The sequence below is a fragment of the Salmo salar genome, chromosome ssa18 (genome assembly GCF_905237065.1).
Source record: "Salmo salar chromosome ssa18, Ssal_v3.1, whole genome shotgun sequence".
NCBI lineage: Eukaryota > Metazoa > Chordata > Actinopteri > Salmoniformes > Salmonidae > Salmo > Salmo salar.
In genome coordinates, this window is record NC_059459.1 from 17,126,641 (window position 1) to 17,198,729 (window position 72,089).

General features: G+C 41.9%; 2 protein-coding genes across 2 annotated transcripts; one reads left to right on the top strand and one right to left on the bottom strand.

The window, feature by feature from the left end:
• Positions 1–5,564: 5,564 nt before the first annotated feature.
• Positions 5,565–8,974, bottom strand: soul2 (heme-binding protein soul2). Its single transcript, XM_014154587.2, has 4 exons — positions 8,659–8,974; positions 8,435–8,561; positions 6,813–6,990; positions 5,565–6,704 (listed from the first exon to the last, which is right to left on the bottom strand). Exons 1-4 carry the CDS (start codon positions 8,791–8,793, stop codon positions 6,530–6,532), a joined length of 615 nt encoding a protein of 204 aa, XP_014010062.1. The 5' UTR covers positions 8,794–8,974; the 3' UTR covers positions 5,565–6,529.
• Positions 8,975–19,824: 10,850 nt separating this feature from the next.
• ccdc85a (coiled-coil domain containing 85A) lies at positions 19,825–56,445 on the top strand. Its single transcript, XM_014154588.2, has 4 exons — positions 19,825–20,478; positions 22,358–23,405; positions 52,918–52,975; positions 55,736–56,445. Exons 1-4 carry the CDS (start codon positions 20,254–20,256, stop codon positions 55,749–55,751), a joined length of 1,347 nt encoding a protein of 448 aa, XP_014010063.2. The 5' UTR covers positions 19,825–20,253; the 3' UTR covers positions 55,752–56,445.
• Positions 56,446–72,089: the final 15,644 nt, after the last annotated feature.

The following is a 72,089-nucleotide window of genomic DNA, read 5'->3' on the forward strand; positions in this document are numbered from 1 at the left end:
GTGTGCCTTAAATTCTAAATAAATCACAGACAGTGTCACCAGCAAAGCACCCCCACATCATCACACCTCCTCCTCCATGCTTCATGGTGGGAACCACACACGCGCAGATCATCCGTTCACCTACTCTGCATCTCACAAAGACACGGCAGTTGGAACTAAAAATCTCAAATTTGGACTCCAGACCAAAGGATACATTTCCTCCGGTCTAAGGTCAATTGCTCATGTTTCTTGGCCCAAGCAAGTCTCTTCTACTTATTGGTGTCCTTTAGTAGTGGTTTCTTTGCAGCAAATCGACCATGAAGGCCTGATTCACACAGTCACCTCTGAACAGTTGACGTTGAGATGTGTCTGTTACTTGACCTTTGTGAAGCATTTTTTGGGGCTGCAATTTCTGAGTCTGGTAACTCTAATGAATTGATCCTCTGCAGCAGAGGTAACTCTAGGTCTTCCATTCCTGTGGCGGTCCTCATGAGAGCCAGTTTCATCATAGCACTTGATGGTTTTTGCGACTGCACTTAAAGAAACTTTCAAAGTTTTAGAAATGTTTCGTATTGACTGACCTTCATGTCTTAAAGTAATGATGGACTTTCGTTTCTCTTTGCTTATTTGAGCTGTTCTTGACATAATATGGACCAGGTCTTTTACCAAATAGGACTATCTTCTGTTTAGCAACCCTACCTTGTCACAACACAACTGATTGGCTCAAACGCATTAAGATGGAAAGAAATTCCACAAATGAACTTTTAAGAAGGCACACCTGTTAATTGAAATGCATTCCAGCTGACTACCTCATTAAGCTCGATAAGAGAATGACAAGATTGTGCAACCTTACATCAAGGCAAAGGTTGGGTATTTGAAAAACCTTTGACTGGTAGTGTATGTATATACTGTATTCTATTCTACTGTATTTTAGTAAATGCCACTCCGACATAGTCCTAATATTTATATATTTCTTAATTCCATTCTTTTACTTTTAGATTTGTGTGTATTGTTGTGAATTGTTAGATACTACTGCATTGTTGGAGCAAGGAACACAAGCATTTTGCTACAACTGCAATACATTCGGAAAGTATTCAGACCCTTTGACATTTTCCACATTTTGTTACGTTACAGTCTTATTCTAAAATGTATTACATTAATTGTTTTCCTCATCAATCTACACAATACCCCATAATGACAACGAAAACTGTTTTTTTGAATTCTTTTGAAAAGTTAATAAAAATATAAAACAGAAATACCTTCTTTACATAAGTATTCAGACCCTTTGCTATGAGATTCGAAATTGAGCTCAGGTGCATCCTGTTTCCAGTGATCATCCTTGATATATTTCTACAACTTGATTGGGTCCACCTGTGGTAAATTAAGTTGATTTGACATGATTTGGAAAGGCACACACATGTCCCACACTTGACAATGCATGTCAGAGCAAAAACAAGCCATGAGATCGAAGGAATTGTCCGTAGAGCTCGGAGACAGGATTGTGTTGAGGCACATATCTGGGTGGGTACCAAAAAATGTCTGCAGCATTGAAGGTCCCCAAGAACACAGTGGCCTCCATCATTCTTAAATGGAAGAAGTTTGGAACCACCAAGACTCTTCCTAGAGCTGGCCGCCCGGCCAAACTGAGCAATCGGGGGAGAAGGGCCTTGGTCAGGGAGGTGACCAAGAACCCGATGGTCACTCTGACAGAGCTCCAGAGTTCCTCTGTGGAGATGGGAGAACCTTCCAGAAGGACAACCATCTCTGCAGGACTCCACCAATCAGGCCTTCAGGGTAAAGTGGCCAGACGGAGCCACTCCTTAGTAAAAGGCACATGACAGCCTGCTTGGAGTTTGCCAAAAGGCACCTAAAGACTCTCAGACCATGAGAATCAATATTCTCGGGTCTGGTGAAACCAAGATTGAACTCTTTGGCTTGAAGGCCAAGCGTCATGTCTGAAGGATGGTGGTGGCAGCATCATCATGTGGGGATGTTTTTCAGCGGCAGGGACTGGGAGACTAGTCAGGATTGAGGCAAAGATGAATGGAGCAAAGTACAGAGAGATCCTTGGTGAAAACCTGCTCCAGAGTGTTCAGGACCTCAGACTTGGGTGAAGGTTCACCTTCCAGCAGGACAATGACCTTAAGCACACAGCCAAGACAACGCAGCAGTGTCTTTGGGACAAGTTTCTGAATGTCCTTGAGTGGCCCAGCCAGAGCCCGGACCTGAACCCAATTGTGTCAGTGTGTTATACAGCCCAATCCTTAGATTTGGGCAAATGGACCATAGAAATGCCATTCTAGTTCTGGTTAGATAGCTGAAGTTGTACTCCGCACACAACTGATATGTTATGTTAAGTGTTGGCATACTGTCTTTATAAGCACATTAATATGATAATTACAGCAGAAAAAGTTTTGTCTTTGTAACACGAACACATTCATACATTTTTTCGTTGATGTATGCACAGTCAAGCTGGGCGATGTTTGTGCAATGTCCACATGTAGGGATATTAGTTCTGGGATTTGTCTTCCGGGAAAGATTTACCAGCGGACATAAGGAGAGACGAGACAAAACTAGCCAGTTATAGAATATTGTGTTGTAGGACAGCTGAGCTGACTGAAGACCGTGTACATTCAACTCCCAGTAGTTGGTATCGTCTCCACAGTAGTGGAGAGTGTCCCATGGTGGCGGTGAGGTTATGGTATGGGCAGGCATAAGCTACGGACAACAAACACAACTGCATTTTATCAATGGCAATTTGAACACACGTGACGAGATCCTGAGGCCCATTGTCATGCCATTCATCTGCCGCCATGACCTCATGTTTCAGCATGATAATGCACAGCCCCATGTCGCAAGGATCTGTACACAATTCCTTGAAGCTGAAAAAGTCCCAGTTCTTCCATGGCTTGCATACTCACCAGACCTGTCACCCATTGAGCATGTTTGCGATGCTCTGGATCATTGTGTACGACTGTGTTCCAGTTCCCGCCAATATCTAGCAACTTCGCACAGCCATTGAAGAGGAGTGGGACAACACTCCACAGGCCACAATCAACAGCCAGATCAGATGTGTCACGCTACATGAGGCAAATGGTGGTCACACCAGATACTGACTGGTTTTCTGATCCACGCCCCAACCTTTCTTGTTTAAGGTATCTGTGACCAAAAGATGCATATCTGTATTCCCATTCATGTGAAATCCATAGATTAGGGCCTAATGAATTCATTTCAATTGACTGATTTCCTTATACGTACTGTAACTCAGTAAAATCTTTGAAATTGTTGCATGTGGCATTTATATTTTTGTTCAGTATAGAATGAGTGTCTTATAATACACATTCCAGACACTGGCTCTTGCTATCTTGACATAACTGATTTGGCAGAGAAATATCATCTAGATTGTATAGCCAGGTTCAGCTATCACCAACCTATGCTTGGTAGCTGCTGTCAGCTTAACTAAACACAAGGTCAGCGCAGGCTTCAGCCTTCACATATAACTGAATTATCTGACCTTCTTGAGATGGCGAGTCAGTCAGGAGGGGAGAAGTCCTCAACTTCAAAACTTCGTGCTCTCCTTAGCAAAGCTAGCTTATCTTACTTCGCTGTTTTCACTACTGCTCTTGTTTGTTGTGATTGAATGACAAAGTCACACCCAAGAATCACCCATATCAGACCACACCACCAAGACAACTCTCGTTTGCCTTCTGTCATGGCCACTAACATTTCTTAATGAGCATTGATGAAAAACGAGGCCAAATCAGGAAGTGCAATTGACTTTAAAATGTCAATCACGCTGTAACGCTGAACTTCAGCAATATGGATTGAAAGCCCGGTTTTGACTACACAAGCGACACTTGCCTAGCCACGCTAGCTTCTCCCTCATGTGGATGCTAACTAGCAAGCAAGCTAGGTAGTGCTAGGTATCAACAGCCATTTTCTGCTAATCCAGTAGGGGCTGGAAGCTATGGTGAGCTTCGACTGGTCACTCGAGTCGCAATATCGCAGAGGATTTGCATGAAGTTCAGATTTACCCAACTTTAGTCCTACCTTGTTCAGCTCCCTCGCCCATGCTCGCATCGCTCAACGGTCCCCCACCCACTCCACTTCTCTTGCTTTCCTTCCATTGAAAGTGAATGGCTTCCGATGTTTCACCAAGCGATGCCGATGTATAGTGTGAACACATCCTGCCATGCACACACACCAACACAATCTCTCACAAACGCACACACACACACACACACCCTTGGAATTGTTATCAACAGTGCAGGTTTTGGAGGCTGACAAAAAAATATATAGCAGCTATAATCAATAAATCATCTCAATTTCATTAATATTTCCAACAACTCCTACATTTTTACAAAGAACCTTGTATCTCTAATGAGATGATGCAGAAACCCAAGTTTTTCCACTGCTGTCAGTAATTGTTACCTTTGACAAAGCTACAATCCAGAAAAGCAACACCACCATCTACAGGACATAATTGTACACCACAGCAGGCAAATGAAATGATGGCTGCGTAGTACCATAACGCTTTTTACAGACTCCCTTCTAATGTCTACTTAAAGAGTTGTCTTTTATCATCTGTGAGATGGTAGGTATAACTCTCCTTTCCTTTCCTCTCTCCCTCTGTTCTGTTTGTATGTAACACTGCTGTGATCAGGTGATGGCTGGCTCCTATTTCTCTGCTCCAGCACAAATAAGCCAAACCAGGAAGTAAACACGCAACGTCATCACAATTCTTGGTCCTTTGGGAAACACTGGGGCCCAATTAGGCTGTTCCTGAATCAGTCACATACCAAACCCACATAGCTTTGTCCCTTGTGGGCTAACCCAGATTAGCCCTCCTGACAACACACAGCCATGTAGCCTACTGATTCAAATCAATGCCATACCATACCAACAGTTTACCCACAGTATTGTGCTTAAAAATACTGCTCCTGCTCACCTGTAGAGGGCAATCACTAGATGGCCATGCTATAAAAGACAAACATTTCTGTATTATCAGAATCGATGAGCACATTAGTAATTTGTTATCACCCCCACTACAGATACAATAGGTCATTAATTAACTCAGTTTCAGCGGTAGGTCAAGTGGGTTGATGAGGGCGAGATTCAAACCAGGCTTGTTTACAGGCAGTGACAAGCAATTTCAAAACAGCTAGGGTTCCTGTCCATACAAGCTCATTTAATATGCAGATGATGTGCAGTTTCAGTGAAAGGAAGATTAGGTTTGTACATGGCAGTGTGAATCTCAATTTAGTATTCAGCTCTTAGTACAAGACAGTCAATACCATTGAAAAGGGTCAGTAAATGTGTTTGGCACAGTCTAAAAGGAATGTCAGAATATAAAACAAACATAACACAACACATAAAATAAGAAAATTTACATACTTCACCTAGGCTATTTTGAGGGTGGGGGTTAGATGGTCAAAACAGAAGTGGTCAATCTGGTATGGTGGGGTACTGCAGGGTAAATGTGAATCATTTTGGTGAAAAAAGAAAAACAGCACAACATTGTCATGTCTGACATGTATCCAACCACTTCCTTGTTCCTTGTCAACAAAAGATTCTTAAAGCAAAGCTGGGTATATTTATATTTTTATTGATTTGCATTAATATATAAGTAAAGTAATTTGCGGGTACAAAAGTACATCTATCTGTAAATATCACTACTCTGAGATTATGTAATATGTAAGCTTCTCATGTGTCTTTACTTTGATGATCTCTTGCTGAAATTGAGAATGATATTCTGAGAATGTGGCCTGATACTTTCGAAGTTACTTGCTGCACAACATTCCTAAAACCAGTCGCTTTCTAATCACTCTGGCAGAGAATTAACCTGAGACTGTGGACTAACTTTACTTTCTTATACAGCATGTTGTTATCGTTCTCATTCTCATCTGAACTTTATTTACCCAGGAGCAGGCCATTGAGATTGGAAAATATATTTTACAAGAGAGACTAGGCATATAAGTGGCAGTAGAAAGACCAAATAATTTATAGAACAAATAATTTATAGTGTAAATAAAGATTGCTGATAAAATGCTAAGGATCGATGTTTAAAAAACTGCAACTTGTGTTTGTGGATTACAATACTGAATCTATATTTTACTAAACCTGCTCTGTTTGACTTGCGACAGTTAGATGGTTGAAAGATTATAATTTTAACAGAACGGGTGCCCAAAAATATATTTAGCTAGTAAAGACTATAGAAAACCACTCCCCCAAAGTGAAGAAACTCCAGTATGTTTTTCTATCGGACACAGTAATGGCTTCACATGTGTACTAGAAGTCCCTCAACCCAATTTAGAAATTGCCATGGTTGGATGGTTGGATGAGATAAAAGTAGCTACAGCATTCTGAGGTTGCAAATAATTTAGTTTAAGGCAATAAACCAATGACATTTTGTAGTTGACATATCAACTTTCATAGCGTACTAATTGAACATTCCAAATGGCGCACACTATATGCATGGGCAAGTGCACCCACCATTGAACATTTGTTTGGAATTTTAAATCTCTGTGTTTATTAGTTTCATCTGCCTTCCTCAGGCGGCGTGGACCCAGACCTCATTGTGTCGGCCAATCAGAGTCCACGGGCCTTCATACCCTGCCGCGATGTACCGGTGGGAGTCAAAGGCTTTCCCAGCCTGTGTCAGAGCATCACGTAGCTTCGTCAAATTTTCCTGGAAGTTGTACTCTGACGGAAAACCACTGAAAGTCCTGAGAGAGAGAGAAAGAGAGTTAAAAAACAGAGACATGGACTTAAAACTTCTACAGCAAGATTTGGCCTCCAGTTAGTGAAACAGGATGGCAACGGTGGTTCTTCACCTGACATATATGGTGCAGGCAGGCATAGTCTCGTTCCTGATTGAGGCATCATTGGGAGTGGGGAGGACTGTATCTTCTGGAGCCACATAGAAAGAGAAAGATGCATGCTTCTCTCCACCATCCTCTACCTCAGTCGTAGAAACAAGTGCAGGCCAGGTATGAGTATTGACATGTTCACCTGAGAAGGAATGATAAAAAACACGACATACATTTTACAACCAAAAACCAGATAAAAAGGGCTCATTGAAAGATGATATTCATTCAAATTATTCATCCTTTAGAAAGATTTTAAGATAATATTTTAAATATTGAAATTGTGCATTCCAACAGGTAGGCTTCCAGTTGTGTAGGCTACTGTAATTACACTACACTTGTCTATGTTACTAGGCTACCGTGTAATAATAGGTATTTTTCTCTTTAATGTTGAATGTTAATGTTAAGTTGATGGTCATATTAAACATATCTTCATAAGAGGGCCATAAACAGTACCTAGTAATGACACGTACAGTTAGAAAGCTCAGATGTCCTGCTTTTTGGGGTATTTATTCTTTATCTATGATTTGTATGCAATTTGTCCACTAGTATGCACTGCTATAGTAAATAAAATGAAAAATAGTACGTCGTAGATTTTATTTTCAAATGTCATATGTTATGAACAACCTATTCATGAAAAATAGGGGAACAGGGCTTAATCTACATATACTCAACTTTACAATTGACATGATATACGATTTGAGCTGCTTTATACTGTAATCATTTTTAGATAACTCGTGATCAGGGGAAATCCTAAGAATTTCCTGGTGGACTGCTCTCATTCATTGTTGTCTCTCCCCCGGTGAACGTACCAGTTGGCTAGCGAATCAACTGATTTGTCACAATAGCAGTTTTCATATAATATAAAGTGTGTCCCTCTGTGGTGAACAAAGTGATTTCTTGACATTGTGTTCAATTGTATTTATTTTAAATTAGCAACAAATCGACGTGTGTTTATCATAGAACAATGGTACACTTTCATATCGCTGCGGTAGACTATAAGCATTGCAGCGCTATGCTGCTTATGTGCCTGAGATGTACGGTTATGCCCGAGCCACCAACGGCTGTGGATATATAACTTGATACATTTAACCTAATTTAGCAGGCGTAAAAAGAAACGCCTGAAACTACTTCCCCTACATACTGGTCATCCGAAAAGAAAAAAACTGTCGGGAGAGGTTCTCTTCTGCACTGTTCAACCGATCCAGTAAATGTGGAGGAGGTATTAAGATGGGAGTGTTGCCTTGTTAATGTCCAAAAGCGGAAGTCGTGTCACAGGCTCTCTTTCCAATTCCCTTGAAAACCGTAACACTCGGTTTTTGGAGACACGGCCGTGGCTACATATCCAAGAGTCAATCGAGGCTATTTGGCCTAAAATAAGTTGATTTATAAGCGAATAACCTTGATATGTCACGATAAAACAATTAAATAACGAATGTCCACTAAATAGGGGAATTAACATTTAATTGGTATTGATGCAAATTACATTTCCTTGAAGCACAATTCAGTAAAACACAATACTGCATGCTAGAACATGCAATTAATCAAGAAGGTCATTATTGCAGTTTAAACAATATTGAGACATCCACCTGCTTGATTGTCCCACTGGGTGTAGTCCCACAGTTTCGTGAATCCAGCCTTCACGTCGTGGTCAGAGACACCCAGACCGTCGACGGTTATCCAGCGACTCACTTGGTACGCACGTTCCTCAAAGTCCTGTTTAAATAAAAACAACGCTAGGCTATTTAACAATTACATCTCAAGCATCTTACATCAGTTATCATATGTGTCATAGATCTCTATATTCACTTACCTCATATTTATTAACGACCGTGAACTCAGGACAATCATAACTATGGCAAAACGGCGGCGCATCCCAACCGTGCGCCCCGTGTAAAAACACCACGGCCAGAACCGAGAGAAGCGTTGTTACCTCGGGATACTTCATCTTGTCGCTGCCTAAACTCGGATGACACTTTCAATTTTAACAGCTCTCTACTATCTTTGCATTTTCAGGACACACCTACAAACAGGTGTTGCCTGACTATTTTCTTCCTCGGGGGGTGGGGAAAGAGAGACAAATAAACTCAACTTTGCAATACGCCGGGGAGTCGTGCGCTGTGGCGCGGAGTTGCCTGGTTATGGTCTCCGTCCATAACAAGACAACGCCCCAACCCCTCCGCTGGGAATAGTTGAATACCTGAAGAAGATAAAAGAGAGGAGTGCGGTGCCCTTGAGGCATACTCCCTATGAAATTGCACACGTATAGCCACGATAACCAAGGCTACTACTATATAGAAAAACACATTAAATGCGACAATAACTAATGTAAAGTAAATGGCAATGCTACTTTTCATGTAAATTCCATTGCCTGATCAAGATATACAGTATCTGCCAGACCCTAGCTTTTCTGCTTACAGGGGGTGGCTAACCGTATAGAACTGGTCCAACTGGTCCAGGGTCACTGCAGGATGCCAGATCCAAAATCTCATTCTGACAGACTCCTTTTCCTATTTTCTTAAACTAGTCTAGCCAGTTTCAGCTGCACAATGTAATGCAAAGTTATGACTTTGATGGGGCGACTTCGTCTAAACAGACAAGCAGTGAGACAAGTTATGACGTCTTTGGTTTGCTAATCAGAGGAGAATTGATAACTGTTTTCTGGTCTAGGTGTCTGTGGATGTACATTAACTTTGTGTGGGCCATGATTGCTCCTGGCTTGTCCTTGATGGATGGAGCCTGGGGAGAATAACAAAAAAACACCAGACATATCAGATGGCATTCAGCAGATATTTGAGGCTCCAGCCTTAACATAATTATTTGTTCAATTACCATGACGGAGATGACCACATGACAAACTGTCGAATACAGTGTAGCATGTGAAATGGTACATGTCAAAATCTAGTATGTACACTAAAAGAATAGTGATGGTGTTGAAAAAGAAGAAATGTTTACTGTAGCAATCCCTCTATATTGCAATAAAATGGAGGTAGAGATTATATAATTATTTTATTGAAACTATTATTATATTTTGATAAAACTACCAATTGAGACATTATCCAAATCAATGTGCATGTGAAAGTGTATTCCACTGCAATGCTCCATTTCTAATAAAAGTATTATATATGTCCTGTGTGGCTCAGTTGGTAGAGCATGGTGTTTGCAACACCAGGGTTGTGGGTTCGATTCCCACGGGGGACCAGTACGGGGGAAAAAATAAATAATAATTGTATGAAATGTATTTATTCACTACTGTAAGTTGCTCTGGATAAGAGTGTCTGCTAAATGACTAAAATGTAAAAAAATATATATATTTCTCACCTCCAGACTTAGAACTTGTCAAGGAGTGGAATGCAATAGCACGACTGAAATATGTTCCCTGGATTCTTCCAATGGCATTGAGGAGTACACCACATCAGTCACTGGCTTTGTCAATAAGTGCATTGATGATGTTGTCCCCACAGTGACTGTACATACATACCCCAACCAGAAGCCATGGATTACAGGCAATGTCCCCACAGTGACTGTATGTACATACCCCAACCAGAAGCCATGGATTACAGGCAATATCCTCACTGAGCTAAAGGGTAGAGCTGCCGCTTTCAAGGAGTGGGGCTCTAACTCGGAAGCATATAAGAAAACCCGCTATGCCATCAAACAGGCAAAGCGTCAATACAGGACTAAGATTGAATTGTACTACACCGGCTCCAGCACTCGTCGGACGTGGCAGGGCTTAAAAACTATTACAGACTACAAAGGGAATCAAAGCCGAGAGCTGCCCAGTGACACCAGACTAGCTAATTTACTTTTATGCTCGCAAGTAACACTGAAACATGCATGAGAGCATCAGCTGTTCTGGACGACTGTGTGATCACACTCTCCGCAGCCGATGTGAGTAAGACCCTTAAAGAGGTCAACATTCACAAGGTCGCAGGGCCAGACGGATTACCAGGACGTGTAATCCGAGCATGCGCTGACCAACTGGTAGTGTCTTCACTGACATTTTCAACCTCTCCCTGTCTGAGTCTGTAATACCAACATGTTTCAAGCAGATCACCATAGTCCCTTTTCCGAAGATCACTAAGGTAACCTGCCTTAATGACTACCGACCCGTAGCACTCACGTCTGTAGCCATGAAGTGCTTTGAAAGGCTAGTCATGGCTCACATCAACACAATTATCCCCGACACCCTGGACCCACTCCAATTTGCATACAGCCCTAACAGATCCAAAGATGATGCAATCTCTATTGCACTCCACACTGCCCTTTCCCACCTGGACAAAAGGAACACCTATATGAGAATACTTATTCATCGACTACAGCTCAGCATTCAACACCATAGTGCCCTCAAAGCCCATCACTAAGTTAAGGACCCTGGGACTAAACACCTCCCTCTGCAACTGGATCCTGGACTTCCTGACGGGCCGCCCCCAGGTGGTAAGGGTAGGTAACAACACATCCGCCACACTGATCCTCAACACGGGGGCCCCTCAGCGATACATGCTCAGTCTGCTACTGTACTCCCTGTTCACTCATGACTGCATGCCCAGGTACGACTGCACGGCCAGGTACGACTCCAACACCATCATTAAGTTTGCCGATGACACCACAGTGGTAGGCCTGATCACCGACAACGATAAGATAGCCTATAGGGACGAGGTCAGAGACCTGGCCATTTGGTACGAGGACAACAAACTCTCCCTCAACGTGATCAAGACAAAGGAGATTATTGTGGACTACTGGAAAAGGAGGACCGAGCACGCCCCAATTCTCATCAACGGGGCTGTAGTGGAGCAGGTTGAGAGCTTCAAGTTCCTTGGTGTCCACATCACCAACAAACTAACATGGTCCAAGCACACCAAGACGGCAAAACCTATTCCCCCTCAGGAGACTGAAAAGATTTGGCATGGGTCGTCAGATCCTCAAAAGGTTCTACAGCTGCACCATCGAGAGCATCCTGACTGGTTGCATCACTGCCTGCTATGGCAACTGCTCGGCCTCCGACCGCAATGCACTACAGAAGGTTGTGAGTACGGCCCAGTACATCACTGGGGCCAAGCTTCCGGCCATCCAGGACCTCTACACCAGGCGGTGTCAGAGGAAGGCCCTAAGACTCCAGCCACCCTAGTCATAGACCTTACTCTATGCTACCACATGGCAAGTGGTACCAGAGCGCCAAGTCTAGGTCCAAGAGGCTTCTAAACAGCTTCTACCCCAAGCCATAAGACTCCTGAACATCTAATCAAATGGCTACCCAGACTATTTGCATTGACCCCCCCCCCCTTTTAGACTGCTGCTACTCTCTGTTATTTAAGAACTCTACCTACATGTGCATATTACCTCAATTACCTCAACTAACCGGTGCCCCCGCACATTGACCGGTGCCCCCGCACATTGACTCTGTACCCTCTGTATATAGCCTTGCTATTGTTACTTTTATTTATTTTTTTAGTTCGTTTTTTCATTTGTAATTTTTTTAACTGCATTGTTGGTTTGATCTTGTAAGTAAGAATTTCACTGTAAGGTGTTGTTGTATTCGGTGCATGTGACAAATACAATTTGTTTTGATTGAATAGCTGCGCAGAGACAGCAACCAGGCTACTCTTGACCTACGGTATATAGCTTAACAATAGATATTCATTCTATGGTATCCTTTTTTTATTATTTCTATTGTTGTTAGGTCATTTGAATTGTAGGTTAAGTCTGATGATTAGGTAGGTGTTGATTAGGTAGGCCTGTAGTAAACCTACTTCCCACTGGGCACACACTGGTTGAATCAATGTATTTTCCACGTCATTTCAACTAAATTATGTTGCACCAACGTGGAATAGATGTTGAATTGACGACTGTGCCCAGTGGATTGTAGGCTGTTGTATACAGTAAATCTACCTGCTCCTTTTGTTTGCTTACATTTGGCACCTGCACTTTTGGACAGTGGTAAATAAAAGCATCCACTCCTCAACACACCTTACTTCCTGGTTTGTTCCTGCCACGAAGACCACCTCTCTGTCCACAACACTATGTTGTAGCGTTCATTAGTGAGTTATTGCGCTCAAATAGTCATGATGAGTGGTTGAAATCTGCCCAGTCACGGTATCAGAGCTCATTTTAGTGGTCATTAGAGCAACTAAATATCTTCTACTATAACAGTGAGGTCATAGCAAATCTGAGACAAAGGGCAGAAAAAGCTGGAACATTAGTTGGCCTACATTGTGGGAGGCAACCTGTCTATCTAGAGCAACGGTTCCCAACCTTTTCCATTCGGAGGTTCACCAATTCACTGTTAACAGCTCTCGAGGACCACCATTCCCAAAGTCGCAGAATTTCTTTACATAAAATATCTTGTCAGTTACATTTTTTCAATTTTATCAGTGAATGTAACAGATAAATGCCAAATAATATTATTATTTTTATAAACAATTTGCATTGCGAAAAGTAACGAAAAATGTATTATAATACCATTAATACTCCCAACAGATATTATTTTTTGAAGAAAGATTTGATAAATAATGAAACAAATTGCCGACCACCTGCAGTATCCCCACGGACCACCCGTGGTCTGTGGACCACAGATTGAAATCCATTGGTCTAGAGCAGGGATGGACAACTGATGCCGGTGGGGGTCACAAAAAATCTAAACTCATCATGAAGGGCCTCAGTGGCTGGCGGGTCTGGGTATCCACATCCATACCTGGAGAGAAAACGTATATACATTTTCAGAGTTAATTTTAGTAATTCGACTATGATTACTATAAGTCTAGATATCTGGCTAGACTAACAAAAAAAAATGCTGACCTGGGCTAATTGAGTGACTACCAGTGATTGACATAACAAGAGAAGAACTGCTGATGCACAAGCAAATGTCAAAATTGTACCTTGGTGTATTCTACTATTCTAACTCTCAACAGTAAGGCCAGTTGCCCATCACTGGTCTAGAGACTAATGGCACAGGGGTTCGCAAACTTTTAATTTCGAGGCAACCTAAATATAATTAGGGCTACATAAATGCAAACCATTCATTTCCTCACATTTTCCACCTTAGGCCTACTTCCTGGATCCAGTCCCATGCTGCTTTTGGTTGGACTTTAAGATCAAATTCATAAACACGCGGTCACTTAAACATCGCTATATATTCATATTCGTGGACTAATTTAGGCTACTTCTATCCGATGCCTTCATTGCCTTTTCACGCTTGACCATTATATTTTTTTTAAAGTTTATATGGAAGTTGTATGGAAGCCTGTTCCTGCCACCACAAAAAAATTATTGGACTACGAGTTATGAGATAGGAAGTCATTATTATGAGATAGTAAGTCATTATTATGAGATAATCAGTCATTATTATGAGATATGTACTGTAAGTAACAATTATGAGATATTATACAACGGGTGGGTCTAATTCTGGATGCTGATTGGTTAAAACCGTATTCCAGCCGGTGTCTATTCCACAAGTTACCACCAGCTAAATCTATGATTTTGAAAGGCTTATATACTCTGTTCCATCTGACTGCGAAATCCACTGTCTCATCAGCTCAGCCAGGCAATTTATATATTAGATCCACACTCTAAAAAGCATCTAGACTTTATCTCCCATTTCATTGTAAAAAGCATACAGACATTATCTCCACTTTCTTTTAGACTAGCATTTGGTTTTCAACCACGGAGATTTGTAATAACCTTGCTGTCTGTCTCTCCGACATTTGCAACATTGTTTGAATATTGAAATTCGATCTCCAGCTGTACTATGGTAATGAACATGTTGGGAGTCAGGACGTGACAGACAGGCTGGCAGCTTTTCTCAGCCAGTCGAAATCATGAATTAGCATCATGTTTATGGATATATAAGAAGAAATGTTAATAGAAGAGCAATAAAAGCAGCTAGTTGACTGTCATTACAGTTTCAGTTTGAAACGATTGTATTAGCTGTGTAGTTGGCTATCTCTTCTGAACAGTGAGATAGCAAATGTTCTATGCCAGGTGAAATCAACTTCGTCTCAGGCCTAACAACACCCGTGCCACTATATTCTCCAAATACCGTCTTCTCGGGCATTATTAATAAAGTAACTCATTACGAGTTAGTAAATCAGAATAATGAGATTCTAAGTCACAATTATCCGATTGTAAGTGTCACGTTGTCTAAAGATTGGAGACAGGCACAGGAATACAAAATAGGGTTTTTTATTTTCTCCACCCAAACAAAGGGCGAGGTGTAAACCTCTAAATAATACATGGGACGAGACACATAAAACAAGTGCACAATAACATGCAGCATGGAAGCCGATACAATAGCAAAGGTACTCACAGGACCAACGGATATGGTAACAATAACCGACAAGGACAATGGGGAACAGAGGGCACATACAGTTGAAGTCGGAAGTTTAAATACATTTAGGTTAGGGTCATTAAAACTCGTTTTTCAACCACTCCACAAATTTCTTGTTAACAAACTATAGTTTTGGCAAGTCGGTTAGGACATCGACTTTGTGCATGACACAAGTCATTTTCCCAACAATTGTTTACAGACAGATTATTTCACTTATAATTCACTGTATCACAATTCCAGTGTGTCAGAAGTTTACATACACTAAGTTGACTGTGCCTTTAAACAGCTTGGAAAATTCCAGAAAATTATGTCATGGCTTTAGAAGCTTCTGATAGGCTAATTGACATAATTTGATTCAATTGGAGTTGTACCTGTGGTTGTATTTCAAGGCCTACCTTCAAACTCAGTGCCTCTTTGCTTGACATCAAGGGAAAATCAAAAGAAGTCAGCCAAGACCTCAGAATTTTTTTTGTAGACCTTCACAAGTCTGGTTCATCCTTGGGAGAAATTTCCAAATGCCTGAAGGTACCACGTTCATCTGTACAAACAATATTACGCAAGCATAAGCAGAGAGGTAATAGACGCGACCATCGTCCTGAAGCCCCGGATGAACCTCCGGAAATAGTTGGCTTACCCCAGGAATCGCTGGACTGCTTTCACGGAGTTGAGGATGGGCCATGACCTGACTGTGCTAGTAAGATAGTAAGTCATAATTAGGAGATAGTAAGTCATAATTATGAGATATTAAGTCATAATTAGGAGATGTAAGTCATAATTATGAGATAGTAAGTCATAATTAAGAGAGAGTACGTCATAATTAGGAGATAGTAAGTCATAATTAGGAGATAGTAAGTCATTATTATGAAATAGTAAGTCATAATTATGAGATAGTAAGTAAGTCATTATTATGAGATATGTAAGTCATCGTTAAGTCATCATTATGAGATAGTGAGTCTGGATCGTGGACATTAAATATTCCTGTAGGTCGAAGGGGGATTTCTTTATGTCTCACTCACCCACTCACACACACACACACACACACACACACACACACACACACACACACACACACACACACACACACACACACACACACACACACACACACACACACACACACACACACACACCTGTGATTCATGTGATACAGTTTGCATAAATGACATATGACATAGTAATGGAGGGTACGAGCTTTCATATACAAAACCACATTCCTGCCACCACCAAAAATTATCTGATTAAGAGTTATGAGATAGTAACTCTTAATGATGAGATAGTAAGTCATTATTATGAGATAGTAATTCATAATTATGAGATTTGTAAGTCATTATTATGAGATATGTTAGTCATAATTATGAGATAGTAAGTCTGGATCCTGGACATTGAACAGTCCTGCAGGTTGGCCCCTTTTAAAGGGCAATCTGGGATCCCAAACAATAACAAAGCACTCTCCCCGCCACTTAATTTGGTAAGCAGCTCAGGAAGGGGGCAGGAGAAATGTAACCACTCAAATAAACTCAGCAAAAAAATAAATGTCCCTTTTTCAGGACCCTGTCTTTCAAAGATAATTCATAAAAATCAAAATACCTTCACAGATCTTCATTGTAAAGGGTTTAAACACTGTTTCCCATGCTTTTCCCACAATTAATGAACATACACCTGTGGAACGGTCGTTAAGACACTAACAGCTTACAGACGGTAGGCAATTAAGGCCACAGAAAATGTAGGACACTAAAGAGGCCTTTCTACTTACTCTGAAAAACACCAAAAGAAAGATGCCCAGGGTCCCTGCTCATCTCCGTGAACGTGCCTTAGGCATGCTGCAAGGAGGCATGAGGACTGCAGATGTGGCCAGGGCAATAAATTGCAATGTCCGGACTGTGAGATGCCTAAGACAGCGCTACAGGGAGACAGGACAGACAGCTGATCATCATCGCAGTGGCAGACCATGTGTAACAACACCTGCACAGGATCGGTACGTCCGAACATCACACCTGCGGGACAGCACAATCCCTCCATCAGTGCTCAGACTGTCTGCAATAGGCTGAGAGAGGCTGGACTGAGGGCTTGTAGGCCTGTTGTAAGGTACGTCCTCACCAGACATCACCGGCAACAAAGTTGCCTATGGGCACAAACCCGCCGTCGCTGGACCAGACAGGACTGGCAAAAAGTATGGGTGATGGTCGGATGGGGGTGATGGGTTGGATTTGCATTTATTGTCGAAGGAATGAGCGTTACACCGAGGCCTGTACTCTGGAACAGGATCGATTTGGAGGTGGAGGGTCCGTCATGGTCTGGGGCCGATGTGTCACAGCATCATCGGACTGAGCTTGTTGTCATTGCAGGCAATCTCAACACTGTGCGTTACAGAGAAGACATCCTCCCCCCCTCATGTAGTGCCCTTCCTGCATTCTCATCCTGACATAACCCTCCAGCATGACAATGCCATCAGCCATACTGCTCGTTCTGGGCGTGATTTCCTGCAAGACAGGAATGTCAGTGTTCTGCCATGGCCAGCGAATAGCTCGGATCTCAATCCCATTGAGCACGTCTGGGACCTGTTGGATTGGAGGGTGAGGACTAGGGCCATTCCCCCCAGATATGTCCAGGAACTTGCAGGTGCCTTGGTGGAAGAGTGGGGTAACATCTCACAGCAAGAACTGGCAAATCTGGTGATGCACTGCATTACTTAATGCAGCTGGTGGCCACACCAGATACTGACGCATTATTCAATTTCTGTTAGTCACATGTTTATTTTTATTTTTATTTCACCTTTATTTAACCAGGTAGGCAAGTTGAGAACAAGTTCTCATTTACAACTGCGACCTGGCCAAGATAAAGCAAAGCAGTGTGACACAGACAACAACACAGAGTTACACATGGAGTAAACAAACAAGCCAATAACACAACAAACAAGTCAATGATACAGTAGAAAAAAGAAAGTCTATATACAGTGTGTGCAAAAGGCATGAGGTAGGCAATAAATCGGCATAGGAGCAAATAATTACAATTTAGCAGATTAACACTGGAGTGATAAATGAGCATATGAAGATGTGCATGTAGAGATACTGGTGTACAAAAAGAGCATAAAAGTAAATAAAATAAAAACAGTAAGGGGATGAGGTAGGTAGATAGGGTGGGCAATGTACAGATGGGCTATGTACAGCTGCAGCGATAGCTGCTCAGATAGCTGATGTTTAAAGTTGGTGAGGGAAATAAAGTTGTTCAGTTTATGTCTCAGTTGTTGAATCTTGTTATGCTCATACAAATATTTACAGATGTTAAGTTTGCTGAAAATAAACGCAGTTGACAGTGAGAGGACGTTTCTTTTTTTGCTGAGTGTACATAGACGCAATGACTCTCACTGTCACACCCTGATCTGTTTCACCTGTCTTGTGCTTGTCTCCACCCCCTCCCGTTTCCCCCATTATCCCCTGTGCATTTATACCTGCGTTTTCTGTTTGTTGCCAGTTCGTCTCGTCCCATTAAGTCCTACCAGCGTGTTCCTGTGTTTCCTGTGCTCTATCTTTAGTTATCCTTAGTGTTCCCAGTTCTGACCTTTCTGTCTGTCCTGATCCTGCCTGCCGTCCTGTACCTGCCTGACTCTGATTTGGACTACGACCCTTTGCCTGCCTTGACTTACCTTTTGCCTGCCCCTTGTACTATAAAAAACTCTGAGACTCGCACTATCCACCTCCTGTGTCTGCATCTGGGTCTCAGCCTGAGTCCTGAAACTCAGATATTGATATGAGGACTGACCATCCATGAGATCAAAATTATATGTTTATATATAATTATATGTTTTCAAGCTATACAGTGTTTGTTTACAGCTTGTTAAACAAGCTTATATTTTGGGTTCTGATGGGGTATGACCGTTGCTCATGAGGCATTACGAAGTGACATTCTTCAAGAGTCAAAGGCTATATATTAATAACTTTAAAGTTCGAACATGGATGTATCAATCCCAGATTGCCCCTTTAATGGATTGAATTGAATTTATGAATGTCATCAATCAGGCACCCACTAACATCTACAAAACTCTCCAATCCAGTAGTATGGAACAATATCACCACAAACACTCTCTCTCTATCTCTTTCTCTCTCTCTCACACACACACACAATGTGTTATTGACTATAGGATATGCTTAGGGTTATCCTTGAAAATTGAAGAGGGCCTGTGCAAAGGCAGGTAGCCTAGTAATCAAAGTTGCTGGTTCGAATCCCTGAACCGACTAGGTGAAAACTGTGTCGATGTGCCCTTGAGCAAAGCACTTAACCCTAATTCCACATGAAAGTCTCTTTGGATAAGAGTGTGCTAAATGACTGAAATTCAACGTGCACATTGGATTTATGTGATACAGATTGCCATTCCTTTTTTTGGTGGCAGGAACGAGCTTCCATAGTAGACCTTTTTATGCCGACCAATATCTTCACAGGGTTTTCAATCTCAATAAAGTCCCCACTAGGCCTAGTTAGATGATTGGAAACCTGATTAATACAGTTTTGTGCTAAATCTATTGGTTTACATGGATAAAATCATGCAGCAGATGGCGCAAGAAGACAACGCGTCCTCGCCACTCAATCCCTGAGGGAGAAAGGGAGAGAGAGAGAGAGAGAGAGAGAGAGAGAGAGAGAGAGAGAGAGGGGGGGGCACGAGTTTTCCAGTCAGCCGAATTTTAGCACGCACGGTTGCTTCTCGAGATGCATCTGCAGCCACTACTTCTCCCTTCTGGCCGAAACGCAGGAGCAGGAGAGCCCTAGGCAAAGGCTTTATGTGCGAGGCAGCAGGCATGCCCAGAAACAGCCCACGAGCTGTCGATGGGCTCTCCAGAAGAGACCGCGTGCGGACTACTTTGAGAAAGGCGGGAATATAGGAGAGCACTGCTTGTCTTGGATAGCTTCAAAATGGGCGTCAGAGAGAGAGAACAAACATGACATTGATATAAATATCTGGACGTTAGATAAAGAGTGTACATTTGGGTAAGTGCAGGTGCAGAGTTACATTTGGGTGGCTTTTGCACTAAATTAGTAGGTTACTGTCGTAGGGTTATCTTCGCATTAGAGTAGGCTAGCCTAAATTCAACGATGGAGAAGCATCCCCAGCTGATGGCCAAGAGCGCAGAGAGTCCGGCGGAGGAACTCTCCAAAATAAGCGACGAGGAGCTGCTAAAGTGGAGGAAAGAGGAGCTGGTGCAGCGGTTACGGAGGGCAGAAGCCGAGAAGATGGGCGTCATGCTTGACCACGGAAATTTGATCCGGGAGGTGAACCGGCGACTCCAGCAGCACCTGACAGAGATCCGGGGTTTGAAGGTGAGGCAGGTGTGATGTTGATAATGCTGGGCGCACAAGTTTGCGCACTGCTCTATGGATGTCCGATGGATTCCTGGTGAAACAAGCCATGGTCTAATTATTATTATTATCATTCATGCGTTAAAAAAGCTGTAATTTACCACTGCAACTCCTTAAAAATAACAAAGGTAGGTGGTTTTGAGGGTAGCAAGGTAGTCTTCAAGTGGTTTACATAATTCAACCCAATGGACCACTTGTTGCTTGTATGCTTATCATAAGAGCTGGAACTGCTTAAGATATGTTTTAGCCCCTGCCTGCAGTCAAAATGACGTGTCCCCATGGGTGGAATGTTATTAATATTTTTCATAATAAATACATATTATTTAATAATAATAATAATCCTGTGTTTCTATGTCAAATGGTTTTGTTATATTTCAATCTTCTGTGATGTACAGTTGAAGTCGGAAGTTTACATAGCTTAGCCAAATACATTTTAACTCAGTTTTTCACAATTCCTGACATTTAATCCTAGTAAAGATTCCTTGTTTTAGGTCAGTTAGGATCACCACTTTATTTTAAGAATGTGAAATGTCAGAATAATAGTAGAGAGAATGACTTATTTCATATGTTATTTCTTTCATCACATTCCCAGTGGGTCTGAAGTTTACATACACTCAATTAGTAATTGGTAGCATTGCCTTTACATTTTTTAACTTGGGTCAAACGTTTCAGGTAGCCTTCCACAAGCTTCCCACATTAAGTTGGGTGAATTTTGGCCCATTCCTCCTAACAGAGCTGGTTGAGTCAGGTTTGTAGGCCTCCTTGCTCACACACGCTTTTTCAGTTCTGCCCACAAATTTTCTATGGGATTGAGGTCAGGGCTTTGTGATGGCCACTCCAATACCTTGACTTTGTTGTCCTTAAGCTATTTTGCCACAACTTTGGAAGTATGCTTGGGGTCATTGTCCATTTGGAAGACCCATTTGCGACCAAGCTTTAACTTCCTGACTGAAGTCTTGAGATGTTGCTTCAATATATCCACATAATTGTCCTTCCTCATGATGCCATCTATTTTGTGAAGTGCACCAGTCCCTCCTGCAGCAAAGCACCCCCACAACATGATGCTGCCACCCCCGTGTTGTTCTGGGATTGATTTGCACTTTTCGTACGAAAGTACGTTCATCTCTAGGAGACAGAACGTGTCTCTTTCCTGAGCGGTATGACGGCTGCGTGGTCCCGTGGTGTTTATACTTGCGTACTATTGTTTGTACAGATGAACGTGGTACCTTCAGGCATTTGGAAATTGCTCCCAAGGATGAACCAGACTTGTGGAGGTCTACAATTTTTTTTCTGAGGTCTTGGCTGATTTCTTTTGATTTCCCCATGATGTCAAGCAAAGAGGCACTGAGTTTGAAGGTAGGCCTTGAAGTACACCTCTAATTGACTCAAATTATGTCAATTAGCTTATCAGAAGTTTCTAAAGCCATGACATTATTTTCTGGAATTTTCCACGCTCTTTAAAGGCACTGTCAACTTAGTGTATGTACATTTCTGACCCACTGGAATTGTGATACAGTGAATTATAAGTGAAATAATCTGTCTGTAAACAGTTGTTGGAAAAATGACTTGTGTCATGCACAAAGTAGATGTCCTAACCGACTTGTCAAAACTATAGTTTGTTAACAAGAAGTTTGTGGAGTGGTTGAAAAACGAGTTTTAATGACTTCAACCTAAGTGTATCTAAACTTCCGACTTCAACTGTATCACCTCCTCTGTGCTTGCGTGTGTGTGTGTGTGTGTGTGTGTGTGTGTGTGTGTGTGTGTGTGTGTGTGTGTGTGTGTGTGTGTGTGTGTGTGTGTGTGTGTGTGTGTGTGTGTGTGTGTGTGTGTGTGTATCCAGGACGTGAACCAGAAGCTGCAGGAGGATAACCAAGAGCTGCGGGACCTGTGCTGTTTCCTTGATGACGACCGTCAGAAGGGGAAGCGTGTGTCTCGGGAGTGGCAGCGTCTGGGACGCTACAGCGCCAGCCTCATGAGAAAAGAGGTGTCCCTTTACCTGCACAAACTGAAGGAGCTCGAGCAGCGCCAGGGAGAGGTGATCAGAGAGAACCTGGAGCTCAAGGAGCTGTGTATCCTACTGGACGAGGAGAGGGGAGGAGGGGGAGGAGCAGTGCAGGGTGCAGGGTGCAGAAGTTCCATCGACAGCCAGAGTAGTCTGTCTCAAACTGCGGGGGCTACAACGTGCCTGCTCCGAGATGTGGGGGATGGGAGCAGCAACTCCAGTGCGGGGAGCACGGACAATCCTGACCATCCCCATCACAAGCCCCCTACCCAGGGCTCCGGGCTGGGCTCCAACCCTGGCTCCAACCATGACAAACCAGAGGGCCCAGGCCCAGAGTCTACAGGCCGTCGCCACAGCTCCACCCCAGACTACCACACCTTCCCCCAGGCCTGCAGGCCCCGCGGGGGGTCCCTCACCAGCCCTGACCCCAGGGGCCTCCGGGGGCCCTGCAGCCCAGAGAAACACGGCAAATCCCCTACTAGACTGGAGGCCGAGGCTCAGTCCAAACCCAGCAGTGCTGACATGCTGGCCCAGAAACAGCTCTTGGGGGCTGGGCAAGGGCTAGGGCCAAACCAGGGTCCGGGTCAGTCAAGTCCAGACCTCTCACAGAGACACAGGGGTAATCCGGTCGTGGTTGGGGCTGGATGTGGGAGCCCTGAGGCCAAACAGGCACTGCCGGGGACACCAGAGCACCTGAGGAAGGGTCGGGTGATAGTGGGGAGCCCTGAAGTGTTACGACACCAGAACCTCCACCACAGCCCCAGTTCAGAGCACGGGAAGGGGAGGTACGGCAGCAGCCCCCCAGCAGGCAGGGAGGGGGTACAGAGGAGGACCACTGGAGACGAGTTGTCCCCTCACCACCGCAGCATCTACAATGGCATGAACGGTGCGTTTTTGTTCAGAATAGTCATAATGTTTTATTTGATTATTTATAAGGGGAAATACTGTATGTAGCTGTGGTGGTTCAGGTAACGATATCTGTGTGTTGAGTCTTATACATTAACACTGTCTGAGACATACAGTAAACACTTGTGCTAATACCTAGGCTTTAGCTGAGTGGGCTAACGCGGTCTTTAGGTGTGCAGACATTATGGGTTAGCACACCCGGTAGCCTTCCAGGACCACTGTATATGACTAGAACAAGCATATAGGCAGATGTAACACAATTGACTGTGTAATGTGTTTAGCAGCCAATTGGGAGGTTGGGGCTATGGCAGGTTCAGTTACTGTGGTATCGCCTATGTGGTTCAGCAGCAGTTATGGTGTTAGCCAAGCAGCAGTGATGTTACCGCTCTGTGATTCTCTCTCTGTGGGTCACATGGGGTTGTGGTGGTGGTGGTGTTTGTGCGTGTGTGTGTGTGTGTGTGTGTGTGTGTGTGTGTGTGTGTGTGTGTGTGTGTGTGTGTGTGGATGGATGGTGGAGGGCATATGATGTAACACTCCTCAGGGTGTCTGAAGTCAACACAGGTAACACAGCTGTGTGCGTTCAGGGCCGTGATTCAGGCAACACACACACACGCATACGCACACACATATGTGCCACTCAGCACAGCAGGGTCCTGTCTTCTTGGTTCATTATTATTATTAGCAGCATCTTTTAGTTATTTTTACCCACAGTTCTAAGGGCATGTGTTTGTGTGTGTGTGTGTGTGTGTATAAGAGTTCAGGGAGTCTGCTGTCCTGGATAAACATGGAGAGGGAATCTATCAGTAAGGGTCTCCACTAGAGGTCGACCGATTAATCGGAATGGCCAATTAATTAGGGCCGATTTCAAGTTTTTATAACAATCGGTAATCGGCATTTTTGGACACTGATCATGGCCGATTACATTGCACTCCACGAGGAGACTGCGTGGCAGGCTGACTACCTGTTATGCGAGTGCAGCAAGGAGCCAAGGTAAGGTGCTAGCTAGCATTAAACGTATCTTATAAAAAACAATCAATCTTAACATAATCACTAGTTAACTACACATGGTTGATGATATTACTAGTTTATCTAGCTTGTCCTGCATTGCATATAATCAATGTGGTGCCTGTTAATTTATCATTGAATCATAGCCTACTTCGCCAAATTTAACAATTATTTAACAAGCGCATTCGTGATAAAAGCACTGTCGTTGCACAAATGTGTACCTAACCATAAATATCAACGCTTTTCTTAAAATCAATACACAAGTATATATTTTTAAACCTGCATATTTAGTTAATATTGTCTGCTAACATGAATTTCTTTTAACTAGGGAAATTGTGTCACTTCTCTTGCGTTCTGTGCAACAGAGTCAGGCTATATGCAGCAGTTTGGGCCGCCTGGCTCGTTGCGAACTGTGTGAAGACCAACTTCGCCAAACGGGGGATGATTTAACAAAAGCGCATTTGCGAAAAAAGCACAATCGTTGCGCGAATGTACCTAACCATAAACATCAATGCCTTTCTTAAAATCAATACACAGAGGTGTATTTTATTAAACCTGCATATTTAGTTAAAAGAAATCCAGGTTAGCAGGCAATATTAAACTAGGGAAATGCGTTAATTGCACGCAGAGTCAGGGTATATGCAACAGTTTGGGCCGCTTGGCTCATTGCGAACTAATTTGCCAGGATTTTACGTAATTATGACAATACATTGAAGGTTGTGCAATGTAACAGGAATATTTAGACTTATGGATGCCACCTGTTAGATAAAATACGGAACGGTTCCGTATTTCACTGAAAGAATAAACGTTTTGTTTTCGAAATTATAGTTTCCGGATTTGATCATATTAATGACATAAAGCTCGTATTTCTGTATGTTATTATGTTATAGTTAAGTCTATGATTTGATATTTGATAGAGCAGTCTGACTGAGCGGTGGTAGGCAGCAGCACGCTCGTAAGCATTCATTCAAACAGCACTTTCGTGCGTTTGCCAGCAGCTCTTCCCTGTGCTTCAAGCATTGAGCTGTTTATGACTTCAAGCCTATCAACTCCCGAGATTAGGCGTGTTTAACCGATGTGAAATGGCTAGCTAGTTAGCGGGGTGCGCGCTAATAGCTTTCAATCGGTGACATAACTCGCTCTGAGACCTTGAAGTAGTTGTTCCCCTTGCTCTGCAAGGGCCGCGGCTTTTGTGGAGCGATGGGTAACGATGCTTCGAGGGTGGCTGTTGTCAATGTGTTCCCGGTTCGAGCACAGGTAGGGGCGAGGAGAGGGACGGAAGCTATACTGTTACACTGGCAATACTAAAGTGCCTATAAGAACATACAATAGTCAAAGGTATATGAAATACAAATGGTATAGAGAGAAATAGTCCTATAATTACTATATTAACTACAACCTGAAACTTCTTACCTGGGAATATTGAAGACTCATGTTAAAAGAAACCACCAGCTTTCATATGTTCTCATGTTCTGAGCAAGGAACTTAAACTTTTTTACATGGCACATATTGCACTTTTACTTTCTTCTCCAACACTTTGTTTTTGCATTATTTAAACCAAATTGAACGTTTCATTATTTATTTGAGGCTAAATTGATTTTATTGATGTATTATATTAAGTTAAAATAAAAGTGTTCATTCAGTATTGTTGTAATTGTCATTATTACAAATAAATAAATAAATAGAAAAATCGGCCGATTAATCGGTATCGGCTTTTTTTGTGTGGCCCTCCAATAATCGGTATCGGCGTTGAAAAAGCATAATCGGTCGACCTCTAGTCTCCACTTAGTTAAATATAAGGCTTTCATTTGACAGTTAAATAACATTAAATCAAATAGATTTTCTTAATAACCTTGACAAATGGTACCTCTTTTAATAGTAAAAGCCTCTTTCATACCTAAAAAGATTTCATGGAATCCATTTCAGTGACTGCATTGACTGAGGAACATCTGAGTATGTATTTATAGACACTCTGTCCCTTAGTAAGTATGCATTTATTAGGGAGAAATTACGTGAGTATGTTTTTCCATTTAAGAATGTGTGTGCACATGTTTGTGTGTGTGTGTGTGTGTGTGAGAGAGAGAGAGAGTGTGTGTGCGTGCACATGTTTGTGTTTGTATGTATGTGTGTGTGTGTGTGTGTGTGTGTGTGTGTGTGTGTGTGTGTGTGTGTGTGTGTGTGTGTGTGTGTGTGTGTGTGTGTGTGTGTGTGCCTATGTTTGTATGTGTGTGTATCTGCAGCCTTGAGATCTAAAGATTATTGTAGAGTGCTGAGTGGATCCTCTGTGTAAGGCCATGGGAATGAGTCCTGGTTGTGAGCAGTTGGCCTGATGCGTCACTTATCAAATAAAATAACATTTTATTTGTCACATGCGCCGAACACAACAGGTGTAGATCTTACAGTGAAATGCTTACTTACAAGCCCTTAACCAGCATTGCAGTTTTAAGAAAAAGTAAAAAAATAAGAAATAAAAGTAACAAATCATTCAAGAGCAGCAGCAAAATAACAATAGTGAGGCTATATACAGGTGGTACTGGTACAGAGTATGTGCGGCGGCACCGGTTAGTCAAGGTAATTAAGGTAATATGAACATGTAGGTAGAGTTAAAATGACTATGCATAGATAATAAACAGAGAATAGCAGCAGCGTAACGGGGGGGGGGGGGGGCAATGCAAATAGTCTCGGTAGCCATTTGATTAGCTGTTCAGGAGTCTTATGGCTTGGGTGTAGAAGCTGTTGAGCAGCCTTTTGGTCCTAGACTTGGTGCTCCGGTATCGCTTGCCGTGCGGTAGCAGAGAGAACAGTCTATCACTAGGGTGGCTGGAGTCTATGACAATTTTTAGGCCCTTCCCCTGGCACGCCTGTTATAGAGGTCCTGGATGGCAGGAAGGTTGGCCCCGGTGATGTACTGCGCCGTACGCACTACCCTCTGAAGTGCCTTGCGGTCAGAGGCCGAGCATTTGCCATACCAGGCAGTGATGCAAAGAAATCAGGATGCTCTCGATGGTGCAGCTGTAGAACTTTTTGAGGATCTGACGACCCATGCCAAATCGTTTCAGTCTCCTGATGGGGAATAGGCACCACACAGCCAGATCTCTGACAATCCCTATGTCATCGTTGTCGGTGATCAGGCCTACAGTTGTTGTGTCATCAGCAAACTTAATGATGATGTTGGAGTCGTGCCTAGGCGTGCAGTCATGAGTGAACAGGGAGTACAGGAGGGGACTGAGCACGCACCCCTGAGGGGCCCCCGTGTTGAGGATCAGCGTAGCGGATGTGTTGTTACCTACCCTTACCACCTGGGGGCGGCCTGTCAGGAAGTCCAGGATCCAGATGCAGAGGGAGATGTTTAGTCCCAGGGTCCTTAGCTTAGTGATGAACTTTGAGGGTACTATGGTGTTGAACGCTGAGCTGTAGTCAATTAATATAATTTCCACATAGATGTCCATGTGGGAAAGGGCAGTGTGGAGTGCAATAGATTGCATCATCTGTGGATCTGTTGGGGCGGTATGCAAATTGGAGTGGGTCTAGAGTTTCTGGGATAATGGTGTTGATGTGGGCCATGACCAGCCTTTCAAAGCACTTCATGGCTACAGACGTGAGGGCTACGGGTCGGTAGTCATTTAGGCAGGTTACCTTAGTGTTCTTGGGCACAGGGACTATGGTGGTCTGCTTGAAACATGTTAGTATTACAGACTCAGACAGGGACAGGTTGAAAATGTCAGTGAAGACACCTGCCAGTTGGTCAGCGCATGCTCGGAGTACACGTCCTGGTAATCCGTCTGGCCCTGATGACCTGTTTAAAGGTCTTACTCACATCGGCTGCGGAGAGCGTGATCACACAGTTGTCCGGAACAGCTGATGCTCTCATGCATTTTTCAGTGTTACTTGCCTCGAAGCGAGCATATCACCACAACACTACACGCTCATTTTCACACTAGTCTAGTCAGTAGGAAAAACACTAGATACATAATGTGGACTGGGTGTTTCTGTTTTGGGGTGATGTAGTTGCTACCTTATTCAAAGATCTAAAGAAGTACTATTTAGGATCCAGTATTGATGAGAGGATTGATTATTGGAGGCATGTTGAAAGGGGATGACGTAGTAATTGAGAAGTGGGCCTGTGGTACTGTGCACAGATTATTATAAGGCTTTAGAATGCACATCACTGTCAGAACAGGGTGTATAGTACAGTATGATCAAATCATACACAGATTTTCAGATGTTATTGCAGGTGCAGAGAAATGTTTGTGTTTCAAGTTCCAACAGTGCAGTAATACCTAGCAATAATAAAATAAACAATACACACCTAATCCAGAAAAAAATAATAAAGAAATTAAGAAATATCAGAATGCGCAATGTCAGAGACCGGAATATAAATATATATACATACAGTGCATTTGGAAAGTATTCAGATCCCTTGACTTTTTTCACATTTTGTTACATTACAGCCTGATTCTAAAATTGATGAAATAGTTTTCCCCCCTCATCAATCTACACACAATACCCCATAATGACAAAGCAAAAACAGTTATTTAGAAAAAGTTTTTTTAGAGAAAGGTTTTTTAGAAAAAACTGAAGTATTACATTTACATAAGTATTCAGACCCTTTACTCAGTACTTTGTTGAAGCACCTTTGCCAGCGATTACAGCCTCGAGTCTTCTTGGGTATGACGCTACAAGCTTGGCACACCTGTTTTTGGGGAGTTTCTCCCATTCTTCTCTGCAGATCCTCTCAAACTCTTCTCAAGCTCTGTCAGGTTGGATGGGGAGCGTCGCTGCACAGCTATTTTCAGGTCTCTCCAGAGATGTTCAATCGGGTTTAAGTCCGGGCTCTAGCTGGGCCACTCAAGGACATTCAGAGACTTGTCCCAAAGCCACTCCTGCGTTGTTTTGGCTGTGTGCTTAGGGTCATTGTCCTGTTGAGGTCCTGAGTACTCTGGAGCAAGTTTTCATCAAGGATTTTTCTGTACTTTGCTCCGTTCATCTTTCCCTTGATCCTGACTAGTCTCCCAGTCCCTGCCTCTGAAAAACATCCATACAGCATGATGCTTCCACCATCATGCTTTCCTCCAGACGTGACGCTTAGCATTCTGGCCAAAGAGTTCAATCTTGGTTTCATCAGACCAGAGAATCTTGTTTCTCATGGTCTGAGAGTCTAGGTGCTTTTTGGCAAACTCCAAGCGGGCTGTCATGTGCCTTTTACTCAGGAGTGGCTTCCATCTGGCCACTCTACCATAAAGGCCTGATTGGTGGAGTGCTGCAGAGATGGTTGTCCTTCTGGAAGGTTTTCCCATCTCCACAAAGGAACTCTGGAGCTCTGTCAGAGTGACCATCGGGTTCTTGGTCACCTCCCTGACCAAGGCTGTTCTCCTCCAATTGGTCAGTTTGGCCGGGTGGCCAGCTCTAGGAAGAGTCTTGGTGGTTCCAAACTTCTTCAATTCAAGAATGATGGAGGCCACTGTGTTCTTGGGGACCTTCAATGCTGCAGAAATGTTTTGATACCCTTCCCCAGATTTTTGCCTCGACACAATCCTGTCTCGGAGCTCTACGGACAATTCCTCATGGCTTGGTCTGACATGCACTGTCAGCTGTGGGACCTTATATAGACAGATGTGTGCCTTCCAATCAATTGAATTTACCACAGGTGGATTCCAGGCAAGTTGTAGAAACATCTCAAGGATGATCAATGGAAACAGGATGCACCTAAGCTCAATTTCGAGTCTCAAAGCAAAGGGTCTGAATACTTAAGTAAATAAGGCATTTCAGTTTTTTTATTTGCAAAAATGTCTACAAACCTGTTTTCGCTTAGTCATTATGGTGTATTATGTGTAGATTGATGAGGGAAAACGTATTTAATCAATTCGCTGTAACGTAATAACAAAATGTGGAAAAAGTCACGGGGTCTGAATTCTTTTGAAAATAAAATTGTAAATGCAACATGTAAAGTGTTGGTTCCATGTTTCATGAGCTGAAATGGAAGTTCCCAGAAATTTTCAATATGCACAGAAAATATATTTCTCTCATATTTTGGGCACAAATTTGTTTACATCCCTGTTAGTGAACATTTCTCCTTTGCCACAATAATCCATCCACCTGACAGGTGTGGCATATCAAGAAGCTGATTAAACAGCATGATCATTACATAGGTGCACCTTGTGATGGGGACAATAAAAGGCCACTCTAAAATGTGCAATTTTGTCACACAACACAGTGCCACAGATGTCTCAAGTTTTGAGGGAGCGTACAATTGGCATGCTGACTGCAGGAATGTTTACCAGAGCTGTTACCAGAGAATTTAATGTTCATTTCTCTACCAAAAGCTGCCTCCAACATCGTTTTAAAGAATTTGGCAGCACATCCAACTGGCCACACAACCGCAGACCACGTGTAATCACGCCAGCCCAGGCCCTTCACATCCGGCTTTAAAGTCATGTTCTCTGAACGGTCAGAGAACGATAAGAAACAATGTTCTTCTGTGGGAATTTTGGTAGTTCAGCATAACGTTTTCTACAGGCTTCTACATGGTTCTATTTCATGTAATGTTCTCAGAACGTACAGAGAACGTTAAGTAACAACGTTCTTCTATGGGAATTTCAATACTTCAGCATAACGTTTTTTGCAGTTTTCCATTATGGTTATATTTAAAGTCATGTTCTCAGAACATTAAGAAGACATTCCATAAAAAAACAAGAAAACATTAGTAACATTCAAAGAACGTTCTAAGAATGTTATTTAAAAACATACATTTTGTTCTCAGCGTCAATAAAGCTCTCTATGTTGTGTGTTCAGGTGTGTTGGCCGCGCCCACTAATTGGCCACACCTGGTTCTTAAAGAGTGCTTGTTTCCTTTGAAATTGGGTCAATTTGAATAGACTAAACTGAACAGCTTTGTATGAGTAAAAAAAAACATGGCATGCTACCTCCATTCTGGTGGTGCAGTGGACTTGGACTAATTCCATGGATAGAGAACAGAAGATCATGGTTTTGAATCTCACTGTCGCTGTGCCACAATAAAAAATGGGCTTGTATGATTATTGCCTAAGCAAATTCATTTCCATGTGTCCTATCTATGCTTGGAGTTCAAAACAGTTAATCCAAACTAATCCAGCAGTGTTATTAAAAGTCTTATTGAAACATGTTCTCAGAACATTATTTAGTTACCTTAAAATAGCCTAGAATTTTAGTTCTCAGAACGTTAATAAAACTTCCCAGGAAAACATTCAGGGAACCATAGTAAAACGTTCTCAGAACCTCCCTGCGACTTAAAAATGTATGTTCCCAGAACAGGTAAAATGATCATTTCTGTTTTCAGAACGTTTAAAAAACGTTCAGTTTTCACGGTCAGAAAACGTATGGCTTCATTCCCAGAACCAATGGGTAACCAAAAATGTACGTTCCCACAATGTGCTAGCTGGGCAGACTGTATCTCATCCTTACTCTTTTCACTTCCTCCTCTCTCTCTTTCTCTTTTTCTGTTAGTTCCTTTGCCTCATTCTTTCTCTCAGCCTCACCCTCTCTCTGCTCCCTCACTCCCTGCTGTTGAAGCTGAGTTTATTGGGAAATGAATGTCTCCGTCTGGTGCTCACCCTTTTGACACCATGAGCTAACGAGTTGAGAACAGTCTACAGGAGCTGACACCGCCTAGCACTGCTCTCCCTCCCCCTTCTCTCTCTATCCTCCTGCCTCTCTCTCTCTGTTTTTTATCCCTTTCTTTCATCCACCCTCTTGCTCCACTCACCCCATAGTCTCGCAGTCTCCAAATCACCCTACCTCTCTCCCTTCCTCCCAACGCCTTCTCTTTCTTCCCCTCTGCCTCCCACTCTTTCTGTCTCCATCCCTCTTTTAATGTTGCAGAACCAATTAGGCTAACACATACTGTGGTCTGGTCTGTTGGTCTGAGGATTATAGGAAAATAGAGGCACCAGTTATCCAGTTAACCCCTCACTGTTGGTGCTGGTGTCGTGTGTCCGCCTGTGCCCTCTCGGTTCTGTGCCAGTTCTATCTTTACCTGTATCTGCTTGTGCCTTACTGGTGTTTTGCCATTGTACGTGTCTGTGACAATCCTGTTCCCTATGTCTGTGTGCAGTGTGTGTGCCTTGTGTTGTACTCTATCAAATTGAATTCAGTTTTTACTGGCATGACTGTAAATATTTTACCGGCAGTAAATAACATGGTTAATCACAGAATAATAGAGGGTAAGAAGAATGTATTAAAGTGTCACTCCACAATGATACAATAATTGGCAGTACAAAATACAGATTTTTTAAAAACCACATTGTGGACCACTCAAATAGAGTTTTGAGACACAAAACAAATATCATAGTCCTTTGTCGTCATCTACAATACATCACCTCATATATACATTATTGGTATCAGTTATTATACATTAGGTCATCTATACAATGTATGCATCAACAAAAAATGAAGACTGTGGATAAAAATACATTTAGGCACTTATAAATAATTGCACAATCAGCAATTAAGAAATGCTTTATCAAATTTAAAAAAAAACTGGTAATATGCTCTCTGTCTCTATGGTTTCTAGCCTAACCCTTTCTGTGTGTCTGTTCTCTCTCTGGTCTCCCTCTGTCCTGCCTGCTACTCCTCTGCTCTTCTCCTTTGCACCTGCATCTAAGTTCAGCAATGTCATGTGTTTTCCAAAGAACCAACTGTACATGTACATCAGTGGAGGCTGGTTTGAGGAGCTATAGGAGTACTGGCTGATTGTAATGGCTGGAATGGAATTCATTGAATGGAGTCAAACATGTGGTTTCCATTATGTTTGATGTGTTTGATACCGTTCCATCTATTCCATTCCAGCCATTACAATTCTCCTAAAGCTCCTCCCACCAGCCTCCTTTGATGTACATTCAGCATGGCAGTATGTGCTGTAGTCTCAGGCATTCGTAAGTCCAGGGATGAAAGTAGATTTAATTTCTTACCAGTAAGGGACCAAATAGAGTTTTGAGACACAAAACAAATATCATAGTCCTTTGGAGTCATCTACAATACATCACCTCATATCTACATTATTGGTATCAGTAATTATACATTAGGTCATGTGTGCAAAAAAACATTTATTATAGCCTAGGTGTAATCATAGAATCACATATAGAATCCCTATTCATTTAATATGATCTCTATGGGCCTAGTAGGCCTAGTAAAAATGTTGTCATATACAGTTGAAGTCGGAAGTTTACATACACCTTAGCCAAATACATTTAAACTCAGTTTTTCACAATTCCTGACATTTAATCCTAGTAAAAATTCCCTGTCTTAGGTCAGTTAGGATCACCATTTATTTAAAAAATATGACATGCCAGAATAATAGTAGAGAGAATGATTTATTTCAGCTTTTATTTCTTTCATCACATTCCCAGTGGGTCAGAAGTTTACATACACTCAATTAGTATTTGGTAGCATTGCCTTTAAATTGTTTAACTTGGGTCAAACGTTTTGGGTAGCCTTCCACAAACTTTCCACATTAAGCTGGGTGAATTTTGGCCCATTCCTCCTGACAAAGCTGGTGTAACTGAGTCAGGTTTGTAGGCCTCCTTGCTCGTACACGCTTTTTCAGTTCTGCCCACAAACTTTCTGTAGGATTGAGGTCAGGGCTTTGTGATGGCCACTCCAATACCCTGACTTTGTTGTCCTTAAGCCATTTTGCCACAACTTTGGAAGTATGCTTGGGGTCATTGTCCATTTGGAAGACCCATTTGCGACCAAGCTTTAACTTCCTGACTGAAGTCTTGAGATGTTGCTTCAATATATCCACATAATTGTCCTCCCGCATGATGCCATCTATTTTGTGTAGTGCACCAGTCCCTCCTGCAGCAAAGCACCCCCACAACATGATGCTGCCACCCCTGTGCTTCACGGTTGGGATGGTGTTCTTGGCTTGCAAGCCTCCCCCTTTTTCCTCCAAACATATCAATGGTCATTATGGCCAAACAGTTCTATTTTTGTTTCATTAGACCAGAGGACATTTCTCCAAAAAGTAAGATTTTTGTCCCCATGTGCAGTTGCAAACCGTAGTCTGGCTTTTTTATGGCGGTTTTGGAGCAGTGGCTTCTTCCTTGCTGAGCGGCCTTTCATGTTATGTCGATATAAGACTCGTTTTACTGTGGATATAGATACCTTTGTACCTGTTTCCGCCAGCATCTTCACAAGGTCCTTTGCTGTTGTTCGGGGATTGATTTGCACTGTTTGTACCAAAGTACGTTCATCTCTAGGAGACAGAACGCGTCTCCTTCCTGAGTGGTATGACGGCTGCGTGGTCCCATCTTGTTTATACTTGCGAACTATTGTTTGTACAGATGAACGTGGTACCTTCAGGCATTTGGAAATTGCTCCCAAGGATGAACCAGACTTGTGGAGGTCTACAATTGTTTTTCTGAGGTCTTGGCTGATTTCTTTTGATTTCCCCATGATGTCAAGCAAAGTTTACCTTCAAACACTGAGTTTGAAGGTAGGCCTTGAAATACATCCACAGGTACACGTCCAATTGACTCAAATGATGTCAATTATCCTATCAGAAGCATCCTAAGCCATGACATAATTTTCTGGAATTTTCAAAGCTGTTTAAAGTCACAGTCAGCTTAGTGTATGTAAACTTCAGACCCACTGGAATAGTGATACAGTGAATTATAAGTGAAATAATCTGTCTGTAAACAATTGTTGTAAAAATGACTTGTGTCATGCACAAAGTAGATGTCCTACCCGACTTGCCAAAACTATAGTTTGTTAACAAGTAGTTTGTGGAGTGGTTGAAAAATGAGTTTTAATGACTCCAACCTAAGTGTATGTAAACTTACGACTTCAACTGTAGCTTCTAACATGTATTACCTTTTAATGTAGCATAAACACAACCAGTCATGACGTTTTCATCTGATTGTTCAAACAATCACTTCAAAAAAGTGCTCCTGTAAGCTACTCATGCATGTTCGTCCACTCACAAAATAATTCCAGCATCCAAACAGTGCACTGTGCAACCACAATTTGATGAATGGAAAGAAGACATATTTTTAGAAAACATCTAAACTTGTATTGTGATGACATTCTGCGATTTTCATTAGGCCTACACTTAGCCTGATGTCCGTGTGTGTCTTGGTATCAGCCACTCACCTCCGCCTTGGCAAAATGTAAGTGTTCTCGTCAAAGCAACTCAATTTGGAGTGTATACTGTGGCTGACATGCGGTAATGTTAAATAATGTTATATATCGTTTTCTTGGCATTTTGTGTTAATTATTGTGATAGGCTCATGTTTTACCGGTACGGCGTACCCCCAAGATTTATTTTGCCGGGATGCTATACCGTTTTACTTTCATCCCTGGGTAAATCTTTATTATAACACACAGATGTGCCAACAAGAGTGGGCACCTTAACAAACTACGGTCATTAAGGCCTAGTGTGTTCATTAATTGGGAAAGCCAGTAGTCAGTTCTATCAACCAGTTTGTAATGCATTGTAGATGCTTTATGGACAGTTGGCCCTGTGCAGGTCAGACATTCACGTTGTTCCTTCAGAGAGGGTGGTGAGGTAACCAGCTCCATTCTAACCACGCTGGGACTGCTTCTAGGGGGCTTCAACCTTGATCCTAGTGAAAAAACTTATACCGGTGTTATGATGTCTGTGTTTGTATTTATGTTTGTGTGTGTGTGTGTGTGTGTGTGTGTGTGTGTGTGTGTGTGTGTGTGTGTGTGTGTGTGTGTGTGTGTGTGTGTGTGTGTGTGTGTGTGTGTGTGTGTGTGTGTGTGTGTGTGTGTGTGTGTGTGTGTGTGTGTAACTGCACAGTGCATACCACCTGACAGGGTCCCCTTGAAACTGCCCTCTGCCCTAACACAAACACACACACACACACACACACACACACACACACACACACACACACACACACACACACACACACACACCCACCCCTTCCCTGGGGGAAACCAATCCAGTGCTAGGGTGCTCATCTGAGAGGACATGGGCTGTGATCTGGACTACCTTGAATAAGCACCTTCCAAACACAACATCATAATAAGTGTCTCTTCTTTGTCCCCTTCGATTAGCATCATGGCTCTTGCTTGTCATCCACTATTAGTATAGCACCATAACGTTCCTATTTATTCACTATGTAGAGTCTGGGTATAGTTTTCTTGGTGCTTGATTTTGTTATGTTCCATCCCTAGAGGTGTTAACCTTGGACTAATGACACAAAAAAACACAACTGATCTCAAAGAAAACAATGCCATATTGGATTTATCTCGGTGACATGATGCACTGCATTTGATTTCTGTTTAGGTTGACAACACACAACAATACATATCAACACACAGGTGTAAAATGGACACAACTGTATTGTTATGTCAATGTAACAACAACATATCAATATATTGAAGTCAATGATCTGCTACAGCCCCAGAGTAGCACTATATACAGTGCCTTCAGAAAGTATTCAGACCCCTTGACTTTTTCCACATTTTGTTACGTTACAGCCTTATTCTAAAATGTATTAAATTGTTTTTTTCCCTCATCAATCTAAACACAATGCCCCATAATGACAAAGCACAAACAGTGTTTTAGAATTATTTGCTAATTTAAAAAAAAGTGTATGTATATATTCTGACCCTTTACTCAGTACTTTGTTGATGCACCTTTGGCAGCAATTACAGCATAGAGTATTTTTGGGTATGACGCTACAAGCATCTGTATTTGGGGAGTTTCTCCGATTCTTCTCTGCAGATCCTCTCATGCTCTTGTCAGGTTGGATGGGGAACGTCGCTGCACAGCTATTTTTAGGTTTCTCCAGAGATGTTCGATCGGGTTCAAGTCCGGGCTCTAGCTGGGCCACTCAAGGACATTCAGAGACTTGTCCCAAAGCCACTCCTGCATTGTCTTGGCTGTGTGCTTAGGGTCATTGTCCTGTTGGAAGGTGAACCTTCGCCCCAGTCTGAGGTCCTGAGCGCTCTTGAGCAGGTTTTCATCAAGGATCTCTCTGTACTTTGCTCCGTTCATCCTTGCCTCGATCCTGACTAGTCTTCCAGTCCCTGCCTCTGAAAAACATCCCCACAGCATGATGCTGCCACCACCATGCTTCACCGTAGGGATGGTTACAGGTTTCCTCCAGACGTGACGCTTAGCATTCAGGCCAAAGAGTTCAATCTTTGTTTCATCAGACCAGAGAATCTTGATTCTCATGGTCTGAGAGTCTTTAGGTGCTTTTTGGCAAATTCCAAGCGGGCTGTCATGTGCCTTTTACTGAAGAGTGGCTTCTATCTGGCCACTCTACCGTAAAGGCCTGATTGGTGGAGTGCTGCAGAGATGGTTGTCCATCTGGAAAGTTCTCCCATCTTCACAGAGGAACTCTAGAGCTCTGTCAGAGTGACCATCAGGTTCTTGGTCACCTCTCTGACCAAGGCCCTTCTCCCTCGATTGCTCAGTTTGGCCGGGTGGCCAGCTCTAGGAAGAGTCTTGGTGGTTCCAAACTTCTTTCATTTAAGAATGATGGAGGCCACTATGTTCTTGGGGACCTTCAATGCTGCAGACATTTTTTGTAACCATTCCCCAGATCTTTGCCTCGACACAATCCTGTCCCAGAGCTCTACGGACAATTCCTTCGACCTCATGGCTTGGTTCTTGCTTTGACATGCACTCTCAACTATGGGACCTTATATAGACAGGTGTGTGCCTTTCCAAATCATGCCCGATCAATTGAATTTCCACAAGTGGATTCCAATCAACTGTTGAAACATCTCAAGGATGATCAATGGAAACAGGATGCACCAGAGCTCAATTTCGAGTCTCATAGCAAAGGGTCTGAATGTAAATAAGGTATTTCATATATATATATATATATATATATTTTTTTTTTAAATTATTATTATAAAAACCTATTGTGTGTATATTTCTGAGAAAAAAATAACATTTAATCCATTTTAGAATAAGGCTGTAACGTAACAAAATATGGAAAAAGTCAAGGGGTCTGAATACTTCCCGAAGGCACTGTGTATGTTTGTCTTTTGAGAGCACTTAATATTCTCTGGGCTTTGGTGGAGTGATCTCAGTGTGTCAGCCAGTCAGTCAGTGAGGCCTGGTGTCAGTTGCTGTGTAAATAAGCCATAATTCTCCCTGTTGTGTGCCCAGGGTGCCCAGGCATTAGCGTTGGAGATGTGACACACAACAGGCTCTGCTGAATTTTCAGGCTACTTCATGCAACATAGGTTTTCCTTTCCGTATCCTGTAGGGAAAAATTGATACAGTTAGCCTACATATCGTGATATTTTCTTTGACTAAATTATATCGATACTTTGACTCCAAGTATTGATTTGAATTTTGCTGGGTAGTATTAGCTAGCGCTAGTCGGCAGTACTCCTATCCAATCCTATAGATATCCATCTTCTTTTTACATTTTGAGCCAAAATGTTTTCTCCACTTTTATTTCCGTGAATGACCAAAACTCATTTTCTCACTTGTCTCTCTGTAGTAGACATACAGTATAGTGAGCAATATGTTTGGAACATCAAATCGGAATAAAATTGCAGTATCAAATCACAATACATATAGAATCGTAAGAATGTCGAAAGCCCTGCTCTGGTCTGTCCTGTTCTGTTTGGTTTAGGATGTTTATATTGCAGTATGAACCTAATTTAATTTGGAGGGATTTTGAATTGCTCTCTGGGTTTCAATGAGTGTTGGGGGGAGGTGGGTGGGGGTGTAGAAGGTTGAACATCGGCTGTTTTGGCATCAAGCTGGAATTTAATTTATCCTCTCTTGAGATGGTGTTACTGATGAGGGAAAGAGGGAGCTGGCAGGGATCCTCTAAAGCCTTGTTCACACTGCAGGCCTTAATTCTCAAATCAGTTGTGTTTCTCAAATCCGTTATGGAATACTGACTGACAAAACAGCAAGTTACAAGTGACGAAATCGGATTTGTGTGTGTTCAGACAGTAGTCTTTTGCTGACATGTGTGCAGTGGTGTAGACTGATTGGTGGTGGTGCTCGTGCTTCCTATCACTCAGAAGTTCTGTAGCAAGCTACGGTGACAACAATGCCTACAATGGACATTTCCCGATTGCTTTGAATGTTTAAAATCATAGTGTAAGAACACTTTCAAAGCCTCAAACAACCTAGTTAGCTACCACATGTCCTTGTCAGACTGTCAACAGAGTAGCTAGCAAGCAACAAGATATGCCAAATAAGTCTTAAAACCAGTTGAGGTAAAATAAATCAGATTTGACCATTCAGACACAAGTCGCATGGCCAGGAATCAGATTTATATCTGACTTCAAACCGCATATGAAAATGTGGCTCGAAATATCCTATTCCATGTGCTTTTGGGCTGTTCAGACAGCAGGGAAAATAACAGATTCAAACCAATCGGAAATGCAAAAAAAAAAATGGATTTTAGTCACTTCAAACTGCCAATATAAACAAGGCTTTAGCGTTGGTCTGATGTTTTCAATATTGCACTTTCTCTCTTCTTTACTCATTCCCTCCCCCCCCCCTTCATCCATCCCTCCTGCCCGCCCTCCCTCTTTCTTTCTCTCTCTCTTTCACGCTCCCTCTCTCTTGCTCCCTCTCTCTTTCACTGTCTCTCTCCCTCCCTTCCATCGCCCTATTTCTCAGAAACTAAAGTAATTTTCTGAGAAAACCTCCTACTGTATATACCCAGCTTTTGGCATATGAGGAAGCCCAGTTCTCTGAATAATCAGTCTGGTACACTGAGCAGTACTTAGGGCCATGTTCTCTGTGTTTCCTCCTTCACTTGTTAACACCCTGACCAGTGTCTTGGGATTGGGATTTCAATAAAGTTGGTCCAATGCAATGCATACAAGGCTATTAGCAGTTGTCCAATAAGGATGAACATGTCTGATATTACACAAAGGAGTTGTCAGTATGACAGATCTATTATGGCTCATTTGTTAAGGCCAATTGTTGTTGTTATCAGACTTGCATTCAGATTCAATCAGGAATTGGGACTAGGGAGAGTGAAAAAGCATGGGCTGAATTCCCCCGCAATGTGTTGCCAAGGACAACCCTTGTTTTTTTTGTGGTGAAATTCTGAAGAAATGAACTTTCACACACCTGAGTCTATTCTGAACTGAGTCTCCTTTCATTCACAGGTGGGTGTTTTATGTCTCAACTGTAAAATATTGTTGCCTAAAGTTGGCATGACATGTGCTATGAGTTTAAAGATCCAGGGCAGTCCAAAACGTGATTTTTCCTGTGCTTTATATATACAGTTGAAGTCGGAAGTTTACATACACCTTAGCCAAATACATTTAAACCCAGTTTTTCACAATTCCTGACATTTAATCCTAGTAAAAATTCCCTGTCTTAGGTCAGTTAGGATCACCACTTTATTTTAAGAACGTGAAATCTCAGAATAATAGAATAGTGAATGCTTTATTTCAGCTTTTACTTCTTTCATTAAAACTGAGTTTAAATGTATTTGGCTAAGGTGTATGTAAACTTCTAACTTCAACTGTAGCTCGTCTGGTAGGCTTGTGTCACTGGGCAGCTCACGGCTGTGCTTCCCTTTGTAGTCCGTTTGCAAGCCCTACCACATCCGACGAGCGTCGGTGTAGTACGATAGATGGGTAAAAATAAAAAAGCACACAATTAATATCCCTTTGAGCATGGTGAAGTTATTATTACACTTTTGATGGTGTATCAATACACCCAGCCACTACAAAGATACATGTGTCCTTCCTAACTCAGTTTCCGGAGAGGAAAGAAACCGCTCAGGAATTTCATCATGAGGCCAAGAGCTGAAAATAGTTGTCTTGCAATGATCAACAAACAACTTAACAGAGATTGAATAATTAACAAAAAAGAATAATGTGTAAATATTGTACAATCCAGGTGTGCAAAGGTCTAAGACACTTACCTAGAAAGACTCATAGCTGTAATCACTGCCAATGATGATTCTAACATGTATTGAGATATTTCTGTATTTCAATAAGTCATTATGGGCTATTGTGTGTAGATGGGTGAGAAAAAAAGATCTATTTAATCAATTTTGATTTCAGACTGTAACACAACAAAATGTGTAATATGTCAAGGGGTAGGAATGCTTTCTGAATGCTTTGTATGCAGACACTTGTATGTGCTGCGCAGGTCGGCTCAATCAGAAATGACTAACATGTCAAGCACGTTATATTGAATCCGTCCCCAAGTATGTGTTGTAGCTCTCAACAGACATTCTTCATCTTATAGATCCGTCAGTCTCAGAGATAGTGCATGGCTATCTGTCAAATACTCATCTCATGCTATAGTAGTTGTCTGCTGCGCTCTAATTGCCCAGCACCAGAAGAGTCCATTATATTCTTGATTAATGTTAATGTGTGTGTGTGTGCGTACGTACGTGTGTTGGTGTCTGTCTGTGTGTGCATATGTGTGTGTGTGTGTTGCATGAATTAATCACAGCTTTAATTTATGCTGCCAGGCATTAAATAGCACGATTTAGAGCTTTAATGATGATTATGTTTTGTAGATTATGTGTTTTTAGATAATGATAGTATGGATGGAAAAGAGATGACTGATTTGATGTGTAGAAGTCAGTGTGTGTGTCATTAAGACCAGAACACTGACATGCTTGGTGTCAGGTGTGGCCTGAGGAGCAACAGATGGTGTCCCATTCGCTTGAGTGAGAAAGTGTGTGTGTGTGACAGTGTGTGTGTGTCTGTCACAGAAAATATGATTATGAATGTGTGTGTGTGTGTGTGTGTGTACATGCTTTAAGGGGCATAAGTGAAAGCACTTGCATTATTGTTCATAAGCAGAAAGAAGTGGTTGCTCAACTGAACAGAAGGCAACTTTTTTGTTTCTGATGAGAGGGCACACATCACTCTGTCTCTGTTCTTTCACTGTGGGCATCCTAGACTGTACAGAATTGGACCACATTACATAGAGGGAAAGGAAATAGTATAATCGTTAGGCAGCTAAATAGCATATGCACTGTGAATATTTAGCACATGCTTTAAGAAGTTAATAAAATACCAGAAGTAAGGCCAGCAGTCACATAGTGAATATGGAGCAAACCTGCCAGTGAAGATGCAGAGTAGGATGGAGGGACTTCCTGTAAACCAGCAGAATGGGAGAATCCAATATCCCATTTTCCAGACTCTCACGACCAATCATGTTGGCCTAGCCATGAAAATCTGTTCAAACAGTGAGCGAGAGAGAGAGAGAGAGAGAGAGTGATAGAGGGTATGTGTGTTGTTTGTATTGTGTGCGTGGGGGTGTGCATATGCGAGTGAGGGAGTGGACCATCATAAGAATATGGAAATTAGCAATAGCCTCTTCACTATCACCAATACACATGGCAATCATACTGCCATGGTCGATTCAGCCATCCGACTGTGGTCGCTCACTGTGAGTGAATGAGTGTGTGACGCACATTGAGGGTATGACGAAGGCTGAGCTGTTGTATTTGAAGGAGCTTTACTCTTTGTGGGGTATGCCAAGCTGAAGGTCATATTCTGTCTTTCAGGATCTGGCTGTATGCCCCCCCCCCCAAGTCCTCTTTTGAGAACGTGTTCACCCAGACAAAAGACAGCTGCAGAAGCCTGGCGAAGCAAAGAACACAAAGACAGAACCTTTCTCCAAGGGAGAAAATGGCGCAAACCTCATCCGTCCTTGAAATGTTTGAATCCCAATCCTGGTAGATGCAGAGTGTTTACTTTTTGCACTAGTACTGTATTCCAATCTGGTTATGGGTGTCCCTTACAGAAGTCTGAATTAGTCTCATGATAATAGCATTGGTTGGCAGTGTGTCACCTGACCTCATGATGTTCTAACGGGTCAGCAGAGAAGCTCCTGAGCAGACCTTCACCAGACAGGATGACATCGCTTCTCCACTCTGTCAGTAAAGGGTTAAGCACACCTACCTCTCTTCAGGGCAGTGTTTGTGTGTGTTTGCGTGTGTGTGAGTGAACAAGAGAGAGAGAGCGATATTGGATAAGAGAATACAGGAAACGGTGGCTGTTTATTCTCTAGGCTCTCATACAGTGTATGATGCTGGGTCTATTTTTAGCCCTGAGATTTGAGCCCGGTTGTAGCTGTGAAGAAAGATTGCTGAGAAAGAGGATATGACGTCAGCATATGCTCCACATCCTCTTCTCACTGTCAGTCAGACTTCCTGTTGTCATGACAGATGTGCTAACTGGGCTGCATTCAATATTACTGAAAAGCTGTGTAAACGTTTTAGAATAGCAATGGTTCCGAACTGAATAAAGGGTTTTACAACCCAACAGTATAGTGACAAGGAAGATGTTTTTGTAATTGATGCATGGTTTTCAGCTCCGTCACTGATTGCTAATCATTGTTCATCATTGCCCTGCAATATATGCTAAGACTGTTGAAGTACTTGCTGTGCTGGACATAAGGGATGGTGTTTGCTTTGTGGATCTTGTTTTATGTTCTGAGTCTGGAAGGGCATGCCAGGATGCTAGCAGGGTTGGCCCTGGATCATTATGCAGTGGTATGGAACGGAACAGGGGGACGTTTTGGAGATTTGTATTGCATTTTTGAATAGTCTAGTGTTAGAGTAGAACAATCAAAGCCTTTGAACACTTGTTGGATAATGGATACAGAGATAGACATGCCTTTTGTGCTGTTTGACGGAGTTGACAGTTAGGTGCATTCTATAAAGGAAAGGTTTTGATTAGGTTGTTCTGTCACGGATCCCTCCGGAACTTTCATTACGCACACCTGCCCCCTATTCCCAGTGATTAGTAATTGTGTAAGTGTGTCCTTGGTTTACCATTGTGCTGTCGATTATTGTTACAATGTCCGTTGGTTCGTGTGAGTACCTGTTCTATGGCTTTCGTGCAAATGTGGATTGCGCAGATGATTACGGGTCTCGTCCCGTGTGTTAATCATTGTGCGCTTGTGTTATTTATTCGAGGTACTCCTCGCTCTTTTGTTTGGGTTTCTACCCTGTGTTTTGTATAGTGTTTGTTTGGTTTTCGTCCCCGTGCTTTTATACGGCACGCCGTAATTTGGGTAAGAAATAAAAAACCCTATTACGCATTCCTGCGCCTGTCTCCCGAATCATTCATACCAACGTGACATGTTCCTTTGCATGGTGTGATGGCTGATACTTTGGTTTGTGGAAGGGTATGTTTCGGATGTGGTTAATGTTGAGAAAAGTATGTGTAAAAAAATATATATATATGTACACTACCGTTCAAAAGTTTGGGGTCACTTAGAAATGTCCTTGTTTTTACAAGAAAATAGATTTTTTTGTCCATTAAAATAACATAAAATGTTGTAAATGACTATTGTAGCTAGAAACGGCTGATTTTTAATGGAATATCTACATAGGTGTACAGAGGCCCATTATCAGCAACCATCACACCTGTGTTCCAATGGCACATTGTGTTAGCTAATCCAAGTTTAGCATTTTAAAAGGATAATTGATCATTAGAGAACCCTTTTGCAATTATGTTAGCACAGCTGAAAAATGTTGTACTGATTACAGAAACAATAAAACTGGCTTTCTTTAGACTAGTTGAGTATCTGGATCATCAGCATTTGTGGGCTCGATTACAGGCTCAAAATGGCCAGAAACAAAGAACTTTCTTCTGAAACTCGTCAGTCTATTCTTGTTCTGAGAAATGAAGGCTATTTCATGCGAGAAATTGCCAAGAAGATCTCGTACAACGCTGTGTACTACTCACTTCACAGAACTGCACAAACTGGCTCTAACCAGAATAGAAAGAGGAGTGGGAGGCCCCGGTGCACAACTGAGCAAGAGAACAAGTACATTAGAGTGTCTAGTTTGAGAAATAAGCGCCTGACAAGTCCTCAACTGGCAGCTTCATTAAATAGTACCCACAAAAACACCAGTCTCAACGTCAACAGTGAAAACACGACTCCGGGATGCTGGCCTTCTAGGCAGAGTTGCAAAGAAAAAGCCATATTTCAGACTGGCCAATAAAAATAAAAGATTAAGATAGGCAAAAGAACACAGACACTGGACAGAGGAACTCTGCCTAGAAGGCCAGCATCCTGGAGTCGCCACTTCACTGTTGACGTTGAGATTGGTGTTTTGTGAGTACTATTTAATGAAGCTGCCAGTTGAGGACTTCTGAGGCGTCTGTTTCTCAAACTAGACACTCAGGGATGGAATCAATGGAATGGTATCAAGCACATCAAACATGTGGTTTCCATGAGTTTGATACCATTCCATTTACTCCATCCCAGTCATTCTTATGAGCCGTCCTCCTCTCACCAGCCTCCTGTGATCTCTCAGTACCAGGGCAGGCAATCAGTAGCTAGACCAGGACTGAATACAGTATAGTGTTCCTCAATACCCCTGCTGTGTTTCTACAGACAAGAGAAGAGATAGAACATTGGTCTGTTGTGGGTGGATGCCTTCAGTAGGACTAAGGATGAGAGCCTAATTTGCCTCCAGAGAAAACACACACACACACACAGCGTAAGTGTGTGAGTGTGTTTGATCTTAGGGTTTTTAAATAGTAGTTTAAGCTCCTAATATCGCTGGGTTCCCTGGTGTGCTCCAATCACTTCTATTTACTCCATCTCTGGGTCTTCCAGCTGCGAGCGCTAGGAGTTCCCACAAACAACTACAACAGGGAAGTGTGTGTGGAAGTGGGAGAAAGAAAGTGTGTGTGTGTGTGCTGTCACTGTTGAGTATTTTTCTATCTTTTGGTTGCTAGCAGGCAGGAAGTAGGTTAATAAGGTGGTAAGCCCAGCACAGATATTTGGTAGGAAACTAATTAAGTGTTGACCTGGACTGCTGTTGGATTATGGGATGTTGGAGGGTGTGTGAGTGTGTGTGAGTGTGTGTGAGTATGTGTATGTGTGTGTGATAGTGATCAGAGGTCCTCTACAGGGGACAGCTCCTAAGCTAGGCCAACAGCTGCTTCCCTGGCTTCTAATTTGCATTTCCACTTTGAAGCCTTTTTCCTATTATGTCTGCTGAGGAATATTTTACATATTATTAATGGCTTACATGTGCAGCTAACCTATCCACATAAGACACACTGTCATGAACATAGACACGCACACATGCGCATGTACAGTATGCGTGTACAGGCACGCACGCACATGCAAGCACGCACGCACACACACACTAACTCCCCTAACCATGTCAGCTCCAGGCTTCTGACTGATCTTAGTGTACAGTGTGTTATGTATCCAAATAGAGGCAGTGAAATCACTCTGTTTATTTGATAGTGTAAGCAACACTTAGGCGTCGTTCCTGGTGCTTTGAGCTTTTTGTTCGCCCACCATGGAAATAGCCTAATGCAGAGGTTCAGATTAAGAGCAGACCTTCACTGACACTGTGTCTAATGGCTGCCATAGAGGGATTCAGGAACATAATGAAGACTGTTGAGGTGGTGTGTGTGTGTGTCTTTACCTTTATATGTGTTTGTAGTGTTTGTGTGTGTGTGTGTGTTTACTCTTTGAAGTCTTCATAGAAGCCCGGCGCTGTTGTTCAGTCGCCTCTTTCTATTCTCCCTTCTTTCCTCTTTCCTCCTCTCACAATGAGGCTATGCCTCAGAGGACCCTAACAAAATGAAGGAGGGCCAACCCCCCTCCACACACACACACACACACACACACACACACACACACACACACACACACACACACACACACACACACACACACACACACACACACACACACACACACACACACACACACACACACACACACACACACACACAGGTGCAGCAGAGCAGAGGAGACAGCTGTGGAATAGCCAGAGGTGTCTGTCCCTGTCTCTGGCTGGACCAATGGGAGGGCAGGAGGAAGCAGGTCAATAGTGGCAGAGAGGGCCAGGAGGATCAGGGTCTCTCTGCTTAGAGGACAGGATAGGGGCAGGATAGCCCTTCAAAACACCTGTCAGTGTTTTCTCTGTACTTAGAATATTAAATAAACATGCACGCACACACACACACAACACACACATCATGTATGACAGATGATGAATGACTGTGGTCACTAGTCACCTCTTCTTTATTTTCTCTTTCTGAACAGCTGTTCTGCCACATGCTCACTGGAAGTTTGATCCACTGGTCCTGCATGAATAACCAAGATGGCTGAAGGGTCTAAATAGGATACATATGTACTGCCTAATATTTGACCATTGATGGCTAAGTATTGGTTTTTAAAATACCTTTTTTCACGTAGAAAGTCAGTGTGGTGGTATGTGTGTTAATCATCACTATCAAAGCAGTGTCTTGCCTTTTTCTCTGCCCCTGCCCAAGGACATCCACGATAGGCAACAGGGAAAAATGTATATGTGTCCGACCGCCTACAGTAGATTTGGTCTTATGTAGCAAAATCTGAAATTGTGTTTTTTTTTACATTGGATAAAAGTAGAGACTCAAAGCTAGAAAATTGTATATCATACACTGAAGTTGAGGAACAATGGGAAAGTAATTCTGTTTTCAAAGTTGATCAACTTTTAACCCCACTTGGCCCTTGAATCTTTTGGTACACCTACTGGAGAGTTCTTTGTCTACACCCTTTCAGCATCGTTCACCCCCTCTAAAGCCTTAGCCACACCCATCTCTTTAAGGATTCAAGTGTGAGGCCATGTGGTAACACAAGCTATATCAAATAAAATCTTAGTTTTGTTGTCACATGCACAGGATACAGAAGGTGTAAACGGTACAGTGAAGTGGTTACTTAGTGGCAATATCAAAAACAGAAAGTGTCCATATAAAAATATTGTATAAATATTTTATCATTATATGATGCTTACTCGACACACTTGTCTAAATTGATGGGTCATGTGAAGGAAATGCTATACCCACTCCCCAGCCACATCTAGCTAAGTGGATGGGTCACTATTGTCTAGACATGTACACATGTTCATGAAATACAATAGATGGCCATAATTACCCCCAGACACACCTCGCTAATTTGATGGGTCATGTAATAATCCGGCCGAAGTGGAGTCCTTTGTTTAGACATGTTGGCTAGCTAGCTAGGTAGCTAACTAGTTAAACAATGAACCAGGATAATCTCATTAGTACTACAGTACCAATACAAACATTATCATAGCTGTAGTATGAATCTGCAGCTAGCTAAAGCTAACAAATTGGTCACATATTCCAGAAGGCATTTCTGCCAAAAAACACATTTTGATAGGAGCGTTCAAATGACGCTCCTGTGAAGTAGTGCGACATATGCCTAGTTTCCTGAAACAAGTCATATATGTACAGTGCCTTCAGAAAGTATTCATACCCCTTGACTTATTCCACATTTTGTTGTGTTAAAGAAAGACTTTTTTCCATTTCTTTTTATCCTAAAAAACTCCCTAGTCCTTGCCGATGACAAGCATACCCATAACATGATGCAGCCACCACCATGCTTGAAAATATGAAGAGTGGTACTCAGTGATGTGTTGTGTTGGATTTGCTCGAAACATAATATTCAGGACAAAAGATAATTTCTTTGACACATTTTTTCAGTTTTACTTTTGTGCCTTTTTGCAAAGAGGATGCATGTTTTGGAATATTTTTATTCTGTACAGGCTTCAGTCTTCTCACTCTGTCATTTAGGTTAGTATTGTGGAATAACTACAATGTTGTTGATCTATCCTTAGTTTTCTCCTATCACAGCAATTAAACTCTGTAACTGTTTTAAAGTGGAACTGACAGCATTTTTGCAACATTCATATACACCTCCAGGATGAATATTACACCTTTTTTGTACATTTTCTGACAAGAGAGAAATGGTCATTATCATGTTTTCATAAATTCATAGTATGTTTGGGAATTACGTATAGTAAGGCATTTGTGAAAATTCAATATTAATATAGAGTGGGAAAGCGGCCTCGCGTTTGGACAATTAATAGACACTGCTGTAATTAAAACCAAATAAAACATCTGTCCTGTCTGGGACCATTGTCTACGCAGACATTTACATTACATTTTAGTCATTTAGCAGACGCTCTTATCCAGAGCGACTTACAGTAGTGAATGCATACATTTTATCAATTTTTTTTTATCCATACTGGTCCCCCGTGGGAATCGAACCCACAACCCTGGCGTTGCAAACACAATGCTCTACCAACTGAGCCACACGGGACCCCTGCATCATGATGCAGACCAGTGCATCATAGCCAATCAGAGGTACAGTAGACTTATATGCAAATAAGTCATTTGCCACACAGGCCTGCCATCATTCACTTTGAACTGGACTGTGTGTTTACAGGCAGTAGTAACAGCGCAACATTAGATCACTAGAACGCATTCACCAAAAGCTACAAAATACACCTGAATGGATTTCTGCAAATATGTAAATACCACGGGAGTCCTCTTACATTTGCAAACTTCACAATCCTATTGATCGAACAACCATGAAAAGGGAGTCTCTCTCCCTCAGTTGCCTATCACATCAACAACAAGATCAACAACTAATGCTAGCCAGACCGAGATGAGCTAAAATCTAACGAGGGAACAGTAGATTAAGCCTCTCAAACTAGTTTTCCATCAAAATTGCACTGATAAACAATGGGGAATAATGGCCTGCTCGTCCTTCTGCACCTTGCCTGCAAATGCTAGCTTGCCCCAACCCACATTTTAACAACTGAATGGGAACTTGCCTGCTTGCCCGCACATTTGATCGATGCCAAATACATTTGATTGATAACTAAGAGATATGCTAACTGTGAATAAAGTTCAGCATAGCTAGCTAGCATAGTGATTCACATGTCTTGCTCGCTAACCAAATGAACCTGCAGCATCTCTAGCTATAGCCAAAGAAAAATGATATGAGTGGAAAAAGTCTGTCACTCACCCACTCATTCAATGACATGTCATCCTCCCAGCAACTAGCTAGCTAACGTTAGGCTCCGTGTTTTTAACTTGCAAAATAAATAGCTAGTTACATAAATAGATACGCTAGCCAAGGGGTGTCAAACTCAATCAGCACAAGGGCCATATTGAAAAAACACAAAGAATTCATGGACCAGACATAGCCTATTTGTTTTTACAAAAAGACGTGCAACTGCGACCCAAACTGGCCATTGTTGTATTTGAAAAAATATGGCCCTTGATAATGTCCACTTATGTACATACAGTAGGATGCATTTTAACATATTAAAACAAGAGTTAAATAATATTTTTCCAGCCTTTGCTGCTATGCTACAGTGGCAGATATGCATAATATGCTGCGACCCAAATCAAAAAGTATTTATTAACTCCAAATAACAAAAACTTAGCTATAGGTTGATGTAACTTTGGAACTTAAAACATGTTTTTCATTTGCACTGGGAAAGGGAAAGGGGGATACCTAGTCAGTTGTACAACTGAATGCCTTCAACTGAAATGTGTCTTCCTCATTTAACCAAACCCCTCTGAATCAGAGAGATGCGGGGGCTGCCTTAATCGATATCTACGTCTTCGGCGCCCGGGGAACAGTGGGTTAACTGCTTTGCTCAGGGGCAGAATGACAGACATTTAGTTTCTAGGAAGTTGTGGGAACGTAAATTTTTTTGGTTCCCATTGGTTTTGGGAACGAAGCCATAAGTTTCCTGACCGTGTGGTGGCTAATTTCTGCATTACCAAATGAGGAGTGTTAAACTTCACACACCAGTCAGAGTTATACTTAAACTACATCTTTAATAATAAAAGCTTTGCAATAGCACTTGACTTTCAATGATGCGCCATTGAAAGTGACAACACAAAAGTACAAAGATCTTTTATAGCCAAGATACACCCCTCTCAACCTACATGATGAACAACAGATACATAGAATGGTCACAAGGTTAAGATTTGTATGAAAGATATCTATAAAACATAGCAGACAGCAACTGCTGTGTCAACAGTTTTCATTGTATAGACCAGTATCTGGTCATCCTACTCTAAACTGGAACCGTCTCTCCCTGGTACGGTATAGAACAGAACCATTAGCTCATGTTCTCTGGAATGCTCTTTAGGTTTTATCACCCAAAGACATCATAAATCTCCTCTGTCAGTGTTATGTCATAGAGGCCCATCCTCAGTAAAACACACACACAATAGTTAACAGAATACTCTATTCTGTCGAATAAAACAACCATTATAATACAATACAAGCATTATAACATAATCTTGCAATGTTCCACGACAACCGTTAAAACAGAACGTTTTTTAAACGTTCTTAAAACAGAAATTATAATTTTACTTTTTCTGGGAACAAATATTTTTCAGTTGCTGGGAGGTTCTGAGAATGTTTTACTATGGTTCCCTGAATGTTTTCCTGGGATATTTTATTAATGTTCTGAGAACTGAAATTATAGGTTATTTTAAGGTAATTAAATAATGTTTTGAGAAAATGTTTCAATATGACTTAATAACACCGCCAGTTTAGTTTTTATTAACTGTTTTGAACTCCAAGCATAGATTTATTGTAGCACAGCGTCAGTGAGATTCAAAACAATGATCTTCTGTTTTCTATCCATGGAATTAGTCCACTGCACCACCAGAATGGAAGTAGCATGCCATGTTTTTTTTACTCATACAAAGCTGTTCAGTTTAGTCTATTCAAATTGACCCAATTTCAAAGGAAACAAGCACTCTTTAAGAACCAGGTGTGGCCAATTAGTGGGCGCGGCCAACACACCTGAACACACAACATAGAGAGTTTTGTTGACGCTGAGAACGGAATGTATGTTTTTAAATAACATTCTTTGAATGTTACTGTTTTCTTATATTTTTTATGGAATGTCTTCTTAATGTCCTGTGAACATGACTGTAAATAGAACCATGAGGAAACCTGTAGAAAATGTTATGCTCAAGTACTGAAATTCCCACAGAAGATTGTTGTCTCTTAACGTTCTCTGAACGTTCTGAGAACATTACTTTAAATTTAACCATTATGCTGAAGCACTGAAATTCCCACCTAATAAACATATGTTTCATGTTATGTGCTAGCTTGGTATCCTGCACCATTCACAGAACTTTGTGGGAAGGTTGTATGCAAAATAACCATAGGACAACCTTGCTCTCACCAAGCTCTAAGAAACATATGGTTCTCAGAACGTTATGTGCTAACTGGGGTGTGTGTGTGTTGTCCTCAGTGTATCAAACATAAATAATTAAGAGGGCATTATAAGCAAATCAAACCAGCAGATCCAGTCCTCTCAGATTAAGTGATGCTTCCTTATTACAACACACTTGAATTATGGGGTTGTTTTCCACCTAATGACTGTAATTAGTACAGTGACTCACTACTATGGCCACACACACACACACACACACACATACACACACACACACACACACACACACACACACACACACACACACACACACACACACACACACACACACACACACACACACACACACACACACTGCTCTGGATATACTGTGAAAATCAAGACAGACACATGACAATACTCTACTATAATATATTTTCAATCTTAAATATGTTTATTTTATTCTATTCAATTCTGGTTTTATTGTCAGGATGTTGTGCTTGTCCCTTGGTCATTATTGATCATATTTATTGATGTTGTTTGCAGCTCTCATATCTGCTGGCTGCTGCACCAACACCTGTAGGAGTGTGAAGATTTGGGACAGGTGAGACATACAATACCAGTCAAATTCTGGACACACCTACTCATTCAAGGGTTTTTCTTTATTTTTACTATTTTCTACATTGTAGAATAATAGTGAAGACATCAAAACTATGAAATAACACACATGGAATCATGTAGTAACCAAAAAAGTGTTAAACAAATCAAAATATATTTTATATTTGAGATTCTTCAAAGTAGTCACCATTTGCCTTGATGACAGCTTTGCATACTCTTGGCATTCTCTCAACCAGCTAGTCACCTCTAAAACATTATTCCATGTGTGTTATTTCATAGTTTTGATGTCTTTAGTATGTAGAAAATGTAGAAAATAGTACAATATTAAGAAAAACCCTAGAATGAGTATGTGTGTCCACACTTTTGACTGGTACTATACATACAAAGGCATGCACACACACAAAAACAAACACACATACAGTGCCTTCAGAAAGTATTCAGACCATTTTAATTTTTCCATATTTTGTTACGTTACAGCCTTAATCTAAAATGTATTGAATAGTTTTTTCCTCCTCATCAATCTACACACAATACCCCATAATGACAAAGCAAAACAGGTTTTTAGAAATGTTTGCAAATGTATTAAAAATAAAAAATGGAAATACCACTGTTACATAGGTATTCAGATCTTTTACTCAGTACTTTGTTGAAGCCCCTTTGGCAGCGATTATAGCCTCAAGTCTTCTTGGGTATGACGCTACAAGCTTGGCACACCTGTTTTAGGGGAGTTTCTCCCATTATTCTCTGCAGATCCTCTCAAGCTCTGTCAGGTTGGATAAGGAGCGTTGCTGCACAGCTATTTTCATGTCTCTTCAGAGATGTTCAATCGGGTTCATGTCCGAGCTCTGGCTGGGCCACTCAAGGACATTCAGAGACTTGTTCCGAAGCCACTCCTGCATTGTCTTGGCTGTGGGCTTAGGGTCGTTGTCCTGTTGGAAGGGGAACCTTCGCCCCAGTCTGAGGTCCTGAGCAGGTTTTCAACAAGGATTGTTATTTTATTTATTTTGATTTAACCAGGCAAGTCAGTTAAGAATAAATTCTTATTTACAATGACGGCCTAGGAACAGTGGGTTAACTGCCTTGTTCAGGGGCAGAACGACAGATTTTTACCTTGTCAGCTCAGGGATTCAATCCACCAACATTTCAGTTACTGGCCCAATGCTCTAACCACTAGGCTACCTGCCACCCCAAGGAGTTTGCCAAAAGGATCTCTCTTTACTTTGCTCCGTTCATCTTTCCCTCGGTCCTGACTAGTCTCCCAGTCCCTGCTGCTGAAAAACATCCCCACAGCATGATGCTGCCACCACCATGCTTCACCGTAGGGATGGTGCCAGGTTTCCTCCAGACGTGAAACTTAGCATTCAGGCCAAAGAGTTTCTTGGTTTCATCAGACCAGAGAGTCTTTCTCATGGTCTGAAAGTCTTCTAGGTGCCTTTTGGCATGGCTTCCATCTGGCCACTCTACCATAACGGTCTGATTGGTGGAGTGCTCTTCCATTTAAGAATGATGGAGGCCACTGTGTTCTTTGGGACCTTCAATGCTGCAGAAATATGTTGGTACCCTTCCCCAGATCTGTTCCTCGACACAATCCTGTCTCAGAGCTCTACAGACAATTCCTTTGATCTCATGGCTTGGCTTTTGCTCTGACATGTGCTGTCAACTGTGGGACCTTATATAGACAGGTGTGTGCCTTTCCAAATCATGTCCAATCAATTACATATACCACAGGTGGATTCCAATCAAGTTGTAAACACATCTCAAGGATGATCTGTGGAAACAGGATGCACCTGAGCTCAATTTTGTGTCTCATAGTAAAGGGTCTGTATACTTATGTAAATAAGGTATTTCTGTATTTCATAAATTCTAAGAACCTGTTTTCGCTTTGTCATTATGGGTTATTGTGTGTAGATTGATTAGGAAAATGTTTTAATTAATCGATTTTACAATAAGACTGTAATGAAACAAAATGTGGAAAAAGGGAAGGGGTCTGAATACTTTCCGAATGCTCTGTATGTTGCTCTAAGAGTTGTGCAAAGTTGGTAGAATCTTAATGAAAATGATTCACAGCTGTAATGGCAGCCAAAGGTGCTTCCACCAAGTATTAGCTCAGGCGGGTGGAGACTTGTCCAATTATGATATTTCAGTTGTATTATTTTTTCTAAATTTGGAAAATGTTTTATAGCTTTCTTTAACTTTGAAAAGGTGGAGTAGGTTGTGTAGATATGTAGGAGAAAAAAATTGAATATAATTCCATTTTAGATTTAAGTTTAACGCAGCAAAATGTGAAGAAAGTTCAACGGGGTGTAGACTTTCTATAGGCACTGTAGCTTGTTGATGTTGGCCAATCAAGGTGACAAAGAGGCTCAATGTGTAGCAAGTGGAGTGAGAGTTCACTAATGCAATGCAAGATGGAATAAAATTATGGAATTAAAAGTTCTCAATGAGAAGCAGTAAGCTACAACAAGCAACCAACAGGTAAGCTGTTGTTTTATCTGAATGGGGTTGGGGAAAAAGCGCAGCATGTAGCCTGAATTAGCCTAGCTAGCTATAGCAACAGTGCTCAGGATAAAAAAAACGTAAGTAAAAAAATAACATGTATTTACAATATCCGGATATCTGACAGAAATTACTATTCGAATAGTGAATTTATTTAAAAACCCCATCCCTAATGCGCACACGCAACTTGCAACAAAAAAATGTATATACACAGTAATGGTAATACCCATTTTCCCCTCTTGTCTTTCAGCTTTGATGCCTCCTGACCCCGACAAGCCTCCAACATACATGCTCCAGTGACCAGAGCCCCTAAAGAGAGAGAGAGGGGGAGAGACAGAGAGAAACACTAGAGAGATAGGTGCTGTAGAGAAAGAAAAAAAAGAGAGAGAAAGAAAGAAAGACCAAAATAAAGATTGAAAGATAGTGTCTTGATGAGGGCGACTCTCCCACTTCAGCCATGCTCTTTCTTAATGTCAGATAGAGGAAACACAGTAGTGTGATTGCCAAATTAATATTACTGTCAGTGAATTTTATCTCTCTGTTGCCAACAAAATAGTCCTACCTCCTTTGATAAAAAAGCCTATGAAACAGAAAGGAACAAGACTTGTAGGCCATAGGCCCTTTACAGACCAACACATGCTCTCCATAATGCATTACAGTACTGTGTTCCCCTTTCAGCTTTGTGTGAAGTTCCAACCAGTGTTACAGTACAGTACATAAACCTTGTGTCAAAGTTCAACTGAGAAGATTGCATTATATTGGCCCCTTATTATACATCTACAAATGTGAACACCAGCTAATATGACAATGGTTGTGGAGAGAACATAACAAAATCCTAATCTCAATTCATGTGATTTGTGAGGGGTCACTTATATACACACACACACACACACACACACACACACACACACACACACACACACACACACACACACACACACACACACACACACACACACACACACACACACACACACACACACACACACACACATATTACTAACAAACTGTACTGTATAACCTCTAATCCCTGTGACTTTTTAGATTTTTGGTGACAGAACTAAGATAAGTCAAAAGTAGTGTATATCTGCTTAGTTTTCTATATATAACAATGATAGTATTATTTTTGACCTACTGGTCTTATTATATCTATAAATATCATATCAAGAGATGTATGTCTAATATAATAAAGCGTCTTTATGTAAAATACCTAATCCAGAGAGACTTGTCTTCTGTTTGGCCCCACACACACACCATACACTGACGATAGGTGTGTTTGTGTTTAGGAGTGCATAGATTCATGTTAAGGATGAAGAAAATGACTATTTCACCCCAGCAGAAGGAACGGCAACAGGTATTCAGCAATTATGCGCTTAACTCGTCGATCCAGGCACAACACAGCAGATAGAAGCTCATGATGATCAAGCTCACCATTCCGCTTGACCGAAGAGGCCTCCATGATATTCACAGGCTTATCTGATCAATATCTCTCTATTGTCAGCTTGTGTCTGTGTGTTTCCGTAACACTATATTATACAGTAAACATATAGATTTTCCTCTGGGTTGCTGCCATGGGAAATGGTCGAACATTATTTATTTACTCAAATGGCATCAGATCAAATCAATTCCAATAAGAACCACCTTCGCACACACACTCGCAGTTAGAAACACATATACATCTCTACACTCTCCCAACCAACATACATACACGCGCAAAGGAAGCATACACACTAAGGAAAATGTTTTATTTTCATTGTACACAATTATCTTACAAACACACACCTGTGTGTGGGGTAGGCGAGGGGAGTGGTGGGCTGATTAACATTAACTCTGTCAGCAGGGCGGAACTGCAAACCTACTCCTGTGATTGTCTGAGTTCCCACTGCAATGCACCAGTAGTGGGTCCTACTAGGGTTGCCCTCACTACTGCCTGCAAGCTGTGTCTCTGTGTCAGCCTACCTGACTACTTAACACACTGTGTCTGTCTATCCGCCTGTACTTACTTTGACATGCAATGTCAATGTAGGCTGGGAGGGCTGAAGAGGATGGCATAGATTTCATTACTGCAGTATTGTTCAAATAAAATAACACAATTCGTAGGAACTGGGATTGTCTAATTAGCAACATGCCTTCGCTAGCACTTTGATACCTGGTGTGTGTGCTTGTGTGTGTGACTGTGTGACTTTCTGTGTGTGTCTGTTTCTGCACGTGTGTGTGTTTGTGTGTGTGTGTGTGTGTGTGTGTGTGTGTGTGTGTGTGTGTGTGTGTGTGTGTGTGTGTGTGTGTGTGTGTGTGTGTGGTGTGTGTGTGCATGCATGGAGATCCCTGGGGATTTCTCATTATAGAAGAACTACCTTGTTTTTTCAAGTCCTAAACATCCTACATTTGATCCAGGATAACAGTCACACACTAATGTCAGAGCCTAGGGATTTGGGAATCCAAAGTCCTGGATTTGCAATGGATTGTTCCCCTTCATTGTTATTCCCTGTTCCCTGTAGGGAACTGTCTGTGTATAAATCAGTAGTTCTCACTAGGGATTGAGTAAAGCAGCTTTTCCTTTGCCTCTATTTTCTCTCTCCGTCAGTTATGTGACACACTACACCTGGAAGTCTACCTGGGGTGCGTTCAACGTTTGCTACGTTGCGTGGCGGTTTGTACTGAAACCACATTTTCCCAAAACTGTGTGCACCGTTCTTCAACAGCATTTGAGGTATGTTTTCTCCCATTTGGTGGATGTAGCAATATGGTTGTGACCATCTGAAATCGCCAAACACACCATATATAATCACCATCTGGGCCACCATAGTCACATTGACCATGTTTACATGCACACCAATATCCCGTTATTATTCGGGATACTCAAGGATTCTGTTTTTGAGTTGATGCATATAAACATCATATCCTGTTTACAATCATCCGAAAAAGCTTGTATCCCGGTTATGAGAAACCCGTATTGTCACGACTCCTACCGAAGGTGGCCCCCCCTCCTGCTCGGGTGGCGCTCGGCGGCCGTTGTCACCGGCCTACTAGCTGCCACTGATTCCCTTTTTGTTTCCTCCCTTTTCGTTATTAGGTGCATCTGTTCTGAGTTGGGCTGATTAGCGGGCTTTATTAGCCAGTAGGCCCGCCTGCTCTTTGTGCGGGATTATTTCATTGTATGCTGTGCGTGGTGACACGCTGTTGTTGTACATTTCAGTGGTGTGTGTGTTTTGCGCAAGCTGTGTTTTGTCCCTTGTGTTTGGGGCACTTTGTTTTGTTGTGTGCTCTGAGCGCTGTTTGGGTTGGCTTGTCGCTTCAGCCATTGTGCCTATTAAAGCCAATACCCTGCTTCGCTGCTTCCTGCACTTGATTCCTCGTCAGCAAACACCCACGCCTTACACGTACGTATAAGATGCCTGGGATATGCTGATCTTAGACTGGATACTGTGCCTTGTAAACAGCTTATCCTGTTACTGTTGTTTTTTGCGGTCTGCGCAAGTTCAGTTTTGCATATCATGGGTGTGGTGTGATGATGTTTTCATCTGATTGTCAAACAAATCACTTCAAAAAGTAGGCTACCTGCGCAGTTCCATCCACCATAGTAATTTCATAATATTTGATTTTGCTGATACTACATACTGGACCGTATAGCCTACTGGCTACTTTCACCCCTAAATTTCTTCTTATAATTTAGGTGGCCATATTATAATTTCTGACATTTGATAGGCCATTTGTTAGTCAAATATAGGTATATTAAACAAAAATATAAGTGCAACATGCAACAATTTCAAAGATTTTACTGAGTTACAGTTCATATAAGGAAATCAGTCATTGGAAATAAATTCATTAGGCCCTAATCTATGGATTTCACATGACTGGGAATACAGATATGCATCTGTTGGTCACAGATACTGTACCTTAAAAAAATGGGCCATGAGCCTCAGGATCTCTTCATGGTATCTCAGTGCATTAAAATTGTCATCGATAAAATGCGATTGTGTTCGTTGTCCGTAGCTTATGCTTGCCCATTACATAACCCCACCGCCACCATTGGGCACTCTGTTCACAACGTTGACATCAGCAAACCGCTCGCCATACACGTGGTCTGCAGTTGTGAGGCCAGTTGGACGTACTGCCAAATTCCCTAAAACAACATTGAAGGTGGCTTATGGTAGAGAAATGAACATTCAATTATCTGGCAACAGCTCTGGTGGACATTCCTGCAGTCAGCATGCCAATTGCACACTCCCTCAAAACTTGAGACATCTGTGGCATTGTGACAAAACTGCACATTTTAGAGTGGCCGTTTGTCCCCAGCACAAGGTGCAGCTGTGTAATGATCATGCTGTTTAATCAGCTTCTTGATATGCCACACCTGTCAGGTGGATGGATTATCTTGGCGAAGGAGAAATGCTCACTAACAGAAATGTTTTTTGGGGGGGGATCTTTTATTTCAGCTCATGATGAGACCAAAACTTTACATGTTGCGTTTATATTTTTCTTCAGTACATGCAGCTTCTCTTCTGTCATAAGTTGTTGCCCTAGAAGACTAAATAAAGTAGTGCTCACCAGAATAATGTCTTACATTTATAGAATGAATGCAGTTAACACTGGTGAAGTTATCTGTTTCGTTTAGGGACCGGGGAGAAAACGCAATAACTCCAAAACAGTGGAAAGATTGGTCCTGTGCAAACTGTCCAAATGTCATCAGTTTGACCGGTTTTAAGGAAATGAAAGGCGAGAAAACTATGAAACACGTTTCTGATAAGACTTCAGTTCATCTTGGGTGCATAGCTGCAACCTGCTCTCAGAATATTTCATATTATTCTGGACTGCTTTTCAAACTGTAAAAATCTCTGAAGCTGGAGACTCATATTTCCCTCACTAGCTTTAAGCACCAGTTGTCAGAGCAGCTCACAGATCACTGCACCTGTACATAGCCCATCTGTAAACAGCCCATCTATCTACCTACCTCATCCCCATACTGTATTTATTTATTTATCTTGCTCCTTTGCACTCCAGTATCTCTACTTGCACATTCATCTTCTGCACATCTACCATTCCAGTGTTTAATTCCTATATTGTAATTACTTCACCACCATGGCCTATTTATTGCCTTAACTTACCTCATTTGCACTCACTGTATATAGACTTTTTGTTTTCTTTTGTTCTACTGTATTATTGACTGTATGTTTTGTTTATTCCATGTGCAACTCTGTGTTGTTGTATGTGTCGAATTGCTATGCTTTATCTTGGCCAGGTCGCAGTTGCGAATGAGAACTTGTCCTCAACTAGTCCACCTGGTTAAATAAAGGTGAAATAAAATAAATAAATACATGTAAATCCGAGATGCTCCATTTAGTATCATATTTTACGTTTAGTTTGGTATGTATTAATTTGTAGATGTCCATCATCCATTTCATATGATGTTACGGAATTTGCAAAACGTACAATGTTGTGAACTTGATACATTTATGATATATTACGAATACAGTACCAGTCAAAAGTTTTGGACCTACCTACTCATTTCAGGGTTTTTCTTTATTTTTACTATTGTCTACATTGTAGAATAATTATCACGGCACAAGGTGAGACCTAAATGCAGACACAGGAGGCAGATGGTTGGAGTCTTACAATGTTTATTAATCCAAAGGGGTAGGCAAGAGAATGGTCATGGACAGGCAAAAAGGTCAAAACCAGATCAGAGTCCAGGAGGTACAAAGTGGCAGACAGGCTCATGGTCAAGGCAGGCAGAATGGTCAGGCAGGCGGGTACAAAGTCCAGAAACAGGCAAGGGTAAAAACCGGGAGGACTAGAAAAAGGAGAATGCAAAAAGCAGGAGAACGGGAAAAACGCTGGTTGACTTGGAAACATACAAGACAAACTGACACAGAGAGACAGGAAACACAGGGATAAATACACTGGGGAAAATAAGAGACACCTGGAGGGGGTGGAGACATTCAGAATGACAGGTGAAACAGATCAGGGTGTGACAATAATAGTGAAGATGTCAAAACTATGAAATAACACATATGAAATCATGTAGTAACCAAAAAAGTGTTCTTTGTACACACGTACCCTCAATGGACTCATTCATTAATTTGTTTTATGAAACATTACAGATGGCTTCTACTGCAATTCAATTGATTAATTGTGCAGCTTTGGGGTTGGTTGGTTGAATAATCATGGTAATATTTCCTATAGGGCTCTTCAAAAATCAGAATACCATTTTTAAATATTTTAAATATATAATATTTTAAATATATATTATCTGTCAAAAGTTTGGACAAACCTACTCATTCCAGGGTTTTTCTTTATTTTTACTATTTTTTACATTGTAGAATAATAGTAAAGACATCAACACTGAAATAACACATATGGAATCATGTAGTAACCAAAAAAGTGTTAAACAAATCAAAATGTATTTAATATTTGAGATTCTTCAAAGTAGCCACCCTTTGCCTTCATGACAGCTTTGCACACTCTTGGCATTCTCTCAACCAGCTTCATGAGTTAGTCACCTGGAATGCATTTCAATTAACAGGTGTGCGTTGTTGAAAGTTAATTTGTGGAATTTCTTTCCTTCTTAATGCATTTGAGCCAATCACTTGGGTTGTGACAAGGTAGGGTTGGTATACAGAAGATAGCCCTATTTGGTAAAAGACCTGGTCCATATTATGGCAAGAACAGCTCAAATAAGCAAAGAGAAACGACTGTCCATCATTACTTTAAGACATGAAGGTCAGTCAATTTCAAGAACTTTGAAAGTGCGGTCGCAAGAACCATCAAGCGCTATGATGAAACTGGCTCTCATGAGGACCGCCACAGGAAAGGAAGACCCAGAGTTATCTCTGCTGCAGAGGATAAGTTCATTACAGTTACCAGCCTTTGAAATTGCAGCCCAAATAAATGCTTCACAGAGTTCAAGTAACAGACACATCTCAACATCAACTGTTCAGAGGAGAATCAGGGGTTCATGGTCAAATTGCTGCAAAGAAACCACTATTAAAAGATACCAATAATAAGAAGAGACTTGCTTGGGCCAAGAAACACGAGCAATTGACATTAGACCAGTGGAAATCTGTCCTTTGGTTTGATGAGTCCAAATTTGAGATTTTTGGTTCCAACCACCGTGTCTTTCTGAGATGCAGAGTAGGAGACCGGATGATCTCCGCATGTGTAGTTCCCACCGTGAAGCATGGAGGAGGAGGTGTGATGGTGTGGGGGTGCTTTGGTGGTGACACTGTCTGTGATTGATTTAGGATTCAAGGCACACTTAACCAGCATGGCTACCACAGCATTCTGCCGCAACATGCCATCCCATGTGGTTTTGGCTTAGTGGGACTATCATTTGTTTTTCAACAGGACACTGACCCAACACACCTCCAGGCTGTGTAAAGGCTATTTTACCAAGAAGGAGAGTGCTGGAGTGCTGCATCAGATGACCTGGCCTCCACAATCACCCGACCTCAACCCAATTGAGATGGTTTGGGATGAGTTGGCCGCAGAGTGAAGGAAAAGCAGCCAACAAGTGCTCAGCATTTGTGGGAACTCCTTCAAGACTCTTGGAAAAGCGTTCCAGGTGAAGCTTCTTGAGAGAATGCCAAGAGTGTGCAAAGCTGTCATCAAGGCAAAGTGTGGCTACTTTTCAGAATCTCAAATATAAAATATATTTTGATTTGTTTGGTTACTACATGATTCTATGTTGTATTATTCTGCAATGTAGAAAATAGAACAAATAAAGAAAAACCCTTGAATTAGTTGGTGTGTACAAACTTTTTACTGGTACTGTATGTAAAACGTATTATATTTTACGAATTCTAATTTGTTGTGGCTAACAATAGCATGGTGATTAGGTGGCTAATGTTGTCTAGCTGGCTAAAGTTAGCTAGGCTAGGGGTTAGGGTTAAGGTTAGGAGTTAGGTTAAAGGGTTAAGGTTAGGGGAAGTGTTAGCTGAAGGGTTAAGGTTAGGTGAAGGGTTAGCTAAAAGGGTTATGGTTAGGGGAAGGGTTAGCTAACATGCTAAGTAGTTGCGAAGTAGCTAAAAAGTAGTAAGTAGTTGAAAAGTTGCTATTCATCTAAAATGCTAACGTTGTCCATGATGAGTTTCATATTATACACCCACCCATCCACCCTGAATAGCCAACCTCCTTTTGTTTTTGCCTGAAGTAACCATCTGTCTTATGTAACCATACCAAACGTAACATATACTAAATTGAGTTTCTCGGATTTACGTACATAATAATACCGTTTTTTACAATCCCTTTGGCACTAATTTCAGAACCTTGTGGTCATTTTTCTAAACTCTAGACACAAAACTCTAAACGGTCATCACTTGTAACACAGGCTGTCCAACGTTCAAAATATTGCATTGTGCATTCATATCTTTAAAGAAACCTTGCACTTGCAGAATCATTGGTTCAAATAACTAATTTATCATGAAATACCATAGGAACATTAATTTAGATCACCCACACACAAGATACCGATAGTTTCACTGTGTAGTTGTTCGTACAATCATTAAATATTGTACTACAAATATGTGATACATGTTTCATTATGGTACTACACGTAAATACATCACTGTAAAAGGACTAGTAAAGAGAATACTACAGACACAGTGGAATCATTGAACAAAATCTGAAATGTATTGATGAAATACAATAAAATCACTCATAGGTTTCTTTGAATCGAAGCAAAAATAACTAGCTATAAAAAAAGAAAAAAACTACAGTAAAACGTCAACTGCAGTGTTCCTCACCTGGCTTACTGTAAAAGCAAAACAATGATTGATTACTGTACTTCTATATTTCCCTCAACCCTGTCTTGTGGATTTGGCCATAGGTTCTCATCCACATCACAATGGATGTTTTCATTAGCCAAACATCTTGGGAAGAATCTTCGGGCGAATCCAGACCTGACACTGGTCTGCCGTGATGTCATTGCATGCGTCATTCATGGCCTGGAGAAGGGTGGCTTGTTTGTGAGGGCACCTATCATATACCTTCCACCTCCATGTGGAGAAAAAATCCTCAATCGGGTTTTAGGAAAGGAGAGTATGGGGGTAAGTACAGGGTGGTAAATTGTGGATGGGCCTGAAACCATGCTTGCACCATTTGAACATGGTGGAACCTGACATTATCCCACACAATGACATAAGTCATGCCATCAGCTCTACAGACCTGATTTAGCCCATCAAGGAAGGTTACATTCAAACAGCGAATCATGTGGCTGCCTGCAACTCAATATATAGAGTATATAGAATAGAGAGCTTTCGTTGTTGTTCGACCTAACATTAGAACGGGCAAGATGCGTAATCTAAGCAACTTTGACCGTGGTATAATTGTTGATGCCACACATGGAGATTCCAGCATCTCAGAAACAGCTGCCTTCCTGGGATTTTTACGCACTACAGTCTCTAGAGTTTACAGAGAATGGTGCGATAAACAAAACACATTCAGTGAGCGGCAGTTCTGTGGGCAAAAACACCTTGTTAATGAGAGAGGTCAGAGGAGAATGTCCAGACTCATTCAAGCTAACAGAAAGGCCACACATGCTTAAATAACAGCTGTTTAAAACAGTGGTGTGCAGAAGGGCATCCCTTAACATACAACACCGTGAATTGCATTTTGAAATGGTAATACTTTGATGTTAAGTTGTGTCATTTTGAACAGGTGATTTTAGTTCAATGAACAAATGATCTTAGCTTTATGTATATTGTATCTAAGCAATTGGAAAAAGTGTTAAGAGTTTTGAAAAATTAGCATTTTGATCATTGGTTGTGAGTTTTGTGTCTAGAGTTTTGAAAAATGACATCAAGGTTCCGAAATTAGTGCCAAAGTGATTGTAAAAAACTGTAATATGAAATGCTCTGAGACCAGGTTGCTCTGTTACACCCTCCTTATGTTTTTGCCTTACATAACCTTCTGTCTTATGTAATCATACCAAACCTAACAAATAATACTATATAATTTGAGTGTCCCGGATTTACATTTGCTATGTTAAGTCTAGTCTATGAGAACAGGCTGATATTTTAAGTGGTTGAAATACGGTCTGCTTGCATAACAGTGTGAAAGATAACACATTACACGCGCTTTCGCATTTTCTCAAGAGATGCTGAAAGAAATAAATCATATTTCTCCATTTCTGCACCCGAGACAAAATAAACATTTGTTCTATCACTTTACTACAAGAAATGCATAATTCTGCAGTAGTTAATATTATATTACGCTACATGTGAGCGGTTATAGGCCTACAGTCGGTGTCCATATTTCAATTACTATTCCATTTAACATTAACTCCATTAACTTTAATTAGGAATATTCTGTTTCTTCATGGATATGGGGATACTTGTTAGCGGGATATCAAAGGTGCATGGAAACATTTTATCCTGAATAAGACCTTCAACGGGATATGAGCTACTATCCGGAATACTGTGCGCATGTAAACGTGGTCAATGTCTTCAACTGGTTGTTCAGTACAGTACCGTTTCCACACACTGTTGAGTCATACTGACCTAGAAGTCTGAAAGGGGCTACTTACACAAATGTAATGCAAGACCCAAGGGCATACATTGTATACATTGTATTGTATTCGACCGCTTACAGTAGTTACCTCAATGCAATTTGATCAAAGGGATTCTGGGTTATGTTTGATACATTACCACCATCTAAATATTTGCTTGTAAACTTGAAAGCAGGTAAATACTTGATGAAATCCAGACTTGTGAAATAATCACAAACGTGCATGCAGCCACAAACACACTCCTCTTTCTGTTGTGTTGCTTTGTAGCATGTTGCCCATGATGTATCCAACCGCATCCCCACCCCCCACACACTTACATAACGCTGCCCAACCATGGGCGACATGACTTCATCACCATGGCAACAGACCTAAACGCTCAGACACTATTATGATTATCTGGGTTTCCACAGTTTTACACTCTGTGCCTCAATGACCGTGCCTGTCTAACTCAGCAACCAGTCATTTTCAAGACGCTATTGTAATGACCTGACTAGATCATAAAGGAACAATTGTCCAGACAGAGGTTTGAGTTTATGAATTTACGGTTTATTAACCCAACTTCACACAGGCTACTGTTTGGCCATAGCCCACACCAAATAAATGAAGGATACCGAATAAAACAACCGTGACCTCTTGTGAAGGCCAGACGTAAGAGAGAGAACAATGGCTAAACCTGGTCTTAACTTCCAATGCTCCACCCCCCCCCCACACACACACACACCACTCCGCCAACCGGCATCAGAACATTCCAGGCATTCCCGTGATTGGCAGATAGCGGGTTGATTGGCATGTCGGACCCTGCAAACACTGGGTACTGGTAAGTACAACACAACCAACTAATAGCCTAACACATAACACACATCTGTCTGTGCGGGTCACTACACAGCCCCCCCACCACAAATTCCCTCGTCCCCGAGGGAACAAACAAAGTCTCTGCAGCGACCCGGAGGTCTCCTTTGCCTGCGCGGCCGTGATGGTCGCAGAGTGTCCAGATGTGAAACAGGGGGCTCTGTCCATGGCAGGGGGCTGCCCCTCTGGGACCCAGGGGAGGAAGGCAGGGATATGGGGGACAAGGATGCGGGAATGGGTAATACAGTCCGTGGCTCCGGGGAACCACGCGGTGACACATGGAGGGAGACTGGGGGAGTGGGCTGTCTGGAGCCTTGTCTGAGGCACCTGGGGGTGGGTGCCTGGAGAATGTCATTGCCAGAGAGAGGAATTGTGGGGGTCCCTGGGGTTTGGGGAGAAGAGGCCCCTCTGTATGAGGCTAACCTGTCCCGGTGCAGTGACACCTTTCTCCCCCTGGGAGAAAGCTGCACCCGGTAAACTGGAAGGAGCTGCCATGGGCCAGGATGTCATCGAGGTATACCAGACACTGCTGTCAGGGGATGCCATCCAGCACCCTGTCCATCAAACGCTCAAAAGTAGCTGGAACATTGCACAGGCCGAAGCGCAGGACCTTGAACTGCCAGTGTTCTTTGTTAGTGGAGAACGCAGTTTTGGCTATGGCCTCTGGGGAGAGGGGCACCTGCCAGTAGCAACTGCAGAGGTCTAGTGAGGAGAACCAGGAGGACCCCCTAACCAGGTCCAGTGACTCATCGATACGTAGTATGGGGTATGAGTCCTTCCTGGTTACCTCATTCAGCCGCCTGTAGTCCGCACAGAACCTCAGCTTGCCCCCCTTCTTAGGAACCATGACGACTGGCGCCGCCCAGGGGCTGTCTGAGGGCTTGATGAAGTCTGCCCGCTGCATCTCCAACACAGCCTTGTCTGCCGCCTCCTGGCGTGCCAGCGGGATACGGCGGGGACGCATCTTGATGGGCCGAGCATCACCTGTGTCGATCTCATGCTGCAGGTAAACTGAAATCTGCCTTACCAAATTTTTAACAGCATATAAACTCTGTAACTAGAGGTGAAAAACATTCTAGATTAACTCCACACACAGCAACGCATACAAAGCTCTCCCTCGCCCTCCATTTGGCAAATCTAACCATAACTCTATCCTCCTTATTTCCTGCTTACAAGCAAAAACTCAAACAGGATGTACCAGTGGTGTGCACAATACGGAAATGAAGTGGATGCTAAGCTACAGGACTGTTTTGCTAGCACAGACTGGAATATGTTCCGGGATTCTTCCGATGGCATTGAAGAGTACACCACATCAGTCACTGGCTTCATCAATAAGTGCATCGATGATATCGTCCCAACAGTGACCGTACGTACATACCCCAACCAGAAGCCATTGATTACAAGCAACATCCGCACTGAGCTAAAGGGTAGAGCTGCCGCTTTCAAGGAGCGAGCTCTAACCCGGAAGCTTATAAGAAATCCCACTATTACAGACTACAAAGGGAAGCACAGCCACGAGCTGCCCAGTGACACAAACCTACCAGACGAGCTAAATTACTTCTATGCCCGCTTCGAGGCAAGTAACACTGAAACATGTATGAGAGCACCAGCTGTCCCGGACGACTGTGTGATCACGCTCTCCGTAGCCGATGTGAGTAAGACCTTTAAATAGGTCAACATTCACAAGGTCACAGGGCCAGACGGATTACCAGGACGTGTACTCCGAGCATGCGCTGACCAACTGGCAAGTGTCTTCACTGACATTTTCAACCTGTCTCTGACTGAGTCTGTAATACCAACATGTTTCAAGCAGACCCCCATAGTCCCTGTGCCCAAGAACACTAAGGTAACCTGCCTGAATTAATACCAACCCGAAGCATTTATGTCTGTAGCCATGAAGTGCTTTGAAAGGCTGGCCATGGCTCACATCAACACCATTATCCCAGAAACCCTAGACCCACTCCAATTTGCATACCGCTCCAACAGATCCACAGATGATGCAATCTCTATTGCACTCCACACTGCCCTTTCCCACCTGGACAAAAGGAACACCTATGTGAGAATGCTATTCATTGACTACAGCTCAGCTTTCGACACCATAGTGCCCCCAAAGCTCATCACTAAATTAAGGACCCTGGAACTAAACACAACTGGATCCTGGATTTCCTGACGGGCCGCCCCCAGGTGGTGAGGGTAGGGAACAATACATCCGCCACGCTGATCCTCAACACAGGGGCCCCTCAGGAGTGCGTGCTCAGTCCCCTTCTGTACTTCCTGTTCACTCATGACTGCATGGACAGGCACGACTCCAACACCATCATCAAGTTTGACGATGAAACAGTGGTAGGCCTGATCGCCAACAACGATGAGACAGCCTATAGGGAGGAGGTCAGAGACCTGACCGTGTGGTGCAAAGAAAACAACCTCTCCCTCAACGTGATCAAGACAAAGGAGATGATTATGGACTGTTCTATCTTCTACCGGGCGGCAAGCTATCTGCTGCTACTCTCTCTTTATAATCTATGCATAGTCACTTTAACTCTACCTATATGTACATATTACCTCAATTACCTCGACTAACCGGTGCTCCCGCACATTGACTCTGTACCTGTACCCCCTGTATATAGGCTCGCTTGTTATTTTATTGCTGCTTTTTAATTATTTGTTACTTTTATTGTCTATTTTAAATTTTTTACTTATACATTTTTTACTTAAAAACTTCTTAAGGCTAGGTGGGATGCTAGCGCCCCATCTCGACAACATCCGGTGAAATTGCAGAAATTGCAAATTCAAAATACAAAAATCGTAATATTAAACATTCATGAAAATACAAGTGTCATACATAATTTAAAAGCTTAACTTCTTGTTAATCCAGCCTCTTTAATTTCAAAAAAGCTTTACGGCGAAAGCATACCATGCGATTATCTGAGGACAGCGCCCCACACACAAAAGCATTAAAAACATTTTCCAAACCAGCAGAGGAGTCACAAAAGTCAGAAATAGCGATGAAATAAATCACTTACCTTTGAAGATCTTCATCTGTTTGCAATCCCAAGGGTCCCAACTACACAACAAATGGTCATTTTGTTCGATAAAGTCAGTTTAGTTGGCGCATTTGATTCAGTAATCCACCCGTTCCACATGCATACAAAGAATCCCAAAAGTTACCAATAAACTTCATCCAAACAAGTCAAACAACGTTTCTAATCAATCCTCAGGTACCCTAATATGTAAATAAACAATCAAATTTAAGACAGAGAATAGCATGTTCAATACCGGAGATAAATGACAAGGTGCGCGCCCTCATCCGCGCGCGCCGCAAGACTACAGTCAAAATGAGAGCCACCTTGAAAAACTACAATTCTAGCTCATTTTTCAAAACACAAGCCTGAAACCCTTTCTAAAGACTGTTGACATCTAGTGGAAGCCATAGGAACTGCAATCTGGGAGGATTTCCTTTGAATTTCCCATAGACAAGCATTTTCAATGGGTGGTGACCTCAAAAAAATAAATCTCCTCGGGTTTTTGCTTGCCATATCAGTTCTGTTATACACAGACATTATTTTAACAGTTTTAGAAATGTCAGAGTGTCTTCTATCCAATACTACCAATTATATGCATATCCTAGCTTCTGGGCCTGAGTAACAGGTAGTTTACTTTGGGCATGTCATTCATCTGAATTTCCGAATACTGCCCCCTATCCCTAAACAGTTAACACTTATTTGTATTTCTTTTTTTTATAACTTCTTAAAGCATTGTTTTGGAAAAAAACAGCTTTGAAAATTCCAGAAAATTATGTTATGCTTTAGAAGCTTCTGATAGTCTAATTGACAGCATTTGAGTCAATTGGAGGTGTACCTGTGGATGTATTTCAATGCCTACCTTCAAACTCAGTGCCTCTTTGCTTGACAACATTGGAAAATCAAAAGAAATCAGCCAAGACCTCAGAAAAACAATTGTAGACCTCCACAAGTCTGGTTCATCCTTGGGAGCAATTTCTTAACGCCTGAAGGTACCACGTTCATCTGTACAAACAATAGTACGCAAGTATAAACACCATGGGACCACGCAGCCATCATACCGCTCAGGATGGAGACGCCTTCTGTCTCCTAGAGATGAACCTACTTTGGTACGAAAAGTGCAAATCAATCCTAGAACAACAGCAAAGGACCTTGTGAAGATGCTGGAGGAAACAGGTACAAAAGTATCTATATCTATATCGACATAACCTGAAAGGCTGCTCAGCATGGAAGAAGCCACTGCTCCAAAACCACCATAAAGAATCCAGAAATGTCCTCTGGTCTAATGAAACAAAAATATAACTGTTTGGCCATAATGACCATTGTTATGTTTGGAGAAAAAAGGGGGAGGCTTGCAAGTTGAAGAACACCATCCCAACCGTGACACACGGGGGTCGCAGCATCATGTTCTGGGGGTGCTTTCCTGAAGGAAGGACTGGTGCACTACACAAAATAGATGGCATCATGAAGTAGGAAAATTATGTGGATATATTAAAGCAACATCTCAAGACATCAGTCAGGAAGTTAAAGCTTGGTCGCAAATGGGTCTTCCAAATGGACAATGATGCCAAGCATACTTCCAAAGTTGTGGCAAAATGGCTTAAGGACAACAAAGTCAAGGTATTGGAGTGGCCATCACAAAGCCCTGACCTCAATCCTATAGAAAATGTGTTGGCAGAACTGAAAAAGTGTGTGCGAGCAAGGAGGCCTACAAACCTGACTCAGTTACACCAGCTCTGTCAGGAGGAATGGGCCAAAATTCACCCAACTTATTATGGGAAGCTTGTGGAAGGCTACCTGAAACATTTGACCCAAGTTAAACAATTTCAAGGCAATGCTACAAAATACTAATTGATTGTATGTAAACTTCTGACCCACTGGGAATGTGATGAAAGAAATAAAAGCTGAAAAAAATAATTCTTGTAACGCCCTGGCCATAGAGAGGGGTTTTTTGTTCTTTATTTTGGTTAGGCCAGGGTGTTACATTGGGTGGGCATTCTATGTTCCTTTTTCTATGTTTTGGTATTTCTTTGTTTTGGGCCATGTGTGTGGCTCCCAATCAGGCACAGCTGAAGCTCGTTGCTGCTGATTGGGAGTCACACATAAGGAGCATGTTTTTCCTTTGGGTTTTGTGGGTAATTGTTTCTGTTTAGAGTTTTGTACCTAGCAGAACTGTTTGCTGTCGTTTTTGTTCATTTTGTAGTGTTCTCTTGTTTTTTTGTATAAAAATT

Coding starts and splice junctions, on each gene's coding strand:
- soul2 (XM_014154587.2), bottom strand. CDS start 8,793: ATGAAGTATCCCGAGGTAACAACGCTTCTCTCGGTTCTGGCCGTGGTG. Junction 8,562..8,658: donor CGGTCGTTAATAAATATGAG/GTAAGTGAATAT, acceptor TTATTTAAACAG/GACTTTGAGGAACGTGCGTA. Junction 6,705..6,812: donor GCCTGCACCATATATGTCAG/GTGAAGAACCAC, acceptor TCTCTCTCTCAG/GACTTTCAGTGGTTTTCCGT.
- ccdc85a (XM_014154588.2), top strand. CDS start 20,254: ATGGAGAAGCATCCCCAGCTGATGGCCAAGAGCGCAGAGAGTCCGGCG. Junction 20,479..22,357: donor CAGAGATCCGGGGTTTGAAG/GTGAGGCAGGTG, acceptor GTGTGTATCCAG/GACGTGAACCAGAAGCTGCA. Junction 23,406..52,917: donor CATCTACAATGGCATGAACG/GTGCGTTTTTGT, acceptor TGTTGTTTGCAG/CTCTCATATCTGCTGGCTGC.